This window comes from Lactuca serriola, chromosome 2, assembly GCF_051521515.1.
Source record: "Lactuca serriola cultivar US96UC23 chromosome 2, Lser_US96UC23_V15, whole genome shotgun sequence".
NCBI classification, from domain to species: Eukaryota; Viridiplantae; Streptophyta; class Magnoliopsida; order Asterales; family Asteraceae; genus Lactuca; species Lactuca serriola.
In genome coordinates, this window is record NC_136409.1 from 165289087 (window position 1) to 165361175 (window position 72089).

Here is a 72089-nt window from a genome sequence, read left to right on the forward strand (position 1 = left end):
TCCATTTGTTTATATATGTCTCGGGTATTGCACCCGATACACGGCTACCCGATGCTAAAGTTTAACGGGGTTAAAACTTTTTAACCGGGTGAAGTGGTTGAAAAGTAATATAACTCTATTTGGTTAAACGGGGTTAACACATACAAGTTATATTTACTATGATTATATCAAGACATATAAATAACTAGATAATTGTTTGTTGACGACTCCAAATATTACAGAAAATAACATATAGCGACGCATTCCGTTAGTGAATATGGGATTTGTAACGGCAATAGATTTGGGGTTGTCACATCATCCCCTCGTTAGGGGAATTTCGTCCCGAAATTTAGAATTCATACAGATAAGAATTACAATACTACTAAGCGAATAGATGGGGATATTTGAGTTTCATTTGGTCTTCACGCTCCCACGTAAATTCGGGTCCTCGCTTGGCGTTCCACCCAACTTTCACAATTAGGATGCGGCTTTGTTTCGTTCGTTTTACTTCCCGATCCATAATCTCCGCAGGCTCTTCCACAAAGTTGAGGCTCTCATTGACCTCGATCTCGTCGAGGGGGATCACGAGAGTCTCGTCAGACAGACATTTCTTCAAGTTTGAGACGTGGAAGGTAGGATGTATGTTACTTAGCTCGTGGGGTAAGTTGAGTTTATAAGCTACGGGGCTGATTCTGGCGAGAATCTCGAAATGCCCTATGTACCTTGGGTTCAGCTTTCCACGCTTCCCAAAGCGTATCGTGCCCTTCCAGGGCGAGACCTTTAACAAGACTCGGTCTCCCACCTGGAATTCCAAGGGTTTTCTTCGTTTGTCGGCGTAGCTTTTCTGTCGATCCCTAGCGGCTTTTAGTCGTTCACGTATCTGTACAATCTTCTCGGCCGTCTCTCGAATGATCTCTGGACCAGTGAGGGCGCTGTCAGGAACTCGTCCTTTAGCTAGCTGAGTGTCACCCACCTCAGCCCAGCACAGAGGGGATCTGCACTTTCGGCCGTAGAGGGCTTCGAATGGAGCTGCCTTGATGCTCGTATGATAACTATTGTTGTAGGAAAACTCCACAAGGGGCAAGTGTGTTTCCCATGATTTCCCGAAGTCGATCACACAAGCTCGCAGCATGTCTTCTAAGGTTTGGATCGTCCTCTCACTTTGTCCGTCGGTCTGCGGATGGTAGGCTGTACTCATGTCCAGCCTCGTCCCTAGTGCCTTTTGCAATGATTGCCAAAACCTAGAGGTGAATCTACTATCTCTGTCCGAGATAATAGATATAGGGACGCCATGCAGTCGTACTATCTCTTTTATGTATGTTCTCGTGAGTTTCTCCATCTTGTCCGTCTCCTTGATGGGTAGGAAGTGTGCCGACTTGGTCAACCTGTCAACGATGACCCAAATGGTATCTAATCCACCCGCTGTCTTGGGTAGTTTGGTGATAAAGTCCATTGTGATCCGCTCCCACTTCCATTCCGGTATCTCAGGTTGTTGGAGGAGTCCTGATGGCTTTTGATATTCGACTTTGACCTTCGCGCAAGTAAGGCACTTACTCATAAAGGTAGCGATCTCCGCTTTCATGTTCGGCCACCAGTATAGCTTTTTGAGATCCAGATACATCTTATCTGAACCCGGGTGGACGGAGTAACGAGTGTTGTGTGCTTCCCTCATAACCAAGTCTCTGAAACCCCCATGGCATGGAGTCCAGATTCGGTCCATGAAGTAGTAGGCTCCGTCACCCTTAACCTCCAGATTTTTATCCATTCCGCGCAGGGATTCTCCTGTCACGTTCTCGGGCTTTAAGGCTTCTAGCTGAGCCTCTTTGATCTGTGTGGATAGATGCGAATGGATAGTCATAGTCAATGACTTGGTCCTTCGACCAGAATATTCCTTTCTACTCAGGGCGTCGGCCACTACGTTGGCTTTCCCCGGATGATATCTAATTTCACAGTCGTAATCGTTAAGTAGCTCGACCCATCGAAGTTGTCTCATGTTGAGTTCTTTTTGGTTCAGTATATGTTGGAGGCTTTTATGGTTGGTGTACACCACGCTCTTCGTCCCATACAAGTAGTGTCTCCAGATTTTTAGTGCGAAGACAACCGCTCCTAACTCGAGGTCGTGAGTAGTGTAGTTCACTTCATGGGTCTTTAGCTTCCTTGAGGCATAGGCGATAACCTTGCCTCGTTGCATCAAGACACAACCGAGCCCCTGATTGGATGCATCACAGTATACAACGAAATCTTCTGTCCCTTCGGGAAGGGATAATACTGGTGCGGTGCATAGGGCTCGCTTCAGGGTCTAAAATGCCTTCTCCTGTTTCTCTTCCCAGTCGAATGATACACCCTTCTGGGTTAACATAGTGAGAGGCTTCGCAATTCGAGAGAAATTTTGGATGAATCTACGGTAGTAGCCAACGAGGCCTAGAAATTGACGAATTTCTGTAGGCGTTTTCGGTGCTGACCAGTTCTCAATAGCTTTAATTTTGGAGGGATCCACGTGGATTCCGTCTTCACTGACCACGTGTCCTAAGAATTCAACTCTTCAGATCCAAAACTCGCACTTAGAGAACTTCGCATATAACTTCTCGGATCGCAGTGTTTCCAGGACTCGTCGTAAATGATCCCCATGTTCTTCCTCGCTCCGAGAGTAGACGAGTATATCATCAATAAAGACGATGACGAACTGATCTAGATATGGACGACACACCCTATTCATCAAGTCCATAAATACTACAGGGGCATTAGTCAGTCCAAAGGGCATCACTACGAACTCAAAATGCCCGTAGCGGGTTCGAAAGGCTGTCTTCGGAACATCTTCCTCAAGCACCCGTAACTGATGATACCCGGATCTAATATCAATCTTGGAGAAGTAACTTGCTCCTTGGAGTTGGCCGAATAGATCGTCGATACGAGGGAGAGGATAGCGATTTTTGACTGTGAGTTTATTGAGTTCCCTATAATTGATGCACATCCGAAAAGATCCATCCTTTTTCTTCACGAACAAGACCGGGGCTCCCCAAGGTGAGAAGCTCGGTCTTATAAAGCCCTTGCTGAGCAGTTCGTTGAGTTGGCCAGATAGCTCTTGCATTTCGGCGGGCGCTAGACGGTAGGGCGACTTAGCTACGGGGGTAGCTCCTGGGACTAGGTCGATTCTGAATTCAACCTGTCGTTTAGGAGGTAGACCTGGAAGATCCTCCGGGAAGACATCAGGGAAATCGCATACTACAGGAATGTCTTTTGGATCCTTCGATTTCTGGTTAGTGTCGACAATGTGAGCAAGAAAGGCGCGATATTCCTTGCGCAAGTATTTCTGAGCCTGGATACTAGAGATGATACGAAGGCTCGTACTTGGCTTATCTCCGTATATAAATAGGGTTTGGTGATTCGGAAGGTTCAGGCGAATGGCTTTGTCGGAGCATAGGATATCGGCGTAGTGAATACTTAACCAATCCATACCAATAATGACATCGAAATTTTTGATTGAGACTGGTATAAGATCGATTGAAAATGGGTGATCATCTAACGTGAGAGTACAACCTATATAGATTTCATTAGAGCTTTCTGTCTTTCCATTAGCCATTTCTACGACGAATGTTTTGTTTAATGGTTGAGGAGTTTGTTTGAGTAAGTGTTTAAAGTTTTGATTTATGAAGCTTCTTTCTGCACCACTATCGAACAAGACACAGGCATAAGAGTTGTTGAGAAGAAACGTACCCGTGACCACCGTGGGATCAGCTACCGCTTCATTGTGACCGATAGCGAGTAGTCTTCCAGTTCCCCCAGCATTGGTAGCCTTCGGACAGTTCTTCTTAAAATGACCCGCTTCCCTGCAGCCATAACAAGTTGGGGTCACTCCCGTACCAGGAACCTGCGTGATAGGTTTGGGAGGGGCCTTGCAAAATTGGACTGTATGGCCCTTTCGACCGCAGTTGGAACACTGCAATTCACGGCAGGGGCCGTTGTGGTGAAAAGGGCACTTGGGACACTTGGGCAAGTTTCCACTGTAAGCTTTTGGCGGGGCTGGAGCAGCTGGAGTGGCTGGGGTGGTGGCAGCATGGACCGCCACAATTTGCTGGTCCTTGGAGGCGGTTTGAGTTTTCTTGCCCTTCTTCTTATCCCATCGTTTCCTTTTTCTGTTAGATGAATCGGGTGGTGCAGTGTTTGTTGTGGTTGTTGTTGCTGGAGTGGAGGAGATTTCGTGGTTGATCAGACTCTGGGCCAATTCCTTGGCGCTGTCAAAAGTGGTAGGGCGTGAGGCCAGAACATTTCCTCGATACGGGGGCACTAAACCCCAGATGTATCATTCAATCTTCTTGCTTTCAGAGGGGATCATGTTGGGACACATAGCCGCCAAGTCGCAAAACCTGGTCGTATAAGCCGTTATGTCGGTCCCCTTCATCTTGAGGTTCCAGAGTTCTTCCTCAAGTTTCTGTACCTCGCCCCTAGGGCAGTACTCTCCTCTCATGAGATCTTTTAGAGTGTCCCAGCCCATGGCATTGGCTGTGACCAAGGAGAGTGCACTGACATGGCCGTTCCACCATGACAAAGCCCTGTTAGTGAGGGTAGCAGTAGCGAACTTAATTTTGCTCTCTTTAGGACAAGAACACATCTCGAACACAGCTTCGGTTCTTTTGAACCATTGGGACAATGCCAGAATTCCTCCCGTACCGTCGAAAAAGGTAGGTTTACAGTTCATGAAATCCTTATAAGTGCATCCCTACACCCGTTAATGGACCTCACCGAACCTGGAGTTACCACCGCTCGCATCACCCGAGTTCATTTGGGCCATGGCTGCGGTTACAGCCGCAGTCACAGCTGTTTGGAATAATACCGGGTCGAACTGCAGAGGAGGAGGTGGTGGAGGAGGGGTTTGAGTTGCGGGTCTTCCTCTGCTGGGACGCTTTCGTGGAGGCATCCTTCACTAGAAGATCATATAAATGATAGCAATAGTAAGAGCCTATTGCGAATATGAATAGAGTGTTTCGTGGATTAAATCAACATAATCCAAGATCAGAATGAGAGTTATAGCAATAGAGAAATCAACTGCCAATATTCTGGTATTAATGATGCAACACAAGTTCATGAAAATTGACCTAGCAGTAGGTCTTACATCATACCATAGAGAAAATGTTGGCAGTTTAGAGGTTCAACTAGAGTACTTTTAAACTAGGAATGTTTACAGACAAGAGACCTACAGAACATAGAGATAAAAGGCTAGTCCTTTAAACAAAAGAGTGAGGTAGCTAAACGTCTTCTACTGGCGACGGTTGCTTGTTGGGCGAATCCTCAGATCCGCTAGTTGACGCATAACTTCCTGAAGGTGTCGATCATGAGTTCTTTGGCGTGCACGGAGTTCCCTAACCTCAGCTCGGGATGCAGCCAACTGATGCTGCAGAGCCTCGTTGGTCCTCCTTGTCCTGTCCATGGCTTCTTCGAGTTGGCGGATGCGAACAGTGTTGAGATTCGAGTTGGCATCCACTTCTACAACTCGACCAATAGCAGCTTGACCCTGCTCAACATTCCTTGCAATCCTTCAGATCATGATGGGCAGAACCCGATCCGCTGATCCTCCTTCACTTATGTTGTAAAAGCTTCGGTCTCCATTGTAAGGCAAGGGCTGACCCTGCTCCTCGCTCCAATGATGCAAGGATATGGACCACATAGGAGTGGGGCCCTGAAATGTCGGATGGGGGTTAGGGTTCGGGGCTTCAGGAGGTTGGTTGTTGACTTCTGGCTCGGAGCTCGAGCTATCCGAGAAGCCTTCAGCCTGATGATCATCCAAAGGAATTGGGTGATCGTCGTCTGACTCCTCTTCGAGCCATCCCCCATTGCCCTGGTTCGGAAAGTACGGATCGTCGGGTAGGTGGAAACCAGCCATGCTATCTACGCGAGAAAGGGGAAAAGAAGATTAATAGACGTACTATTCTAAGATACTTATAGGATGAATCGTTATTAGTCGACCCAATACTTGCATAGTGCATACCGATTACATGTAACCGAAGCAAGATAGTCCTTCGAATAAACCACCCTAACTTCAGACCCCCAATCAAACAAGAACAGGGAATGAAGCAAAGACTGCAGATTCTGAGTCTATAGCGCCCTAGTCATATGTAATCGTGGTGTATCCACTTAGCAACTATTGTCCTACTAGTAACGACCCTTTATGTTGTCACATACGTATAATCTAGAGATACAAAATACTCCTATAGTATTCTTATGGTAACGTTATTGTGGTAGTGTTGGTAAGTTTTAGACTTGTTGCAACACCACAGCCAAACTTAGGCACATGCTAGTCACTCTCAGGAAAATGTAGTTGATCAGGCTACATCACCCCGAATGTGACTATATGTCTCTAAGCTCAATTGTGCTGCCCAACAATCTTAATACTTTTGTTCTGTTCTAGGGTGAAACTGATTTCTGTGTTTTATAGTGATGTGTGTGTGTGTGTATATATATATATATATATATATATATATATATATATACTTAGTTAGATCTTTTAGATACTTAACAGTATATATTCTTGGTCAGAGTATTTTAGTCCCGAAGTGTTTATAGTTCGTATATCTTTTATAGGTTGATATACTTGATTCACTATAAACAATGCTCTGATACCAATCTGTCATACCCCAAAACCGATAACGGCGGAATACGTCTCGGGGTGGAGGACGTCATGTACAGTATCATCACAATTGTATAATAGCAAACAAGAAACATACAACCATTGTATTTACATAGTGAATTTAATTACAAGTGTGTTTTATATTGTTCAACAAACACCAAAAGTAATTCAAAAATAAGAGATGGGTCTTGTATGCTCCACCTTCTCCAAAAATGCTGCGTCTGTACCTGTCTATCTTTGACCTGAAGATACAAGTTATTTTGAAAACAAATATCAGCATAAAGTTGGTGAGTTCATAAGGGTTAATGTGAGTTCTTGTATAAAAAGCATTAGAACCAATAGTACGAAAAATGTACCATTTACATTCATAAGCAGTAGAAAACCTAGAAAATCCCATATTTTCCAGAAAATACATTATAAGTGAAAATCTGTGAAAAGTATGCATTCTTCATTTTTGAAAACAGTTTATTGTAAAAGTATATTAGCAAATCTCCAATTAGTAAATGTGATAGAATAGGTTAAGCCTGTAATCAGTGATAGAGGTGCAAGCTTCCTTTAGTGATAGATACTTACTTACTTCGGGATGTAATTTAGCATTTAGTGTAGTATTTTAGTGTAGTTAGAGTGTATTCCTTGTATGTTACTAATAGTGAGGATAATAGAGGATCCCATGACCTTCCCAGTCTTGCACAGTATAGTGAAGTAGTGGCATCCCTGGGCCTGCACGGCGCGGACTGAAATTAACAGTCGGGATGTAATAGCGTCTGCCCCGTATAGATCTATACATGTAGTGTCGTCTTCCTGTCGGAAAACTCCGGGCGTAGTGAGTAGCGAATAGAGTACCTCGTAGTGGGTTAGTGTATTATCGTTTGTTTAGGGTTTTCTCTTTCGTTGTAGTGTAGTAATCTTTTATTATGGATCATAGTGTATTCTCTTGTCAGTGTACAGCCTCGTAATAGTGTGTAATATAGTGCATAGAGTAGTGGCTATAGCGAGTAGTAGTAGTATTAACTATGCCTATCATAGTTAACTTAGTGTGTATGGTTCTTATCACTAGTGGTTTATGCATATAATGAAGTGAAACACTCATATCCTATACTAATATACATGATATATAACTAAGAAGTCAACGACAGTCGGACGGATAACAACTACCCTAAGCCCACAATCAAACAAGAACAGGAAATAAGGTGTGCTACCGGTCCTAAGCCCTTCAAGTCTTACTTATATAAATATATTAGAGTGGATACATTTCATAAGAAAATTTATTTAATGAAAATCTTTTCCAAAGGAAACACTTAAAAACCTGTTCATTTATCCAAAGTAGTTTTGAAAGTGTAAAATCATTTTATAAGGCATAGTGGTAAATCACATGTGATTTGAACTAAAGATAGTGAATCACATGTGATTAATTCTCGTAACGTGGAAAATCGTTCTGTATAACTTTCCATAAACATGTATAATCAACTTGTATCCCCCCCTAAAACATATAAAACATTTGAAAGGTTCATTAAAGGGGTATGAACTCACCTGAATTCGCGTAAATCGGGTGAATCGGGTAAATCGGGTAAAAGTGTCGGTTGAGCGTTTGGTACCCAATAACGACTTGAGCACCTTTTTAGAACCCTAATGCCATATGAAATATGTATTTTACAAGAAATTAATCATCTTATGCTTTTCATTAAAGTATTTGGGCATTCTAGCATCGTTTCGGGGTTTTAGGGCCTAGAAGGGGTTCCCGGGAGTGGTACAAGGCCAAGAATGATTTACGGGAGGGTCCATGAGTTCAATCCCTTGGAGTTTACGGCCCAAAGGCCACTCCTTGGGAGTTTACGGCCGTAAGCCCCCTAGGCTTGGCCGTAAACTCATGTCGTCCTCCAAAATGCAAGTTTAAGGCCTTATTTCACTTCGCTAATTTAATAGCAAGTGTCTTGAACTAATATGGAGGGTTTAAACCCTCATTTTGTGACATTTTGGGGATTTTACGGCCAAGACTTGTGCTTGGGCCATAAACTCCATTTAATCCCTCAAAATGGATGTTTAAATGGTACAACACACTTCCCTTCACCTTAGATAAATTCTAGAAGGCCTTAGATGGAGTTTTGGGACATTTTGGCATAAAAATTGGGGAGTTTACGGCCCAACTATAGCCTTGGCCGTAAACTCTTCTTTTGGCCTCAAAATGAGATGTTTAATGGTACAACACACTTCCTAGGGCCTTAGCTAATTTCCTTACATGCCCTATATAAGTTTTTGGGACTTGTTTGACATAAAATTTGGGTGTTTACGGCCCAAGCTTAGACTTGGCCGTAAACTCCTCTTTTTGTCCTCAAATGGTGTTGTTTAATGCACTTAAACATCTCCTAGTGTCAAGACTAAATTACTACATGCACTAGATGAGTTTTTGGGACTTTTAACAAGGATTTTTGGGTGTTTACGGCCTAAGCATAAGCTTGGGCCGTAAACTCCTTTTTAGGCTTCAAACTCTTGTGTTTTAATGTCCAAACTCTCCTAGGTATATCCCTTAATTAGTACATAAACTTAAAGGAAGGAAAATGAGGCTTTTGGCAAGTTTTTAGGTGTTTACGGCCTAAGGGGCTTCTTAGGCCGTAAACTCCCTTTTGATCCTTATTTTCAATGATTTTTAGCCTCTAAATACAATGAAGTATGTTTAGAATAAGATAGGGAATGAGTCCTTACGTTTGGAAGCCGGAATTCGCGGTTTTAGAGTCGGGTTCGAGTCTAGAGAGAGAAAGTAGTGAGAGAGAGTGAAGGTGTGGTAAAAGAGCTTAAATGTAGTGCCTATTTGTTTATATATGTCTCAGGTATTGCACCCGATACACGGCTACCCGATGCTAAAGTTTAACGGGGTTAAAACTTTTTACCCGGGTGAAGTGGTTGAAAAGTAATATAACTTTATTTGGTTAAACGGGGTTAACACATACAAGTTATATTTACTATGATTATATCAAGACATATAAATAACTAGATAATTGTTTGTTGACGACTCCAAATATTACAGAAAATAACATATAGCGACGCATTCCGTTAGTGAAGATGGGATTTGTAACGGCAATAGATTTGGGGTTGTCACACCCTCATTTGCGGCCACCTTCACCCTTGAGAGCACCCAGAGAACTAGAGAGCACTATGAGTGAGAAAGGAGGCCATAATCACCATCTCTTGTGTGTTTTAGCAAGAAGAAAGGAGGAAGGACAAGCTAGACGAGTTGGGGAGCTTGAATCTACTCCCATTTGATCAGAGGAAGCTGTTGGAGGTATCAATCTGTGCTTATTCTCGTGATTATGATGTCTAGTCGAATCTAGGGTTTCTATATGCATTATTTTAGCTTGAATCTGGAGTGGATGAGGTCCCAAGGTGAAATGATTCTTAGATTTGGACCTCAAGAGGTCCAGAGAGTCTCAACTACCTTGCTTTATGCTTTACCTTTTGAGTTATGAGCCCAGGAGGCCATTTTAGAGGTTATTTCACCAAAAGAAGCCTTGGGTGTGTTGCATGTGTACCAAGATTCGACATTTACATGATTATCATGCTTGGGAAGGTAGGATCTATAGGTTAGAGGAGCAGATCTGACCTCAGAAGGTCATTTGAGCATGATCATGGAAGCAACTCGCCAAGTTCATAAGTAGACTCGACGAGTCGAGTCGGGGTTGCCCCGTGATTCGTTTCCAACGGTAACCCGTCAAGTAGAACGTTCACTCGGCGAGTCGAGAAATGCATATGAGGAGTCAAAGGACACACATGAACTCGCCGAGTCAAACGAGTGCACTCGGCGAGTCTGGTCAAATTTGATCGTTGACTTTCATTGACTTTTAGGGTTTTGGTCAACTCTTGGACTTTTGGGCCAGAGAGGGGTAAAATGGTCTTTTACCCTTCTGTGGGATTTTAGAAGGGGATTTAATCTAGCCTTTTTTTAGCCATTATTTATTTAAGGATACTATTTATGTGAATAGACCGGGGCTAGATCAGTATATTCGTGTGCGAGGTTATCCGAGATACCCGAGGTGAGTCTTCTCACTATACATTACCTAGAGTGGTATTTATGTGTAGACCGGAGGGTCTTGTGTGCTATGTGTATGTATGAGATTATGTGCAATGTGATATATGTATGCTATATGATTGTATAGACCAGACCGGAGGGTCCAATGATATAGACCGGACCGAAGGGTCCAACGATACAGACCGGGCCGAAGGGTCCAACGAGCTATGACTGGACCAGAGGGTCCAACGAGCTACGGGGTTGAAGGGTCCCGCTGAGACACATCGACCGGAGGGTCGTACTATAGCCTCGAGTGGCGTATGTGTTGTATGTGGTATTTTTAGGAACTCACTAAGCATTATGCTTACAGTTGTTGTGTTATGTGTTTTAGGTACTAGCGAGAATCGCGGGAAGGCGCCGGCATGATCCGTACACACTCATAGAGATTATGTTTGAGATTCTGGGAATTGTTTGTTATGATACCATTGGATACATTGTGTTTGATATTGTTTTTGATGATTAAAAGTATGAATTAAAAATGAACGATTGTTTTGAAAATTCACGTTGTTACGCTACCTCACCTATTCATCATCATCTATTAAGCTAATTATCATCACCTGTCTCTCATCATTTTATTTCATCACACACCAACTATTTCATCTACCCATGCTTTATCCCAACATATTTGCAGATATAAAATAAATATACAATTTAAATCATTTAAAACATGTATAAAATCATTTATCCAGCATAGACAACAAATATTCAAATAATATGCACACATAGCATGTAATTTATGTAAAATACTTCATATCTATGTGTAAGATGAAAGTAACTATGCACTCATAACACATGATTTATATTAAATACTTCATATCTATGTGTAAGATGAAAGAAACCATGCACTCACTTGATAAGGTGGTGATTCGGTACTCGGACAGCGCTTCGTTTACTTTAAAATATTTTCCTTCGAAGAAACTTAGTATTATTACCACTAGATTTTAGTCTAATATTTACCGTGACTAATTATTAGCCTTATTATTATTATTATTATTATTATTATTATTATTATTATTATTATTATTATTATTATTATATAAGCGTTTAAACAATACTTTCCAACCACTATGTACAGACAGGGCCGGACATAAAACACCGGAGGGCAGGACCATTTTGGCATATAGCACTTTTGAAATCCAACAACTCTATGTGGCTCTTTAAACCAGATTCCTCGTACCACGAGTAATTAAAAAGATATTATAACGACACTTATATAAGTCATACTAATAGCTCAAATATTTATTATAAGTTTATAATGACAATACTAATTTTAAATATAAACTATATTTAACATAGCGTAAGCTTAACTTACTTACAAGGGGGTTTTAGCTAGGAGTCGGGCTCTGCAGGGGCAGAACTTCGTCGCTGAATCTTTCTAAGAAAGATTCATGCAGCGCTTCAGTGCTCACCTTACTATACTAAAAATACAGAAAGAGAAGTCGAATCACGAGGAACCGAAATGCTCGAGGGATAAGAAGAGAAAGACTCTTGAATCAAGAGAATGGTGCAAGAAATATGAGAGCCCAAGCCTCTTATTTATAGTAATTGAATTTACAAAAACTACCCTCCATAAATACTTAATGACCTTATAGTTATATAAACGACTAAACACTCATTCATAGTACTATTTTAAATAGATTTAACAATTTTTGTACTAAACTAATGTCAAAAATACTCAACAATAGTCTTATGATGACCGCATCGTCGATACCTTTCTAATGATATATACATTTGTATATATATGTATATGTATATATGATTCATACTTTATTTTAATACGTAAATATGCTATTATATTTTATAACTCGTTCATACGAACTCCGTTTTTGATGTTCTTTATATCCACACGTAGGCGGGACTGTACCCTACAACTTTCGTTTAGATTCCGTCGGCTAATTTTAACTTTAGTTTTAAAGTTATATTTTTAACAGTCTGGGACATGATTGGTCCCTTAAAAATTCATAACTTCTTCATCCGATGTCTGTTTTCGCCTGTCTTTTTATCGTTACACTTCTGTTAATGAGATCTTCGATTCTCGTTTAGGTTGTGTCGGCTAAAAACTGCTCGATCTAATATTCGAATTTCGGGTTGTACATTGCTAAGCCGAAACTTCAAAAAATCATAACTTTCTCATACGAAGTCAGGTTTGGGCGTTCTATTTTGTATGTTCTCGGTTTAACGTATACTACAACTTTTGTTTAGATCACTAAGGCTAAAAATTAGTTTATGAACTTATAAATAAGAACTATCAGTAATTCCATGTCATTATATTGATCGATCTAAAAGCTATCAGCTCGGAGTTCTCTAGGAGCCTGGCATCTAAAAGCTATCAACTAGGAGTTCTACCAGTACAATTTGTGGACTTTTGTCCAGAAAATCTATGTAAGTTAAATTACACTTACCCATGTTTCAATGTAATTTATATTTATAGCCATAGTTGTTTTTATGAACTTATAAATAAGAACTATCTGTAATTCCATGTCATTATATTGATTGATCTAAAAGCTATCAACTCGGAGTTCTCTAGGATCCTGACATCTAAAAGCTATCAGCTGGGAGTTCTACCAGTGCAATTTCTGGACTTTTGTCTAGAAAATCTATGTAAGTTAAATTACACTTATCCATGTTTCAATGTAATTTATATTTATAGCCATAGTTGTTTTTATGAACTTATAAATAAGAACTATTAGTAATTCCATGTCATTATATTGATTGATCTACTTATAGGAGATGTGTTTAGAATGGTCGTGTTGGCTTGGTTGTTGGATTTAAGAAAGACTATACGCCGAAATGGTCTTGCCTCCCAACTGTCCTACCTGGTTGATCCTTATTTGATAGAACTATCGGTATTCATTGAAATGATTGATAGGTATAGACTATTTTCAATCATGTATAATATTATACTAAAACTTAGTGATAATGATACTAGGTTACGTCAAAGGAAAAGCCAGTTGCTAGAAACGAAGCGTTGTTCGAGTTTCGAGTCATCACTTTAACAAGGTACACAGTTACTTTCATCTTACACATAGATATGAAGTATTTAAGATAATTACATGCTATATATGCCTATTATATGCGTTCCTGGTATCTATTCTAGATCAACGATTTATACATGATTTACTTGATTTAAACTGTATATATATATATATATATATATATATATATATATATATATATATATATATATATATTTATTTATTTCTATAAATATATTGGGTAGAGATGGGTAGATGAAAAATGATATAGATGATGAGAGATGAAATATGATATAAATATATTGGGTAAAGATGCATTATCTGTTTTGATTCACTCTGATATTTGGGAATGCATTTAAACATTTGTTAGCTTGAAACAAATGATTGTATGATTTCCGATGGTTTGAAAATGAAATTTTTTATTAGTATTTTAAGATGTTACACAATCCCTCCACATGACTTCCAATCCAACCAAGTGATTAGCAGAAGCTCATTTGTTGATGTATATTAACATCGTTTTCAGATGGAAGATTGCGAACTGTGGAGAAATTGAAATCAATTTTGGGATCCGAAAACATATCCCTAATTTCTACAGAAATCAATAAAGCAAATACCCAATTTCTTTTTCTTATTTCGACCCATGTTATTCAGGTACAAAATCGAACAAGAACAAGTGATATAGAGGGAGAGATATCGAGTAGGGAGAGAACATGGTTTGCAAGGTCGTAGGTGTCGTGGAGGATGCAATAGGTCTTCAATTATTTTCTGGTTTATTCAAGATGTGAGTTGAAGATGCAAACCGCAGTTGATTAGGTCTTCCAAAGAGGAACTTAGATCGTTTAGTCTCAAAATGGTGTTTGAATATTCAACATGGTGAGGGTTGGAGATGTAAAATACAGCCGATTAAAGCATATTAGTACCCTTATGGTGATCCCTACCCCTGTGAGAAATTGATATTGTTTCAACATGAAGGAATAAAAGAGAGTGTGAAAAAAAAAGAGGAGGTCGATAGCAGGAGACGGAGGCAGCAGAGCAAGGGTGCAAATAAAGGTGGTCATCGAAGGTGAGGATTTGGAATCGCCTAAAACCGGAGAGATGGTTGTTAATGATGTCCATAGAGTTCTGAAGGTGAAGTCAACTTTATATTTATGTGGAGAGAAAAAGATTATTTATTTTATATCTAATTTATATAATAATATTATTAATAATAAACTATTAAAAATTAAAAAAAAAACATATAAGGGTATAATGGTCCATTTAAGTGATCAAGGATTAAATGCGAAACAAAACCAAATTATAAGGATGCTCCAAGTTAATAAAAAATAAAAAAGTTATTAGGTATCAAACAAGCAGATTAACCTAAACAATAGGGACCATTCGTGTAATTTACCCTTAAATAACATTATAGAAATATTTTGATTTTTTTTTTTTGGCTATTAACAGCTGGCATTATTTTTTCTTTTTTAGAAGAGAGTTGTCTCTAATTATTGATCGGCAGAAGAGTTAATTTTTAACGACTTACAATATGCTGACTTACGGAAGGGAGGGTGTATATAAATCATAGTTTGCTGTGTGCATGCTCAAATAGTCAATCTCAAGTCTTCTTTCAAATTCATTCATTCATACGTAATAATTGCTCGCTGACGCAAAGGTATTGTCAGCTGCACCAAATCCTCTGTTTTTCTAGTCATGTCGTCGAGCAATTTGTAGGATTATAATCATGAATGTTGTCCCTGTGCAGATGGCGCAAACGGATGTGCAATTAGCCCCAACCTTAACCCCTGATCCGCAGGATATCAGAATTTCGGTTGGTTCACATGATCACACAAAACCTATTCCAGATCTACTTACCGGTAAATTCTGCTACCCATTTTACTCTTTACTTCGTCTACTGCTGTTTAAACACCACATTTTATACAAAGAAGACAGATTCCTTTGCACTAGTGCCCCACGCTTGCCCATGGTTGAGATAAGTTTTTTATACTTACCTTCCGTTTCCTTCGGGAATATTACCAAATTTTGCAAACAAGGGTAAAATCAACAATAATACATTAAGATGAATTGATTTTCAGTTGTCATATGTAATAGAGTAAATCACACAAATTGTCTCGGTAGTTTGTTTGACCAATCTTAGTTTCATCTCTATGTTTTGTTTTTCATTCCGACAAAACCTGAAATGAGTATATTGCCTTATCTGTTTCTTTTTTCTTTTTATTTATTATTATTTTTTCTTATTCGCATTTTAAAAAAATGAGGTCTATTTTGGTTTTTACTCTTTTTTAAATATATTAATAATAAATAAATAAATTTACAAAAAGAAATTGGTAAGGGCAACATAATCATTTTAGGTTTGGCAGGAACGAATATAATATGTTAGTTTCAATATTCAGACTTCAGAGGCGCCAACAAGTAAAACAAAAATTATATTGTGCTTGATTTCAATGTGTTAAACCAAATCGAAGGATTCAAATTGGCTGTACGCAACTATAGTTGATGCTTAATCATGATTAAAAGTTAAAAGATTAATGTTACAAATATTTTCCCTGGATAAATTGGTGCTAACTTTGCACTGGATTTTATTTTAAAGGAACTAGAAAAGAGTACATCAAAATCGCTATCCCTCTATATGAAGCATCAATTAGAGGCGATTGGACAGCTGCTCAAGAGATTCTCGATAAAAGGCCAGAGTTGGTTAGGTATAGCATCACTGCAAATAATGAAACAGCACTTCATGTTGCTGCATCTGCAAAAAGCACCGAACAGGCTGAAGAATTTGTGAAAAATCTGATGACTAAGATGAAAAAGGAGGACCTGGAACTTAAAAATAGCAGTTCCAACACTGCCCTGTGTTTAGCTGCTGCAGCTGGCAACGTTAAAATAGTTGGGATTATGGTTGAAAGAAACAGGGCTTTGGTGGCAATCACTGGTGCTGGAGGAATGACACCACTGTATATGGCCACCTTATTTGGACATTATGAGACAGCCAAGTGTTTGTACGGATATTCCCAGAATTTGCGTGATGATTGTTGGGCACCTCTGAACCGTGGTTGGCTTCTTCAGAAATGTGTTGAGAATGATATGTTTGGTAAGTGTTTTAGCATTTGGTTATTACACCTACAAATTCTCTATGTTGTTTATCATCAATCTTATTCATCAGCGATCTGTGTATATATCTACTTTTTTGTCATAGTAGTATTCCCTCACAAAGTGAATGTCGAATCTTTTTTAGATATTGCACTGGAGATAGTGAAAGAGTACCCAGATCTTGGTCTTAGTGGGAGTACTGTACTTGGAGTTTTGGCGAAAAAGACTGATGTATTTGCTGCAACAGAATCTAATATCATCAGGAGAACCATCGATTGGGGTAAGATCTCAATACCTTGATGTTGATTATTCATACATCTTCAGTCTCAAAAACTAGAGGCAAAATATTGATATTAAATGGGAGAAAGAGCCATGCATTAAACAAGTCTCCCCTTTGTTTTTATAAAATTTTCTATTCTCTTATTTGTGACCACCTTTGTTAAGTTAAGACCACCTTTGGATTCTTTTCCCCATTGTTGCTTTCAGTTTGGACTTGCTTTCATCCAAAGGTGGGACCTTCTAAAATGGAAAGTAAAGCTAATGCGTTGGAACTACTAAATATTATTTGGGGAGCAATCGCGGAGAAGCCTACAAAGGAAATTGATAACATAATCAGAGGGCAACCTGATCCCATTGAGAAAGACAACAAGCCAGCTTCTGACACAGATCAAACTCTACAACTACTACAAAAAATTTCAGAAAATACTGCCAAAAAGCATGATGAAAGTGGGAACACAAACAAAGAGCATGCTGCTACAACTACAAACAATACAAATGTCGCCTTGCAGGAAAATGCAAGACCAAAGTACTCTTCTCGGATACTGTTTGTAGCTGCCAAAATGGGAAATACTAGATTTATTATTGAGCTCATCCGTCTGTATCCTGATATAATATGGAAAGTAAACGATGAAAATCAAAGCATATTTCACACTGCTGTCAAACATCGTCATGAGGGTATTTACAACTTATTGTACGAGATAGGCTCAATGAAGGATCTCATAACTCCTCTCAAAGATAAAAATGATAATAATATGTTGCATTTAGTTGGGAAGAGTGCTAAGAAAAGGCGACTTGAGGATGTGTCTGGAGTTGCTTTTCAAATGCAACGAGAACTATTATGGTTCAAGGTATTTATGTTTTGTTCCCCACACTATCTTTTTTTCCCCTTACATCTAACATTGATATAAAACACATTGTTACAGGAAGTGGAGGAGATGATCCCTCCTTCTTATCGGGAAAGGAAGAACAAAGATGGACTAACACCACACGAGTTATTCACCAAGGAACACAAAGATCTAGTCAAACAAGGCGAAGACTGGATGAAAGATACGGCTAGTCAATGTATGGTGGTTGCCACACTTATTGCCACCATTGTATTTGCTGCAGCATTCACAGTTCCAGGTGGATACAATCAGGACAATGGTATCCCAATGTTTTTTGAAAAAGTAGCCTTTATCATTTTCGTAGTGTCAGATGCCATTTCTTTGTTCTCTTCATCAGCTTCGATCCTCATGTTCTTATCCATACTCACATCACGCTATGCCGAACGTGATTTCCAGGAGTCATTGCCCAAAAAGCTGATGGTAGGTCTAGCAACACTTTTCCTCTCCATAACAACCATGATGATTGCTTTTAGTGTTAGCTTCTTCGTGCTATACCACAACAAATTGAAATGGATACCGATCCTTATTACGTTTTTTTCGGCCTTACCAGTCATCCTATACGCTACCCTACAATTTTCTCTGTTAAAAGACGTCTTTTTCTCGACATATACTTCTAGGTACCTTTTCCGCCCCAAGAAACATATTCTTTACGATGAAAACTGTAAGCGTAACCGCCGTTGGTTCCAATTCACAATTCCTTTCATTTCAAGATGTACTACAAAAATATCGAAACTGTTGTAAGTTTTAAAAAAAAAAAAAGTTATTGTAATGTGTTTCACTCGTGTTTGTTGAAATGGCTTTGTTTAGATTCATAAGATAACACATACAGATGTGAAATTATATTTTTTTATCAATGGTATCGGGTTTTGGAAGGCAATCCGGAGGGTTGTGGCTGGACCTGGGCCTGTCCTTCCAAAATTGATCAAGTTGGTAATTGGGATTATAGGGATACAAGAAATGTATGATATGAGAGCCCCAAAATCCACTTTAATCAAATAAGGGATAATGACTTGAAAGGGTAACGAACTTTCGACTTTGTTCACATTTAGTCACTAAACTTTTTTTTGTTATCTATTTGTCATTGAACTATTGAAACTGTTCACATTTTACCCTTATGACCGGCTGTTACCGGTCATAAGGGTAAAATGTGAACAGTTACAATAGTTTAGTGGCAAATAGATAACGAAAAAAAGTTTAGTGACTAAATGTGAACAAAATCGAAAGTTCGTTTCCCTCTAAAAAGTTCAATGACTAAATGTGAACAAACTTCCTATTGTATTATGTTTTAGCAAATTATTTATTTTTGTTTAATTGTAGCAACATTTGTTGATGAAGAAATCTATGAAATAAAAAAACAAAATTTAACATCCGGATTTTCAGGTATCATAATTTAAGTATTTTTCTTTTGAGTTAAGAAGAGAGACTCGACGAGTTGACGCCTCAACTCGTCAAGTAAGGTCGCGACTGATAACTCAGATTAATGAATGGACTCGACGAGTCGGTGAGGCGACTCGACGAGTCCGCACTGTTGGCAGAACCCTAAATCTTTGGGCCCGAGCCATATTTAAAGGCATTTATGGCCTTCAATTGCGACTACCTTTCCCATAATTGAGAACCCTAGCGAGCTTGAGTGTGTAGAGTGAGAGGAAGAGCTATCTTGAGCTTTTTGGTGTGATTTTGCAAGAAAGGAGAAGAGTTCCAGCAAGAGGGACCAAGAAAAGTTATTGTTCTGAGTTATTCAAGCAAGGAGCTTCATTCTGAGGTACAAAAATGAACAATTTTCCTTCCCTATTGTGTAGATTCCATTTTGGGGTTAGGGCTTGAAGCACTTCATCTTTGGGGTTTTGAATGCCTCAAACCCCTCTTGCAAGTTTGTGTTATTGATCTGGACCCTTCTAGGTCCAGAGAGCCGAGAATATGAAGTTTTAGTAGAGTTAACCTTGGGGTTTGAAGTTAGGAAGCATTTATGGGATTTTTATGGTATATATAGTTACTATCATCTTACACATAGATATGAAGTATTTTATATAAATTATGTGCTATGTGTGCATATTATTTAAATACTTGCTTTCTATGCTGGATGAATGATTTTTTACATGTTTTAAAAGATTTAAACGGTATATTTATTTTATATCTACAAATATGTTGCGGATGAAACATGGGTAGATGAAATAGTTGGTGTGTGATGAAATAAAATGATGAGAGATAGGTGATGATAATTAGGTAAATAGATGATGATGAATAGGTGATGTAGGATGAAAGGAGATATCATAACCTTAACCGACAATGTGGCGATGTAGTCATCTACCAGAGTATAGATGGCAACCACGGACTATTCTAGACAACCCAGTGGAAACACCAACAGGCCCATAACCTGTAGGTGATGAATTACGAGTTCAAGCGATGTTGTAACTACGTATTCATGCGATGATACTCTAACCCCTTACAATGAATTACGAGTTCATACGATGTTGTAACTACGTATTCATGAGATGTCATAAATTCTACATGCCAAACCAATGGTCATAATTCACATCAGTGAGAATGATTCATTTTTTTGTAAAACCAAAATCAGATTGGAAATTTTGATTTTTTATTTTGGAAAATGTCAAACCATTGGTTTTTTATTTCAGTTTCGCTTTTTTGTTTTTTTTTAAATATATTTTCAGAGTTTTGTTTTTTTTATTTCATAGATTTCTTCATCAACAAATGTTGCTACAATTAAACAAAAATAAATAATTTGCTAAAACATAATACAATAGGAAGTTTGTTCACATTTATTCATTGAACTTTTTAGAAGGAAACGAACTTTCGATTTTGTTCACATTTAGTCACTAAATTTTTTTTCATTATCTATTTGTCATTGAACTATTGAAACTGTTCACATTTTACCCTTATGACCGGTAACGACCGGTCATAAGGGTAAAATGTGAACAGTTTCAATAGTTCAATGGCAAATAGATAACAAAAAAAAGTTTAGTGACTAAATGTGAAAAAAATCAAAAGTTTATTACCCTTTCAAGTCATTATCCCATCAAATAAATGAATTCCTCACATAGGCCACGACTTTTCTTACCATACCATATACCCGTGTAATTCACTAGAATTTTATATAATATCCAAACATTGGCCACGTCTATATCACAGCTTTATTTGCATAGATCTCAACTCATTACAAATATAAAATTTTTGTTTGATTGTATAAAGAAAAAACGATGGGATGTATACTAAGTTTATACTTATAAGGACTTTGTGACAGATTTTCAATGGATTCGTGACCGGTTTGTGACGAATTTGCACTAAATTTACACTTGACGGTAAAATTGAAGGGGTTGCTCGTGCCACATCGGGACACTAATTGTGTCTGCCCCTGTTTACAAGATCGTTTAGTTAATGACCATTGGGAAACACCAATTAAAGACTCTTTTCATACCTGAGGTGTAACTTATAATGTATACATTTGTGTTTAAGAAAACATTTCATTAATGCATTTCATCAAACAATTAATATGAATGTAAAATTTCATAATTGAGATTTGTTGAGAAGACAAGCGTGTGCAAATGACTTATCGATTCCAAGAAATCCAAGACGGTGATTGGCAAAAAAAAAAATGCTCCCAAGGGATACGAAAGGTCAGAAAGATAAACAGGCGGAGTTCCATGGCGGATGGTCAGAGGTCCGGCGAAAACAAAACTTACGGAGGCAAACAAGAGGTATGGAAGATGATATTACCACATACTATATATGTCTCGAATCTCCCCAATGGTGTTACAAGAGGGACTATATGATATTTACATAGGTTGTAAGAGGGATTATTCAGGCTCGATATTTGCTTTTGTTAGATTCAAAGGTGTGCGTGATGCAAAAGCCCTAGAGCTGGAGATGGGCAAAGTAAGGTGTGGACATTGTATTCTAAAGGTCAATATTGCGAGATATAATAAATAGATGGGCTCTAAAGGGCATGAAGTAAAGAACGTGGTGAACACCACTCACGGACCTCCTATGGAAAACGTGAGAACTGGTGCCTGAGAATCGTCCAGAGACTCGAGAACTTTCGCAGAGGTACTTCGTGGTGGCCTTAACACAACTTCTACTGTGAAGACTCCGCCCATATTCATCAAGCCGAATACATTATCTGAAAGATGGATCGATGAGGTCATGGTAGGTGAAGTCATAAGCATACAACACATTGCAGAACTACCCACAATTCTTCCAGTAGACGGAAATCACGCAGGTATGGTATACTACATTGGTGGTTTAAATGTCATGATTAAATTTATCAACACTGCATCTTCAAAAGCATTTTATGAAAACGAACATAATTGGAACCGATGGTTCAAGTGGCTTAAAATGGGGTTTTGCAATGATATGCCTCAAGAACGTATCACCTGGATAAAAATTTATGGCCTCCTAATTAGTTCAGAATGGATGACAATTTTGATAAGATTGCTAATACGTTTGGGAAAGTATTAGAGATTACAAACTTTCACTGGAAAAGGTTTGATCTGTCGTGTGGAGAGGTGTGTATAAGTACAAGAAGAAAGAAGATAATTGATGAAGAGGTCACTGTGACATTTGATAACAAATTTTATCAAGTTGGTGTCGTGGAGTATGATAGGGATTGGACTCCATTTGATAAATCATTTAAAACGGATCAAAACGAAAATGAAGATGATTTTGATTATAATGGTGAAGACGTGGAGGATGAGATGTCTGATGAAGATGAAGAAAGCGAAGATGAGAAAAATTTGGACGGTGATAAATTTCCTCCAAGTGTAGAAACCCCGGTGTTGTCAGTGGACCCACTTGAGGATGGGGAAATTGTAGAAGAATCCAGTAACTTTAGACTTCCGGTAACGTCGGCGGCGGCAATGGCCGGTAACGACATCGTTAACTGTGAAGGCGCATTAAATATGGAAGTTGAATCATCGCATCAAGATAATAATCCACAACAACTAGTTACCGAGACGTTAAATGCAAACACTAATAAGCCCACTTTTACTAAGCCCATTTGCCAGACATCATTTAGGCCTGCATCAATGATTCTGTTACCTGGTGGTGATGAGTGGCCCATATTACCTGACCAGGTTAATGGTAATAACCCAAACACGACATTTGAAAGAGGGGATTTGCTTGATAAAAGAAGAAAAATAGCAGCCCCCAAATCCATTCACACCTCCGGTTTGACACAATCACTTACACCTATAAGTTATCAGAAGAATGAAAACACATCCATTGATCCACCTAAATCGGCACCCTTGTTTGATCATAATAATACAACGTCAATATCTGAACCTAATGCTACTCAAATTGGTGATGATTCTGAATCCGTTTCAAGGGAATTTTCAAAACTCATAAAGGTTGGCAATAATGTTGGCTTCCAGTTATCGAAAGACGATCCAGTGGTCATGGGAATTACAAAAGGTGGCGATGGTGGGCACGTAGAAGCTCCATGAACTGTTTATCTCTCAACATTAGGGGGCGTGGGGATACTCATAAAATCGATTGGTTAAGCAGACTAAAACGGTCTCAAAAGATTGATTTCATAGGTATTCAAGAAACACGGGTGGAAGATTCAAAACATATTGATCTGGATGGTATATGGGGTAATAATAACTATGATTTGGAATTTGTGAATCCTACTGGAAGTTCGGGGGGAATCGTCTCCATTTGGGACCCTAGCATTTTCTCGAAGAGCCATGTATCGCATTCTCGAAACTATATAGCTATCACAGGTAACTGGAAAGGAGTTAGTGGTGTGATCACGGTGGTAAATGTATATGCTCCTCAATCAAAAATCAACAAGAAACGGATATGGTCTGAATTATTAGAGCTCAAGAAGAATATTGATGGAATTTGGATCTTCCTTGGTGATTTTAATGCAGTAAGGTATGCTGATGAAAGAATTAACTCAAGATTTTGTAGAAGAACAGCCAGAGACTTCAATGAGTTTATTCCAAAAGCTGGTTTGTTGGAATTTAACACTGGTGGATACAAATTTACTTATATGAGTGATGGCAGCCTCAAATTAAGTAAGTTTGATAGAATATTGGTGTGTTCAAATTTCACTCCAATACAACAATTGTCTGCTGTTACGGTTCTTGATCTAGAATATTTTGACCATGCACCTATAATTCTCAAACCCTCATGTCAAGACTTCGGACCACCTTCTTTTCGATTCTTCAACTCGTGGCTGCATCAGGATGGTTTTAATGAGGAGTTTGAAAAGGCCTGGAACTCCTTCACGGGGTTTGGTTCACTCGATATGTTTCTGAAATCTACACTCAAGCATGTAAAAAATTATATATGCAAATGGAGGCAAGCTGATTCAATGATGGAATCGAAACTGCTTTTGAACTCAAAGTCCAAGGTTGCTGTACTAGAACATATTGCTGACAGTCGTGCATTGTCTGAAGCTGAAATAGCATAACGAAGAGTGTATAAAAACAAAATTAGTGAAATTAAGCTACTTGCAAAAATGGATCTGCAACAAAAGGCAAAAGTCAAGTGGCTTACTGATGGTGATGAAAACACAACATTCTTCCATTGCTCGGTTAAAAGAAAAAACAGAAAAAATCAAATTCATGGCCTGCATATCAATGGGGTGTGGTGCACAGATCCAGAAGAAATTAAGAAGGAGGTGCATGACTTCTTTGCTTCCAAATTCCATGATGCATGGCCTAATCGTCCGAAGCTTATAAGTCACTTGTTCAAAACATTATCTGCTGAGAATGTTGTATTACTTGATGCACCATTCACATTTGAGGAGGTAAAACAAGCGATTTGGAGCTATGGAGGTGAAAAAGCGTCTGGACCAGATGGTTACACCTTCAAAATACTCAAGAGTAAATGGGATCTTATCAAAGCTGATATTTTTCGTTTTATGAAACACTTTGAATCCCATGGAAGCCTGGCACGGGGTTGTAACTCATCATTCATATCACTCATTTCGAAAGTGAAGGACCCTCTACATCTTGGTGATTACATACCTATTAATCTAATTGGTTGTTTATACAAAATTATTGCCAAATTGATGGCTTCTCGTCTCAAATTGGTGATTGGATCTGTAATTAATGAGGTACAATCTACTTACATCATAGGCAGATATATTCTTGATGGGCCACTAATAATTAATGAAGTATGTTCTTGGGCTAAGCAATCAAAAGAATTATCTTTTTGTTTAAGGTTGATTTCGAAAAAGCCTTTGATTCTGTCAATTGGTGCTTTCTTGATTCGATAATGGAGCAAATGGCCTTTAGTGATAATTGGAGGAAATGGATTCACGGATGTTTATTGTCCTCTAAGGAGTCTATTCTGGTCAATGGAACACCCATAGAGGAATTTTCGATTACAAAAGGCGTAACGCAAGGTGATCCACTATCATCTTTTCTATTTATTATAGCCATGGAGGGTCTAAGCACAACCGTTAAAAGTGCCTGTCAATAATCTATGTTTAAAGGAATTCAATTACCTTACAATGGGCCATGCCTCACACATTTGTTATACGCGGATGATGCCATTTTTGTGGGTAAATGGGACAAAGGTTGTATAAAAAACATAGCTCGTATTCTGAAATGCTTTCATATTTGTTCGGGATTGAAAGTTAATTTTCACAAATGTAACATCCCAAAAAATTTTGTTTTTACCTCATTAATAAAACAATAATTATCTTTCAACATATAAAAATCATAAACGGTGTATCTCAAGAATAACATAACATCTGTCAAATATATCAGAGTATAAACATCCCAGGCTGAACAAATGGTGTGTGCACTGAAATCTTCCCGAGCTCCTCTTTTGAAAAACTGAGTGCCTGAAACCAAAACTAAAAATTGTAAGCACGAAGCTTAGTGAGTCTCCCCAAACCACCACATACCATACAAATAATCACATAACTTGGGCCTACCCCACTGCATCGGGCCCTACCCAGCATCAGACCATAATCCGGTACATATATAAACATATCCACAATGCATATAACATAAATATAACTCTGGGACTACTCCCAACTTCATCGGGATGAATCCCGACATCGGGCTCACCCCGGCATCCGACTGCATCGGGCATCGGGCTCACCCCGACATCGGGCTTCCCCCGACACATACACAACATATCATATATCACATAACATAATCACATAATCTGCATTGGGCTTGCCCCGGCATCAGACCGAAGCCCGGAACATATAACATATAACATATAAACTAGCATACATTGGGCTTGACCCAGAACACATAACACATGGCATAATAACTAACATACATCAGGCTTGCCCGGCATCGGGCTTACCCCGGAACACATAACACACAACATGTAAATTAACATACATCGGGCTTGCCACGACATTGGACCGAAATTTGGAACACATAGCATATATCATATAACCTGCATGAATCACAAAGACATCACACATACTTAACTACTTCTCGGGACCGCCCGGCATCGGACCGAAGTCTGGAAACATATAAACTGCATCGGGCTTACCCAGACATACTACAACTACAACTACTGCTGAAGTACCGCTGACAAAACCATAGCTACTGGATGACAGATTCCAGGTCTGTCAATATCAAAATAACACCCAATTAATAATTGGGTTCCAACTCATAACCATAAGTCCATGCTTGGGGTAAAAGACTACTTTACCCCTATCATAGCTTGACTCAAGCCCAAGGCCCAATACAAAAGCCCAAAAGTCTAATAATGGACCAAGGCCCAACTATGGCCCATTTATGACCCAATTTTCCTAATTGGGCCCAAGTCTCTACCCGGTCTTGATCAAAGGCCCAATCATTCATTCTTGGTCCAACACTTGACATTCTCATAGTCCAACATCTCATAATCATCAAGTCCCAACTCAAAGTCCAAGTGAAATTAGGGTTTCACATAAAATGACAATTAGGGGTAAGTGTTTCTCACTTAAACCATTAGGGACTTAATCCATTAAGTCCTTTCCTCTACTAGATAAGTGATATGTGATAATTGGGCTTAATACACAATCCAATCCTAATGGCTCAAAAGTGGGTCCAAATAAGTCCAAGGCCCAAATACTCACAATTAGGGTTTTCCGCCCAAACATGGCCCAATAGGCCCAAAACTAATCTCTAAGCCTATTAGGGTTCGCTTGTGGGGCACCACCCACTACCACCTCGAGTAGAGGTGGTCAGTGGCGGCACGCGGCGGCAGCCACCACCTTACGGTGGTGGTTTGAGTTTCTTTTCATTATTCTTTTGGAAATTACAATTACAATGCTTAATCCAAAGATAAACACACACACACACACACTAACTAACATACACACACACAGCCACCCTAGTGGTGGCCGGTGGTGGCTCGTGGCGGCGGTGGCTTTTTCCGGCCAAATAAAACACACCACATAAACCCAACGGAAAATACACCCACCCACGCTATAAACTTGCAAGCAACTCCAACCACCCCTTGGTGGCCCACGGAGGTTCGACAGCAGTAGCAACATGACGTCCAACAGCAACAACAGCGACACGGCGGCGGTCATGGCGTTTGGCAGCCATCCATGCCGGTTCGCGACTCCTCACCAGAAAACCCACGCGCCAGCAGGTCCTTGCTCGGAAAACAAACCCAACAGCCATCGGAGAAGGGTAGAGGCATAGCGGCCCAAACGTTGGCTGGCTGCGTTACGGCTACTGCCACTGATCTCGGTGGCTCTTCCGGCGACCCACTACGTCCGATAGTAGGGTAGTAATTGTGATGTTGCGACATAGACATAGTAGGTGGAAGGGTGGCGGTCGGCTCAGACTTGCACGATCGGAAGAACGACGAAAAAGGAGGTGGCGGCTGTGAGGCTCTCATGACGTGGTGGCAGCTGCAATACTTAGGGTTAGGTTATATGTATCTCACGTCTAGAGGGTGGAAGGAATCGGGTTTTAACTCCCGTATCCAACTCCCAAACTATGAGTAAAAATTAACATTTCTGGCCCCTCCCTCTCTAAATCTTTACAAACTGAATCCAGAAATTACCATTTAGCCCTTGCTTCCCAAAATCTATGTAGCACCTGGTTCCTGATACGTATTTCTTGTAATTAATATTCTTTAAATAATGCATTTTTTCCCTGGACTCGGCGAGTTGGAGGACGAACTCGCCGAGTAGAAGCGGGATAAGGCACAGGGTCTAAACTTTGGACTCGGTGAGTCAGTTCCCGGACTCGGCGAATAGACCCTGTCTGGGCAAAAACCCTAACTCGGGTGTTTGCACCCTATTTAAACACTCTAACTTGGCCTCCCTTGCCCCTAACACTTCTAGAGAAGCTGAAGAACGAACCCTAGCCCCCCTTATTGTTCTTGTGAGTGATTTTGGCCTTGTGAAGGTAGTTTGAAGCTTAAGAGAAGAAGAAGAAGAAGGTGGAAGAGTGCAAGGAAGGGAAGTAGATCCGACATCTACCCTGCAAGAGGCTTCCATTCAGGTAGAAAAGTTCCTGTCTTGATCATTGGTTCATTGGATCCCCTTTTTGTCCCTAATTGGTGGTTTTCAAGCCCTAAAAACCCCAAACTCCATGTGTTTGTGCTCTATGATCCGAAAGGACTTCAGATCTAGACCTTAGGGGCATCTTAGAAGTATAAAGTCTCTGTGGTTGGAGTTATTGAGGTCCCTATTGAGTGTATGACCTCTTAAAGAGCTTAGATTTGCCTTTTTGAGCTTATAGGGCCATGCATGCACGTAAAGTTTGCAACTTTACGTGATAAGCATGCCCTAGGAACATAGATCTATGGTTTGGAAGCGTTGCAAGTCTCAGATTTGGCCTGTATGGGAAATGGGTCGAAGGGACTCGGCGAGTCCCAAAGTGGAACTCGGAGAGTTCTATGAAGATGGCCTTAGAATCGGCGAGTTGGATGAACAACTCGGCAAGTCCTATGAAGATTGCCTGGAACTCGACGAGTTGTTCTTCAAACTCGGCGAGTCATATGAACTGTTACTGAATAAGAGTGGTTTAAGTGTTGAAGGTCCAACCCTTCGTATCTACACGCGGAATTAGCAACTTAACGTGTACCAATAGTCCCAGAAACCCAAATCCTCATAAAGGATGCTCTAGTGAGGATTTGGAAGCGAGTAGGAGATCTGCTCGTGGAGACTCGGTGAGTCGGATCGCGAGTCGGTTCAATCGTCCCAAGTAGTGAGTTAAGGGTGAATCAGTGAGTGGGAAGAGGTTCTTAGCGAGTAGCACCGGTTTAGCAGGATAGGGACTCGGCGAGTCTCTGCCATGACTCGGCGAGTCCAGTCAACTGGAAGTTGACTTTGACCAAGGAGTTGACCTTGGACCAGGGGTGGGTCAGTCATTTGACCTAAGGGTATTTATGAGTGTCTAATCTATGTTTATGATTTATAGCCGGAGGATTACCGGTTCAACAGTCAGGTGCTAGCAAGCAGATTTTCAGCAGCTACTTTCGAGGTGAGTTGCCTTCCAGTAGCGGTGGGTCTACGGCCACAATGTCGGCCCACCAGTAAGAGTTGTATGTTAGATGATTGTCTTTGTGATATCATATAGGTTTACTACTACCTGATATGTTATATGCTGGCATGATATGTTATATGTGATAGTAGTAGAGTTCGGTCGTTAGGACCGAAGGGTAGGTCAGACACCCCAGCTATGTCTGACAGTATGTGATGATATGTTTATATGCCAGTATGATCTGTTATATGTGTTAGTGGTAGTAGGAGGGGAACAGTCCCCGAGGTTATGTCGCTAGGACCGAAGGGTAGTCAGCACCCCAGAACAGCTTGACATGGGTAGTCAGCACCCCAGAATGACTTGACACGGGCAAGACGGCACCCTAGAATGGCTGCATGGGTAGGTCGTCACCCCAGAATGGTTGTACCGGGTAGGTCGGGCACCCCAGAATTGCCTGGAAGTATGTATGTTATGTGGTTCTATGGTATGTGGTACAGTGGGGGAACTCACTAAGCTTCGTGCTTACAGTTTATAGTTTTGGTTTCAGGTACCTCTTCGGTGAAGGGGAAGGAGCTGGCGCGTTAGCAGCACATCATACACACATCTTGTTTTCCGCACTATGAGATTATTCTTGGATTTGTACTCTGACACTATGATTGATTTCATGTTTTGGTTTTCAGACACGTAATATGTTTTCAGGAAGCGATATGATCGAATGTTGTTTATTTTCAAATGTTTTGCAAAGTGTTTAATTAAAAATGAAATTTTTGGACTTAAAAATTGGGTCGTTACAAGTTGGTATCAGAGCCCTGGTTTGAGGGATTCGGACACAGCTTCGGGGTTGTCTGGACTCAAATCAAGGGACTAAAGGATTTCGAAAAGGAAAAAGTTTCTAAAAGTTTAAGTAAAGAGTTTTAAGAAGGAACAAAGTGTGTGATGTGCGCGACCGGCCAAGCTCAAGTAAGTATTCTCCAAAGTACCCATACAAGTTTATGTTATGTTTAACAGTTTCAGTAGAACAACATGCTAGAATAGGACTAAGTATCTAGGAGTGATGCCTTATGTGCCTGCTTTATGTGCTTCAGCTTATGAGAATTGCATGCTAGTAATGAGTAGACAGCAGTAGGATAGCCTGTTTAGGTTATGCCTGACAGTATGAGTTTAGCATTGTATGCTAGTTCAGTTTCTCTCTATGAGAATGGAATTGCTTGAGATTGTTCCCTTTTGTCTGAATGTTGATTGCTTTGTGCTTTGTGGGACCCTGAGTGATGGGAGTTAGCCATTAGGTGAATACGTCACGTCACATGTGATCAGGGCTGAATAATATTAGAGTGCTAGATTTGACCCTATTGCGCAACTCTTGTTTGAGTCTAACCGTTGTAGGGACGAGTCTGTTACTCGAAGGATTATCTGAGCCTCATCACATGTGATGGTATTCAGGTAATGGCTAATTGGCATTACAAGGAGGTCTTCAGCAGCTGAGGACCGGGTAGGGTGGAGTCAGAGGTTTCCATAGGGTAAGCCTAGGATGAATGTAGCGGAGATCGGCAGTGGTAAAAGGGATCTGGTGGAGTCAAGGCAGTCCTTGAAGAAGGTACGGATAGATGTGGAAGGTAGTATGGGCCCATACTACTGAAAGCGGAGGATCCGTACCCGAACCGAGGAAGGCCAAGATAAGACCAGGGAACTTGTAGTAAATGTGATCCCTCAAGAAGTATCAGTATCACTAACGGTTGTTATTTATGTATTGCAGAATGGTGGTACTACGCTCAAGGCCAGTAGTTGGCAGTTCAGGAGAGGAATCGTGTTCGGGATCAGGTTCCGAGCCAGTAGATGATGGGCTACGCGAGTTCATCACGTCAGAGATCACCAGGGGCATCCTTGAGTCAACCCCCATTATCTTCGGGTCGATCAAGGAAGGGATAGTTGAGTTGATGGAGGATCGCCTCAGGGCATTTAGGAGCGACATGGCATCTGGCCAGTCGGGATCTCGCACACTGTCCTTTACGGACTTCAGGGGCAGTTGTGCGCCGGATTTTCATGGGGCGAAGGACCCCATAGCTACCAGGTAATGGATTGCAGACATCGAGTATGCATAGTTGACTAGCTTCTGCCCCGAGGGGTCGAAGGTGAGGTTCACAGTTGGGTGTTTACGAGACCGAGCCAGAGATTGGTGGGAGTCCGTCGGTGACTCGTTGGGAGCCTCGATTATTGAGGCTATGACCTGGTCGGACTTTGTGACCTGGTTCAGGGCAGAGTTTGTGCCGGCTGTCGAGCTCAAGCAGCTGACCAGGAAGTTTTTAGATATGAGGCAGACGATGGAGACTGTGGCGAAGAACACCGCCAAGTTCCAGGAGAGGGCGTTGTTGGTTCCCCAATACGCGGGTGATGAGGATATGAGGAGGACCCGCTACCATGACATGCTACGAGCTGATATTCGGAAGCATGTCAATTTTTCCGCTTGCCCTACTCTGGAGTCCATGATTGTCGGGGCAAAGGAGAGGGAGATTGATTTGGAGCATATCCGGAAGAGGAAGAGTGAGGAGGGGCTGGTGACTGGGGCTTCGGGGAAGAAGCCCAAGGGATCAGATGGTAGGCCAAAAGGCCAAGGAGGATCGGGCGGCTGCAGGAAATGTGGTAGGCCACACGAGGGAGCATGTAGATTGGGATCGTCGGGCTGCTACAAGTGCGGCAAGACGGGGCACTTTAGTAGGGATTGTACTGCCCCTGCACCGGTTATTCAGATGTCTGAGTTGCTATGTTTCCACTGCAACCAGAGGGCCACAAGAAGGCCAACTGCCCCCAGTTGACAGCAGCAGCGCTAGTGAAGGCGCCAACTCCAGCAACCCTGCGGATTACTGATGGCCGGCAAGGCAAGGCAGAGGCTCTAGTGGTGAGGAGCCGGACATTTCAGCTGACTACCGAGGAGGCACGCACCGCACCCGATGTGGTGATGGGTATGATTCTTTCCTCTATTTTATTTATATGATGTTATGATATTGATATGTGCTCTGTATATATATATATATATATATATATATATATATATATATATATATATATATATATAAATATATGTGTGTGTGTGTGTGTGTTAGGATCGTTCCATGTGAACGGTATCCCAGTTCAGGTGTTGTTTGACTCGGGTGCCACTCGATCGTTTGTTTCTCTTGTGCTTAGCAAGAAGTTTACTGAGTCTTCGGGCATGTTGGATTGCCCTTTAAAGGTAGAGATTGTCGATGATCGATCGGTGCGAGCATCAACAGTGTTCAGAGATGGTGTTCTAAGGTTGTTTGAGGAGCGCTACTTGGTGGATTTGGTTCCTATTCCGTTGCGTGGGAACAAGGTGATTATAGGCATGGATTGGTTAAGCCCTAATGGGGCGGTGATAGATTGCGCACAGCAGCTGGCGCGGGTCAGGACCCTAAGTGGGGGAGAATTGGTAATCCACGGCGAGAGGCCACAGCATGGACCTACAGTATGTTCAGCAGCGAGAGCTAGGTGCTACCTTCAAAAGGGTTGCGCGGGATATGTCACGTATGTTATGGACACCCGGGAGGCGGGTAAGGCGATGGTGAGCGAGGTTCTGGTGGTGCGAGACTACGCTGATGTGTTCCCAGAGGAGCTTCCTGGAATACCTCCGGAGCGACAGGTAGAGTTCAGGATCGACCTAGTCCCTGGTGCGGCTCCGATAGCCAAGGCACCGTACCGGTTGGCTCCTCCCGAGATGCAGGAGTTGTCTACACAGCTGCAGGAGCTGTTAGACAAGGGATTCATTAGACCGAGCAGTTCACCCTGGGGAGCCCCAATTCTGTTTGTGAAGAAGAAGGATGGGTCGCATCGGATGTGTATATTTTATCGGGAGCTGAACAAGGTAACGGTGAAGAAGTGTTACCCACTCCCGAGGATTGATGATCTCTTTGACCAGTTACAGGGAGCATCTTGGTTCTCCAAGATCGATTTGCGTTCAGGTTATCATCAGTTGAGGGTCAGAGAGGAGGATGTGAAGAAGACCGCGTTTCGGACGCGTTATGGCCATTATGAGTTCGTGGTGATGTCGTTTGGGCTCACCAATGCTCCTGCCACATTCATGGACCTCATGAACCGCGTGTGCAGACCGATGCTGGATCGGTCTGTGATAGTTTTCATTGATGACATCTTGGTTTATTCCAAGATGCAGGAGGAGCATAAGTAGCATCTGAGAGAGGTTTTGGAGACCCTGAGGAGGGAGAGCTTGTACGCTAAGTTCTCCAAATGCGAGTTTTGGTTGCGCGAGGTGTAATTCCTTGGGCACCTTGTCAACCAGAACGGTATACTGGTCGACCCGGCCAAGATAGAGGAAGTGATGAGATGGGAGGTTCCGAAGTCTCCACCCGAGATTCGGAGTTTCCTGGGATTAGCGGGCTACTATCGGAGATTCATTCAGGACTTCTCCAAGATAGTCGTACCCCTGACATGGTTGACTAAGAAATTCATGGTCTTTCGATGGGGGCCTGAGCAGCAGGCACCGTTTGAGATTCTAAGACAGAGATTGTGCGAGGCGCCAATCTTAGCCCTGCCAGAAGGCGTAGAGGATTTCGTGGTATACTGTGACGCGTCTATTTTAGGGTTGGGCGCGGTACTGATGCAGAGAGGGAATGTCATTGCTTACGCTTCGAGGCAGCTGAAGCCTCACGAGGCGAACTACCCGACACACAATTTAGAGTTGGGGGCGGTGGTCTTCGCCCTCAATATTTGGCGACATTACCTCTATGGGGTTCGACGTACCATTTACACGGACCACAAGAGTTTGAGGTACCTCATGGATCAGCCGAATCTGAACATGAGACAGCGCCGATGGTTGGACGTGGTGAAGGATTATGATTGCGAGATCCTTTATCACCCAGGGAAGGCCAATGTGGTGGCCGATGCGCTTAGTCGCAAGGCAGCGCCGATCAGAGGCGTGTGCATGAGGATGACAGTAGTGACTCCCCTATTAGAGCATATTCGGGAAGCTCAGCAGGAGGCTATGAAGGAGGAACATCAGAAGAGCGAGTGGATAGTGGGTCAAGTTACCTCCTTCGATTATGATAGCCGAGGATTATTGACACTACACCGTAGGGTGTGGGTGCCGTATCACGGAGGCGTGTGCCAGGTCTTGATGGAGGAGGCGCACAAATCCCGATTCTCCATTCATCCCAGGGGAACGAAGATGTATAGGGATCTTCATCTAAACTATTGGCGGCCCTACATGAAGCGGGATGTGGATTGGTACGTCGAGCGATGCTTGACCTACAGGAAGGTCAAGGCCGAGCATCAGAGACCGTACGACAAGATGCATCTGTTGGATATCCCGTTGTGGAAATGAGAAGATATTACGATGGATTTTATCACAAAGCTTCCCAGGACTGCGCAAGGAGTGGATTCTATATGGGTCATCGTGGATCGATTGACCAAGAGTGCCCATTTTATTCCGATTCAGGAGAGCATCTCGGTCGAGAAGTTGGCCGACATCTATATCAGGGAAATAGTGGTGCGGCACGGGGTGCCAGTATCAGTGATTTCAGACAGGGATGTGCGTTTTACTTCCAGGTTTTGGAAGAAGTTTCATGATGAGTTGGGCACTCATCTGCATTTTAGCACCGCCTTTTACCCGCAGACGGATGGTCAGAGTGAGCGGACCATCCAGACTCTTGAGGATATGTTGCAGGCATGTGTGCTAGATTTCGATGGTAGTTGGGATACCTATCTTCCTCTAGCTGAGTTCTCATACAACAACAGCTACCACGCGAGTATTGACTGTCCTCCCTTCGAGATGTTGTACGGGCGGAGGTGCAGGACCCCGATATGTTGGGGTGAAGTTGGCCAGAGGGTAATGGGGAGCACCGAAGTGGTGCTCAAGACGACCGAGAGGATTCAACAGGTTCGGAGCAGGATTCAGACTGCACAGATTCGGCAGAAAAGTTATGCCGACAAGCACCGTTCAGACTTGGAATTCCAAGTCGGGGATATGGTTCTTCTGAAGGTGTCGCCATGGAAAGGCGTCATCCGATTCAAAAAGCAAGACAAGTTGGGCCCAAGGTACATCGGGCCATTCAGGATTGTAGCCCGGGTGGGCAAGGTAGCGTATAGGTTGGATCTGCCAGCCGAACTCAACCAGATCCACAACACTTACCACATCTCTCAGTTGCGGAAGTGTCTGGTGGACGACTCGGCCGTGGTGCCTTTGGAGGATATTCAGGTCGACGATAGCTTGAATTACATTGAGAGGCCAGTAGCAATCCTCGACTGGAAGTCGAAAAATTTGAGGAACAAGAGGGTGGAACTCGTGAAGGTGCAATGGCCGCACCGGAAGGGAACGGAGTGGACTTGGGAGCCAGTGGAAGAGATGATGGAGCATTACCCCGAGCTGTTTTAGGGTCGAGCAGCAGACTTCGAGGACGAAGTCTAAAATAAGTGGGGGAGATTTGTAGCACCTGGTTCCTGGTACGTATTTCTTGTAATTAATATTCTTTAAATAATGCATTTTTTCCTTGGACTCAGTGAGTTGGAAGACGAACTCGCCGAGTAGAAGCGGGATAAGGCATGGGGTCTAAACTTTGGACTCGGCGAGTTGGTTCCCGGACTCGGCGAGAAGACCCTGTCTGGGCAAAAACCCTAAACCCGGGTGTTTGCACCCGATTTAAACACTCTAACTCAGCCTCCCTTGCCCATAACACTTCCAGAGAAGCTGAAGAACGAACCATAGCCCCCTTATTGTTCTTGTGAGTGATTTTGGCCTTGTGAAGGTAGTTTGAAGCTTAAGAGAAGAAGAAGAAGAAGGTGGAAGAGTGCAAGGAAGGGAAGTAGATCCGGCATCTACCCAGCAAGAGGCTTCCATTCAGGTAGAAAAGTTCCTATCTTGATCATTGGTTCATTGGACCCCTTTTTGTCCATAATTGGTGGTTTTCAAGCCCTAAAAACCCTAAACTCCATGTGTTTGTGCTCTATGATCCGGAAGGACTTCAGATATGGACCTTAGGGGCATCTTAGAAGTATAAAGTCTCTGTGGTTGGAGTTATTGAGGTCCCTATTGAGTGTATGACCTCTTAAAGAGCTTGGATTTGCCTTTTTGAGCTTATAGGACCATGCATGCACGTAAAGTTTGCAACTTTACGTGATAAGCATGCCCTAGGAACATAGATCTATGGTTTGGAAGCGTTGCATGTCTCAGATTTGGCCTGTATGGGAAATGGGTCGAAGGGACTCGGCGAGTCCCAAAGTGGAACTCGGTGAGTTCTATGAAGATGGCCTTAGACTCGGCGAGTTGGATGAACAACTCGGCGAGTCCTATGAAGATTGCCTGGAACTCGACGAGTTGTTCTTCAAACTCGGCGAGTCATATGAACTGTTACTGAATAAGAGGGGTTTAAGTGTTGAAGGTCCAACCCTTCGTATCTACACGCGGAATTAGCAACTTAACATGTAGCAATAGTCCCAGAAACCCAAATCCTCATAAAGGATGCTCTAGTGAAGATTTGGAAGCGAGTAGAGATCTGCTCGTGGAGACTCGGCGAGTCGGATCGTGAGTCGGTTCAATCTTCCCAAGTAGTGAGTTAAGGGTGACTCAGTAAGTGGGAAAAGGGTCTTGGCGAGTAGGACCAGGTTAGCAGGATAGGGACTCGGCGAGTCTGTGCCATGACTCGGCGAGTCCAGTCAATTGGAAGTTGACTTTGACCAAGGAGTTGACCTTGGACCAGGGGTGGGTCATTCATTTGACCTAAGGGTATTTATGAGTGTCTAATCTATGTTTATGATTTATAGCCGGAGGATTACCGATTCAGCAGTCAGGCGCTAGCAAGCAGACTTTCAGCAGCTACTTTTGAGGTGAGTTACCTTCCAGTAGCGGTGGGTCTACGGCCACAATGCCAGCCCACCAGTAGGATTTGTATGTTAGATGATTGTCTTTGTGATATCATCTAGGTTTGCTACTACCTGATATGTTATATGCTGGCATGATATGTTATATGTGATAGTAGTAGAGTTTGGTCGTTAGGACCGAAGGGTAGGTCAGACACCCCAGCTATGTCTGACAGTATGTGCTGATATGTTTATATGTCAGTATGATCTGTTATATGTATTAGTGGTAGTAGGAGGGGAATAGTCCCCGAGGTTCGGTCATTAGGACCGAAGGGTAGTCAGCACCCCAGAACGGCTTGACATGGGTAGTCAGCACCCCAGAATGGCTTGACACGGGCAGGACGACACCCCAGAATGGCTGCATGGGTAGGTCGGGCACCCCAGAATTGCCTGGCAGTATGTATGTTATGTGGTTATATGGTATGTGGTACAGTGGGGGAACCCACTAAGCTTCATGCTTACAGTTTATAGTTTCGGTTTCAGGTACCTCTTCGGTGAAGGGGAAGGAGTTGGCGCGGTAGCGGCACATCATGCACACATCTTATATTACGTACTATGAGATTATTTTGGGATTTGTACTCTGACACTATGATTGATTTCATGTTTTGGTTTTCAGACACGTAATATGTTCTAAGGAAGCGATATGATCGAATGTTGTTTATTTTCAAATGTTTTGCAAAGTGTTTAATTAAAAATGAAATTTTTGGACTTAAAAATTGGGTCGTTACAATCTATTCAAATTAAGTTCCAATAATTACTAAGCAGTCCCTGCCTTCATAAATTAATATTTACAAACCACCCTGTAACTTACACTTTTAACCCCTAACTTCTAAAATTGTAACAATTAACTCCTAGAGACCAATGCTTGCTATATTATTATTGATTTTAAGGCTACTATTTATCCATTAATTTGTCTATTTATTTATCTAATAAATGGGGTGTTACAACAAATCCAAATTGTTTGGAATTGGTGTGGATGAAAATGAACCGAAAGAGCAACCTAAGGTTCTCGGTTGCTTGAAAGGATCATTCCCATTCACATATTTGGGTGTTTCGGTAGGGGCAAATATGTCCCTAAAAAAGAATTGGAGACCAATAATAGAAAATTTTCAATCCAGACTATCATTACGGAAAGCCAAAACATTGTCATTTGCAGGGCGCCTCACACTTGTGAAGTCAGTTCTAAATAGCCTCCCGACATACTACTTCTCTCTATTCAAGGTACCTCATGGCGTGATTGAGGATCTTGAGAAACTAAGGTGAAAGTTTTTGTGGGGGGTGATGACTCGAAGAAAAAAATTCATTGGCTGGCATGGTCTAAGATAATTATGGATAAAAAACAAGGAGGATTGGGTGTTGGATCCTTAATGGCACAGAACTTGGTACTTCTCACTAAATGGTTTTGGAGGCTCAAAATCGAGTCTGGAAGTATATAGAAGGAGTGTATCATGAGCATTCACAATCTGTCAAGAAAACCGTTCGATCACATTGCAAAACAATCGATTAGAGGTGTGTGGAACAACATTGCTAAAGAAATTAAGGATATTAAAGATGTCAACACCGAATGCCATTCATTATTCTCTCCAATTCCAGACTCAAACACAAAAATTCTGTTCTGGCTTGATCTTTAGTGTGGTTCAAATATCTTTAGAAACAAATTCCCACTTTTGTATGAATTGGAATCTGTTAAAAGATGCTATGTAACCGAAAGGGTTACCAATGAAAGCTTCACATGGAAATGGAAATCCTTACCCCATGGTGATGATGTTATATCAGAATTTATCGAGTTATGTTCGATACTCAATTACATTAGAATATCTCCGGTCCCCATGGGTTTGAAGTTTAAGCTTAATTCGGATTGTGTATATATTGTTAACAAGATGAAAATGTGTATTGATTCTACCGGAACACATTACAATGGATTGGTAATCGAATGGTCAAAAATTATTCCACTTAAAGTGAGATGCTTTATATGGCGCGCTTTACAAAAAAGATTACCTGTTGCAACCGAACTTATAAAAAGAGGTGTTACTACAATTTCTGACTTATGTGTTATATGTGGTGATGAGCAGGAAACGGTTGATCACTTGTTCATAAAGTGCAAAGTGGTGGATGAGACTCGAGACTAGATTTTTAAATGGTGTGAATTACCAAAGCAACAGTTTCTCAACATGGAAGATTTTCTTAACTTTGGTGCTTCATGGGGCAATTGCCCTAAAAAAAGGCAAACTATCACAACAAACTTCTATAGTTTGTTATGGCAGGGATGGAATGCGAGGAATGCCAAAACATTTAATAAGGTGCACAATAATCCTATGGAAATCGCAGACCAGATTATCTCTCAATCTTTTTCGTGGTTTAAACATAGGAGTGCGAATTTTTCTGGTAGTTGGGTGGATTGGAGTATCTCTCCTTTTAAACTCTTTAAATTTTAGATTTTAATTGTATGTGTACATTGTTCATGTTTTTAGCTTCTTGCTAAACATGTGCCTTTATTTATAATATTTGTAGTTTCCAAAAAAAAAATCCAAGAAATCCAAATACAAAAGGAAAAAAAAAATCATGATAGAATCTTAATCTTTTTATAAGTAAAAAGCTGTTAATTGTTTTTAAGCGTCTATGATTATCAATCTTCTTTCTTTAAATATCAATGTCTGCCAAAATTTATTATTTAGGTCGACGGTACCATAGTTGTTAGAAGATGTAGATATTTTATTTAAATACAACATGATCATTAATATATTCTCCACGTTTAATATTGTAATAATTGCAACGGTGACTTCATATACTTATCGACACACATATATTTGCTAGAAATAAAATAGACATGAACATTTGAGAGAGGCTTTATATAGGAATTGTATATGATTTTTCTTTTTAGGAGGTCCTATGTAAAACAAAATTATTTCTTAAGATACACAACTTATCCCATTATTTTTATAAAATACAAATTAATAAGGTCTTACGCATGGCGGCGCCAGAGGTGTTTGAAAATATTTTTCCAGAGAGTTTGGAGGTTCATATGAAAGACAACAAAGTATGGATTTACGACAACAATTAAAGGATCTATTATTAGAGAGAGTGATAATATATTTAGCATGTTGCAACAACAATTTTTTTTTTTGATGTTATGTCAAATCTTTTTGAAGCCACGTAGGATGGAGAAAATTATAACATCAAAATTGCAAAGGATAGAGAGTGGTGGTGTGTTGGTTTAATATGTTTTATTTTAGAAAAAAAAAAAAAAAAAAAAAAAAAGGTTTGAGCCAAAGAGAACCCACCATCCAAATTTCTCTCTATTCTCTCTTCTCCCCATATCCATAGCAAGGCAATCTTAGTGAGTCTTCTATCATTTTGATGGGAGTGGTGCTAGAACTTGTAGCGAGTTTAGAGGCGAGAGGGGTGGTGAGGCCACTCCCACGAGGCTCAAGCCTTAGTCGTTCTAGAAAAAAAAAACATATAATAAATATCATATATAAACAGGGTCTACATGAAAAGTTCCCGACTACAAGTTGATACATCTTTTAGCAATTGAACATCATAATTGTATAATAATTTATTTTTTAGAACGGAAATCTTAATCTACTTTATTCTACACCTTTATTACACATATGTTCCAAGTGAGACTTAGAACTAACAAACTCATGAAAATAAGACATTTCACCGTATCGCTAAGCCAAATATCTTTTGTTAACTATATAATAACTAATATTACAAATTAAGCTAGCTTGATGTACCAAAACCTTTAAAAACCAAATATACATATAGATTTTGCATGTATAAGATACAATTAACATATACGTTGATACATTTGATCCAATGAATCTACATATCATCCTAATAAATTATCAGGTATCCCAATAAATATAAGATATCAGTCCATCATTAAAATATATAAATAAAGATTCATTTGAGACGAGTTTTTTTTTTAAACGAGGGAGGCCATCCTAGCCACATATTTCTACGGTTACAAATAAAAATAACTATATATTTATTTATAGTCTTCATCACTTTTTATATCCAACATTTTAAAAACGTAAAAATAGTATAAAATTAGAAAATCAACATTTTAATGATATATTCTATAGAATATTGTTTATGATAAATATTTTAATAATATTCTCTTATAATATCTTAAAGATTTTTAAAATTTTGCCGATGTCGTATTATGTGCTATATGAATATCATTAATGGTTTTAAATTTTGGTAATATAATATTTTTAAAGAATATAAGACATATCATACATTGTAATATTGTGTATAATCTTCTATTAGAACATTGTTAAAGATTTTAAAATTTTGCACATTCCAATATTGTGATAGAATACTATGCATATTATATCCTTATTAATAATATTCTACTAAAATATGTAACACATTTAAACAATGATTTTTTTTTTTTTATAATTTTTGGATTATCAAAATGATATAAATAACTGATAAATATATTCCCAATTGTTTTAAATTTTGTTTATCACCAAAATATGTGATTGATTAAAAGGAAGGGGTCAAGTTAAGCAATGTTTTGACATGGTCATTCTTGCTTATACGTGATTTATTTGGAGATTTGGAAATGACACTCTTTTTGTTTAGACAAAATCATGAAAGGATATTATCATTCATAGCATTGTAATTGTCTCTTTTTTCTAGATTTCGAATGGATTGAAAAATGCAGTTAAGTTTGGTTGGCTAGGCTAACAAAGTCGTCATTAGCTCTAAATATGGGTGTATTTTTTTGTAATTTTGTCTAGCATATGGTTAAACTTTTTTTATTGCGAAAAATCATTGCCAATTCATAAATAAATAATAATAATAAAAAAGCAACATTTGGTGACCGGATATTCAAATTTTCGGATAGGATGTGACCAAATAACCGGTTATGCTATTGCTAAGTTTAATGATCTATTTGAAAACGAAAAATAATTTGATATCCAATTTATCAAAATTAAAATAGTTGGTTGAGTAAGCTAGTAACAATGAGTTAAGTTTTACACACGTGTATACAAGATATTGTTTTCTATACTTATTATGTAAGAAATTTATCACCAAGGATATACATGGATCATTAAATAAAATTATAGAAATATTTTCTTTTTTTGGCTATTAACCACTGTCATTATTTTTTCTTTTTTTGGAAACAGTTAGCTGTCCATAATTATTGATTGGCAGAAGAATTAATTTTTAAAGACTTACAACGATTGACTTATGCAAGGTAAGGTGTATATAACTCGTAGTTTGCATGTTCAAATAATCAATCTCAAGTCTTCTTTCAAATTCATTCATTCATACGTACTAATCGCTCGCTGACGCAGAGGTATTGTTAGTTGCACGAAATCCTCTGTTTTTCTAGTCATGGCGTGAAGCAATTTGTAGGGTTATAATCATGAATGTTGTCCCTGTGCAGATGGCGAAATCCTCTGTTTTTCTAGTCATGGCGTCAAGCAATTTGTAGGATTATAATCATGAATGTTGTCCCTGTGCAGATGGCGCAAACAGATGAGCATTTAGCCCCAACCTTAACCCCTGATCCGCAGGAAATCAGAATTTCGGTTGCTTCACATGATCCTTCAAAACCTATTCCAGATCTACTTATCGGTAAATTCTGCTACCCATTTTAGTCTTTACTTCGTCTACTGCTATTTAACACCACAATATACCTACCTTTCCGTTTCCTTCGGGAAAATGAGCAAATTTTGCAAACAAGGGTAAAATCAACAGTGGAACGCCAGTGCTGTTTCCTAGAAAGTCTATATTAAGATGAATTGATTTTCAGTTGTCATATATAATAGAGTAAATCACACAAATTGTCTCGGTGGTTTGACCTTTCATCTCTATGTTTTGTTTTTAATTCCGACCAAACCTGAAATGAGTATATTGCCTTTATCAGTTTCTTTTTCTTTTTATTTATTATTTTTTTTATTTAAAAAAAAAATGAGATCTATTTTGGTTTTTACTCTTTTTTAAAATATATTAATAATAAATAAATAAAATGCTAGTTTCGATATCCAGAGACACCAACAAGTAACTAAAACCAAAATTATAGTGTGCTTGATTTTAATGTGTTAAACCAAATTGAAGGATTCAAAGTAGTGGTTGTATGCAACTATAACTGATGCTTAATATTGAAGAGTTAAAAGAATGCTAAAAATATAGTCCCTGGATGAATTGGTGCTAACTTTGCATTGGATTTTATTTTAAAGGAACCAGGAAAGAGTACATCGCCATAGCTATTCCTCTATATGAAGCATCAATTAGAGGTGATTGGAAAGCTGCTAAAAAGATTCTTGATGAAAGGCCAGAGTTGGTAAGGTATAGTATCTCTGGAAATAACGAAACAGCACTTCATGTTGCTGCATCGGCAAAAAGCACCAAAAAGGTTGAAGAATTTGTGGAAAATCTGATAACTAAGATGCAAAAGGAGGACCTGGAACTTAAAAATAGCAGTTCCAACACTGCCCTTTGTTTAGCTGCTGCAGCTGGCAACGTTAAAATAGTTGAGATTATGGTTAAAAGCAACAGGGCTTTGGTGGCAATCACTGGTAGTAGAGGAATGACACCACTGTATATGGCGGCCTTGTTTGGCCATTATGAGATGGTGAAGTGTTTGTATGGATATTCCAAGAAGTTGCGTGACGATTGCTGGACAGATGAGACCCGTAGTTGGCTTCTTCTGAGATGTATGGAGACTGATATGTTTGGTAAGCGTTTTAGCATGTAGTCATTACACCTACAAATTCTCTTTGTTGTTTATCATAATTCATCAGCGATCTGTGTATGTACTTTTCTCTACTCCTTGTTCTTGATAATAGTGGCTACGCATTCCTTAGTTATGCAGGTCGTTGTTGATCAATTGAATCATGGAAGCTAGACCTCTAGCCTCTACGTGACACCTTGGGGAACCACTTGTATAGTATTCAACTTTCTTTAAGCGTTATCTAGGTGTCCTGAACTATATATGAAGTCAAATATAAGCTAGTTTATTTTTATATAGGTAAAATCTTGCAAAAAAAAAATGAAATCCGTGTCTCTAGCTAAGCTCACACCAATAGCTAAAACAAAAGTTTGATCGTCAATAAAATGATCACCATCCAATATGACAATAATCCTTTGTATATCTTAAACATGCTGAAAATTAGCTTAAGGGGGTATGTTTACACAACTATATATATATATATATATATATATATATATATATATATATATATATATATATATATATATATATATATATATATATATATATATATATATCAACCATGAGTTTTGACTGTCTTGAACTAGATTTGGTGATTTATTTCCGGATTGATATAAAGCAAACGAGCGTTATTCTTGGTTGTTCTTTTCACATTGTTGATTTTTTCATAGCAGTAATATTCCCTAACAAAGTGACTGTTGAATCTGTTTTAGATATCGCATTGGATATTGTGAAAGAGCACTCAAAACTTGGTTCTAGTGGGCTTGCACTTGGAGCTTTGGCTCGAAAGACAAATGTATTTAATGAAACAGAATCTAATACCATCAGGAGAAATATCGAGTGGGGTAAGCATCTCAACTCTTTGATGTTGATTATATATACATCTTCCATCTTAAAAACTAGAAACTAAATATTGATATGAAATGTGAGAACGAGCCATTAAACAAGTCACCCTTTTCTTTTTTTTAAAATTTCTGTTCTCTTATTTTTGACCGGTTAAGTTAAGACCACCAATAAACATATTCTAAACCATGTGATATGCCAGAAATTTGCTAGTCATAACAATATTCCTCTATATTTATCCAGCGTAACTGAAGTCTATAACCCAACTTTATCCATCAGTTTTTAACTTGTAAATATCTGGTAGGCTCTGATAACTGAAATTAGCTAAGCCCATCTTTGGATTCTTTTCCCATTGTTGCTTTCAGTTTGGACTTGCATTCATCCAAAGGTGGGACCTTCTAAAATGGAAAGTAAAGCTAATGCATTGGAACTACTAAATATTATTTGGGGAGCAATTGCGGAGAAGCCTACAAAGGATATTGATAACATAATCAGAGGGCAACCTGATCCCATTGAGAAAGACGACAAGCCAGCTTCTGACACGGATCAAACTCTACAACTACTACAAAAAATTTCACAAAATACTTCCAGAAAGCATGATGAAAGTGGGATCATAAACAAAGGGCATGCTGCTACAACTACAAACAATACGAATGTAGCCTTGAAGGAAAATGCAAGACCAAAGTACTCTTCTCGAATACTATTTGTTGCTGCTGAAATGGGGAATACTAGATTTGTTATTGAGCTCATCCGTCTGTATCCTGATATAATATGGAAACTAAATGATGACAATCAAAGCATATTTCACACTGCTGTAAAACATCGTCATGAGGGTATCTACAACTTATTGTACGAGATAGGCTCAATGAAGGATCTCATAACTCCCCTTAAAGATACAAATGAGAACAACATGTTGCACTTGGTTGGGAAGAGTGCTAAGAAAAAGCGACTTGAGGATGTGTCTGGAGTTGCTTTTCAAATGCAACGAGAACTATTATGGTTCAAGGTATATATGTTTTCTTCCCCACACTATCTTTCTTTCTTTCTTTTTCTCTTACATCAATTCATTTCATCTAACATTGACATAAAACACGATGTCACAGGAAGTGGAGGAGATGATCCCTCCTTCTTATCGGGAACGGAAGAACAAAGAAGGTCTAACACCACACGAGTTATTCACCAAGGAACACAAAGATCTAGTCAAACAAGGCGAAGACTGGATGAAAGATACAGCTAGTCAATGTATGGTGGTTGCTGCACTTATTGCCACCATTGTATTTGCTGCAGCTTTCACAGTTCCCGGTGGATACGATCAGAACGATGGTTTCCCCATCTTTTCTAAAAATTTACCCTTCATCATTTTCGCTGTGGCAGATGCCATTTCCTTGTTCTCTTCATCAGCGGCGATCCTCATGTTCTTATCCATACTCACATCACGTTATGCTGAACGTGATTTCTTGGAGTCATTGCCCAAAAAGCTGATGTTAGGTCTAGCAACACTGTTCCTCTCGATAACAACCATGATGATTGCTTTTAGTGTCAGCTTCTTCGTGCTATACCACAACAAATTGAAATGGATACCGATCCTTATCACGTTTTTTTCTGCCTTGCCAGTCATCCTATACGTTTCGCTGCAGTTTTCTCTGTTAAAAGACGTCTTTTTCTCGACATATGCTTCTAGGTACCTCTTCCGGCCCAAGAAACATATTCTTTACTATGAAAACTAACCGTAGTTGGTTCCCATTCACAATTCCTTTCATTTCAAGATGTACTTCTTCAAAAATTAATATCGTAACTGTTGTAAGTTTAAAATTTTTAATTGTAATATGGTCACTCATGTTTGTTGCAATGGCTTTGTTTAGATTCATAAGTTCATAAGATAACACATAAAAATGTGACATTACATTTCATTAATCATATTGGGTTTCGGTAGGCAATCCGGAGACTTAAATTGATCAAGTTAGTTATTGGGATTATAGGGAGACAAGAAATGTATGATATGAGAGCCCAAAACCCCACTCACTTTAATCAAATAAATGAATTCCTCACATAGGCCACGACTTTTCTTACCATCCCATATAACCGTGTAATTCACTAGATTTTTATATAATATCCAGACATTGGCCACGTCTATATCATGGGTTGTTAGATTCCAATGCTGCCACTAAACAATGACTAACTACACACACTAAATTAACTGTATATACAATATAAGCCATCGAATAATTTCAACAAGAATCCAAGATTCAATACCCATTTGAGCTAAATTCCAAGAAAACCACAACTAGGGCTCATAATGTCAACCATACCTCTGATTTCTTTAAATTTTGGCTAATAGCTTGATCCTCTCCGTGAAATCTTCAGGGTTATCCCCAGATTTTAAATTGCTTTCATCACTTTGATGTTTCGTTTTGCAATGGCTTTTCTCGCGTTCAAAACACAGTTATACTCACTCTGTTCTCGACTGAGTGAAATGAAAGGGAATGAAAGTAGAATACAGGGGAAATATTCCATTTCATTTCATTCCATTTTCCTCCATCACTACCATCCGTCCTCTAGATCGCCACAATGCACCATCAGTCTGCTCCAATGCGGCTTTCTCCACTGAGTCTACTGCCATTACAGCCCTTCTCACAACTCTATTTGCATAGATCTCGACTTATTACAAATATAGAATTTTTGTTTGATTGTATAAAGAAAAAACAATGGGATGTAGTAACCAATTCTTAAGCCCTGATTCCTTCAATTCAAGATCAAACAAAATTCATCCTCTCTGCTCTGTGGTTGATTACCCAACTAAGTACCTGGATCTCAAAATTATAGCAACGAGTTACCTTCCGTTAAAAATAGGGCAATTTAAACGGACACAATTAAAAGTTGAGATGATCCAAAGGTTCATACTACTTTAAAAATAGACAAAACTTCAAAAATGGTCCCTGTGGTTTTCGAAAATATCAAGTTTAGTCCCTAAGTTCAAAAAACCTCACAGATGGTTTCTGTGGTTTTAAAACTTTTAACAAATGGTCCTTTTCACTAACGCCGTTAGCTTTTGGCCGTTAAGTGAAGGGTATTTCTGTCTTTTCACTACCACAGGGACCATTTATGAAGTTTTGTCTTGTTTTTTATTTAAAAAAAAAAGAAAAATAATAATTATTTAATATTAACTCTCTCTCTCTCTCTCTCTCTCTCTCTCTCTCTCTCTCTCTCTCTCTCTCTCTCTCTCTCTCTCTCTCTCTCTCTCTCTCTCTCTCTCTCTCTCCAGATTAATGAATCGGTGAACAACGAGGCTTTTTTCAGTGAATAACGAGGCTTTTTTCAAGTTTTCCAAACGGAAAGGGAAGAGGAGTGTGAGGCTTCGGTGGGTGCTTTGCTCCAGCCGACAGAAGATGAGAGGATAGGGACCGGCTAGCAGCAGTTGTCGGTCAGGAAGAGCATCACCGGTGCTCGATTAGAAGAAATCGGGAAAACAGGAGCGACATCAGGGTTGTCGTCTATTGCCTTGCCGGGGATGGTTGTTCCTCTTTCGATTCTTGTAGTGGATGCGAAGGGGGTTGTTTCAGTAGCTCCCTTGTTCTTTCTTCTTCAAAAAATGGATGCTTGGGTTTGATATTTGGCTGGGAAGATAGTAAGAATAACAGATGGGAAGCAGTCGGTGTTTGATCACGATTTTCCCTCGACACTTGGAGCTCGACAAGGGCTATTGACCGCCGGGAAAGATGACCACGACCTATGGTAGTCGAAGGAGGATTTGGGGATCACCTGATAATGAGAAAGGAAGCAGAAGGGAGGTCGGTGATTCTCAAAAGCGAGACATACAAATCCAGTTCTTTACTCAACAGAAGATACAACGAATTAACCCGTCTGCCCACCGGCGTAATCAATTTGCCCTTCAAACAAACTCTATTCTTCTTAATCGAAGCCATAACATCATCGGGTATCGTGTTCATGTCGCCATGAACTTCAAATTTCTCGAAGGTAACGGACGCACGCATTGCCTCGAAGACCTGGTCAACGGCGCCGGTCACCAAAGGGCTGATCCCATCGCCAAAGATTAGAGTAACGAGTCTTGGAATACCCTCTCCGGTAATAGGGTTAACTGGTATTATGTTAATTAAGAGAGAGAGAGAGAGAGAGAGAGAGAGAGAGAGAGAGAGTTAATATTAAATAATTATTATTTTTCTTTTTTTTTTTAAATAAAAAACAAGACAAAACTTCATAAATGGTCCCTGTGGTAGTAAAAAGACAGAAATACCCTTCACTTAACGCCCAAAAGCTAACGGCGTTAGTGAAAAGGACCATTTGTTAAAAGTTTTGATACCACAGGGACCATCTGTGAGGTTTTTTGAACTTAGGGACTAAACTTGATATTTTCGGAAACCACAGGGACCATTTTTGAAGTTTTGTCTTAAAAATATACACCATAATTCTAGGATTGAATGAATGGTTTTCTTATGGAGATGGAGATGAGAAGCAGAAGCAAAGCAGAAGCGAGAGAGCATTTCAATGAATTTACCAGCCGTAAGTAAAATGGTCCACGGACTAGAACCGTGACAAAAATACTTTCCACATCCAAAATAGGTTAAAAATATTTCTAAGTACGATAGACGACATATATAATATACGAAAAAAGTCAGCAAATCGAATATTGTAACTTGCCTTTGATAATATTATATGTATATCTTCTTCCTTTTTGGCAACTAAATGTTGACATTAAGTGGGGAAATAACTACTTTTTAGACCACAGAAACCGTTGACATTGACTTAAGCAAAGGGAAATTGTATATAAATCATAGCAGGCTGCATGCATGTTGATCACATAATCTCATCTCATTATCCCAAGGCCTTTTTCAATTTTTATCCGGTTGTTCATACGCATCAATTGCTCGCTGACGCAGAGGTATTGTCAGATCAGTCTCACCAAATCAAGAGGGATTTAACTTTTAATCATTATTCATCAATATTTAATTAATGATGTCTTTCTGCAGATGTCGCAAACAGGTCTCCCATTACCCAACTTCAATGTGCAGAATCCATCAAGCCAACAACAGCAGCATGCAACTGGAGTTTCGTTTCCTCCACAAGATCTACCAATACCTGCATATCCAGTTAATACAGGTAACTACTATCCACCAGTTAATCTTTTTCCAGTACTTTTCTACATACACAGTTTGCTTCCGTTACAATCTCATGTTGTTTTTTACTGTTAAAGATCGCAAAAAAGCAGCAGATGTCCCAGTACCCCAATATCCATCAATACCACATCCATTTATGGGTAACTTCTGTCCACTAATTAATCTTTCTCCTATACTTTTCTACATACGCAATTCGCTTCCGTTACAATCTCTTGTTGTTTTTTACTATTAAAGATCACAACAAAGCAGCAGATGTCCCGGTACCCCAATATCCACCCCAGTATCCAGTACCCCAATATCCATCAACACCACATCCATTTACAGGTAACTTCTGTCTACTAATTAATCTTTCTCCCATACATTTCTACAGGGACGGATCTTCTTAAGGGGTGGGGGAGGGGTGGCCCCCCTGTTTTTTTAGAACTAGTCCATTACTATTAAAAACTTTACATATTAGACCCAAAACAAAAAAAATGACTGTGGACCCCCTGTTCTTCAATTTTTACCCCCCCCCCCCCCCCCCAAATATGTTCCAATCACAACAAAAACAAACAGGTTTCCCATTACCCAACTTCGATGTGAAGAATCCACCAAGCCAACAACAACAACAACAACATGTTGTCGGAGTTTCGTTTGCTCCACAAGAGAAAGCAATACCAGATCTATTTAACGGTAAGTTTTGTTAACCATTTTCCTCTGAACTGCTGCTTTTGTTGTGATCTGAAAAATAAAACAAAAAGTGTTGGAATCAAATCGCTTGATTCTTCAAGATTCTTTATGCATAATAAATTCACTTGATTCTCTGAGAATGTAGCTCAAACAAAGAAGTGAAAGAAGAAAAAGGCTTAACAGGAATCAATTTTCTTGATTCTTGTGGAATGAAACAAATCTTAACTGTGCAGGAAAAGAAACATGGAAGAAAAACTTTCTAAGAATATACTTAGGTTGCAAGTACCTTACTAAACAAAGCTTAAAAGACTTACAAAACTTGAGCTGAAAACATAAAACATCTCTACCCTATTTAGACTAAACGGATTGGAATCCTACATACTACAATACAAAAACTCAATAAAACGGAAACTTTCCAGTTTTACCCCTAGGCTTAATTAAATTGTCCGGATTTTTAAATTATCCACCATGTATAAAAGTGTCGGAGAAAGATTAATTAGTGGGCCACAATGACCACAAGATCTGCTTCTTTATTGCTTAGCAAAATATAACTAATTAAGAACAAGTCATGAATTTCTTTAGCATAGGTGTGATGGTCTTATGGAGTTAACAAAAGACAACCACGTGGAACATTTTTGCAGTTTTGTCGTTTGCATTGCATTGGTTATCAATATATAGATACAACAACTTCAGAAGACCTTACAATAATAATTCATATTACATTGTTTGGAAGGTGCTTCGTGTCTGCATTCTTTTAGAAATTTCTCATGAAATACATCGTACGTTCTTTCATAGAAAGCCTACTTTAAGATGGAACCAATTTTAAGGTCTCACTTTTTATATGTTAGATCTTATTCAGAGAGACCTACACGTAAAACCATAACCATAGTGTGCTTGATTTTAATGTGTTAAACCAAATTAAAGGATTCAAATTGGTCGTATGCAATAGTATTGATGTTTGATTATGGTGACAAATTAAAGTTTACTGCAATTGTCACTGGATGAATGTGGTGTAACTTTGCATTAATTGGAACTACTTTACAGGACCTAGAATTGATTACATCCATCTTGGTGTCCCCTTATATGAAGCATCGATCAAAGGTGATTGGAAAGCTGCTAAAGACATTTTTGATGAAACGCCAGAGTTGGTAAGGTATAGTATCACTGAAAATGGCGAAACAGCACTTCATGTTGCTGCATCAGCAGAAAGCACCAATGAGGTGGAAGAGTTCGTGGAACATCTGGTGAATTACATGCAAAAGAAGGACCTGGAACTTCAAGATAACAGTTCCAACACTGCCCTCTGTGTAGTTGCTGCATCTGGAAAAATTAACATGGTTAAGATTATGGTGCAAAAGAACAGGGACTTGATGACAATTTGTGGTTGGCAAAATATGATGCCACTTTATATGGCTGCCTTGTTTGGACATCATGAGGTGGTGAAGTATCTGTATCAAGAATCGAATAATCTGCGTGATGATAGTTATTGGACACCAAAGACTCGTGGTTGGCTTCTTTTGAAATGTGTCGAGTATGATATGTTTGGTAAGTGTTTTAGCGTGTACTTATTAATTACACACATTCTATTTTGTTGTCTATCATTAGCTCCTTGTTTTTATAAGGAGTGGCTATTCTTACATTAGCTATACCTAGGTGATACATGGGCGACTACTTATTTTACTTAATTTGTGTATAATTAATATTCGGGTTGGCCTAATTTATGAAGTCAAATATAAGCTCCCAGAAGAGTTGGTATCTACTTTTAGTTTATTCTTATAGGTGCAAATCGTGAATAAAGTGAAATCCTTGTCTATACCTACATCAATATAAAACTATTAAACTATAACCATCCATGCATGGCTTTAACCTCACTACCAATACACAAGAAATCCTTACACTACATGTAAAATATCTTTATGCTTTGTTGTTTTTGTTTTCATTGTTGAATTTCGCTAACAGCTGTCATAGCATATTCCCTCACAAAGTGAATGTCAAATCCCTTATAGATGTCGCACTATGGATTGTGAAAGATTGCCCAGAACTTGTTAACAGTTCGGATGTACTTGGAGTTTTAGCTCAAAAGCCTGATGCATTTTCTAAAAGAAAATCTAATATCATCATGAACACCGTCAAATGGGGTGAGCATCTTTACTCCTTTGTTGGTATGCGATACTATGCATCCATCTGTTTACCAGTGTAGCCAATCTGTGATGTGAAGGTTCAAACAAAGACGCTTCCATTCTAATGTTTTTCATGATGTTCAAGCATTAACATTTTTTCATATGTAAGATCCATGTGATATGCCAGAAATTTGCCAGTCATTACACTATTCCTTTAGGTCTATGGAATAGAGCCCAACTTTATCCATCATGTTTTACTTGTAAATGTCTGGTATCATTCATCTGTCTTCTTAATTTACTTGTTAATTTCAGTTTTTACAGTCATTTTTCCAAAGGTGGGAGTTTATGAAAAGGGAAGTACAGCACTGGAATTACTAACAATCATGTGGCAAAATATTGCGATGAAGTCTAAGAAAGAAATTGATGTCATACTCAGAGGGACGCCTGTGACGTTGCCGGGAAATGCAAAGAAAAAGTACCCTTCACAAATACCATTTGTTGCTGCAGAAAGGGGCAATACTAGATTTGTAATTGAGCTCATCCGTCTATATCCTGATTTGATATGGAAAGTAAACGATACCAATCAAAGTATATTTCACACTGCTGCCGAACATCGTCATATGGATATCTACAATCTATTGTACGAAATCGGCTCAAAAAGGAATCAGATAACTCTTCTCAAAGATGCAAATGAAAACAATATGCTCCATTTAGTTGGGAAGAGTGCCAAGAAAAAGCGACATGAGGATGTCTCTGGAGCTGCTTTTGAGATGCAACGAGAACTATTATGGTTTAAGGTACATATTCCTCATCGTCCTTCTAGGGTTCTCATGCAAATTGTCTTTCTTTTTTCATTACATTACTTCATTTACATCCATGAATATCTAATATTAAAAAATAAATTGTTAAGAGACCCTTGTAAAAAAACCATTTTAGACACAACCGACGGAATAATGTTTGTGTGCAATTTGTTGTTCACAACCTTCGTGTGACATGTTAATATATAGTCTGCAAGTAAACTTTCTTATATAAATCTAATTTATGTGTTACTAACGGCTGGAATGCATAGTTACCTCAATCAAATTGATCTACTCAATGTATAAATGTTGTAGGAAGTAGAGGGAATGGTCCCTTTTTCTTATAGGGAAGAGAGAAACAAAGATGGCCTAACACCACACGAGTTATTCACTGTTGAACACAAAGATCTAGTTGTAAAAGGTGAGGAGTGGATGAAAGGAACAGCTAGTCAATGTATGGTGGTTGCTGCTCTTATTGCCACCATAGTTTTTGCTGCAGCTTTTACGGTTCCTGGCGGATACAATCAGAATGATGGTATCCCTATATTTTATCAAGAAGTAAGCTTAAAGCTTTTTGTAGTGGCGGATGCCATATCTTTATTCTCATCATCAGCTTCTATAATCATGTTCTTGTCTATCCTTACATCTCGTTACGGTGAACGTGATTTCTATGAATCATTGCCTAAAAAGTTGACGTTGGGTTTAGCAACACTTTTCTTGTCAATAACAACCATGATGGTTGCGTTCAGTCTCAGCTTGTTTGTGTTATACCATAAAGATCTGAAATGGATACCGATTCTTGTCGCCATGTTTGCTACCATGCCAGTCTTCCTATTCGCTACACTGCAATATCCTCTCTTAAAAGACATAATAGTTGCGACATACGGTTCCAAGTACCTCTTTCGGCCGAAGAAACGTGTTCTTTATGAAAATCATCAACGTTTTGCAATTCCAATGCCTTTTTGAAATTGTTGTAAGTGTAATAATTTTATTTGTAATATAATTATGTAAGTGTTATAATTATTTTGTTTGATTCCATAAGACGAAACACGTGTACAAACATTGTTACACTGTATTATTTATATATAGTCAATATTAAATAATGTTGTGAATCTAGAGGATGGTTGGAGAAATTGAACTCTTACTATTAGTACATATATTTTTAGTAGGCATATTCTTAGTAGGCTATAGTTGTAGGACGGTTATAAAATAGATAAATTTTATAGTAGAAAAGTTATAATTATTAATCAATTATAGTAAACAATTGAATACAAGCAACTTATTATGATCCTTGGTGATTTTATTACAACTTTTATGGACACAAAAAACTCACCAAAATATGATACATAGTATGCTCAAGCAGATGTAACAGTTTCAAGCTAAGAATATGATAGAACGTAAAGCAGACACAAACCTATAGAGCATGAAACAAAGCTTTGACTGCAAAAGCATTAACCACTTCCAATACTTGAAAATACTCTTGAGTAAACCATTCAAAAGTGAAACCATAGAACAACAACCAAGAGACAAAACATCTTTAAAAAACAATGAACAAATTGACTTGCATGCTCATGAGAAGATAACAACAATGAAAATGTTGTGCGAGGAGACCTAAATGTCTCTTTAATCTTAAAAGTTCCAAAAGAACATCAAAACAGCAATTTTCCAAAGCATTCGTTTGAATATATACCAGATTATCCCATTTAAAAAACTTTCAGTTCTAAAAATCGTATTAAGAAAGTACATTGCTATTAACGTTATAGTTTCAAACCGAATTCTTCTATCTTTTGGGCCTTTAAAATAAAAAGTTTCAGTTCTAATATCATTTTATTCACACAAATCCAAATTTTGAGAAATTTTATGAATATTTTGAATTCATTTTTCATGTAGTTTTTTTTGTGACCAAAATACCCTTAACATTCAAAAACTCCAAAACAATTGGAAAGCTATTCAAATTCTTTTCAAGTATAACAAAACTTTAACGAGAACTGATTTCCCGTCACATGTAGCCAAAATATTGGAAATCCTTGGAACTTTTTTCTAAAACCTATAGTAAGGTTGCAACTTTAGTTAAAAAAATCCAAATAGGCATATAAGAAGTTGTACATTAAAAACTTTACTAAGTTATGGCATTGTACTTTCATTTATTTTCTTATTAGACATTGTATTTCCAAAAAATATATCCAATTATAATAGTGAAAATTGCTTAGTATTTGGTTGGCATTGCTATAAATCTATAAATTGGTAGAATTTCAAAGTACAATGATGAAAAATCAAGAAATAAAAGAAGGTTGCTATGATAAACAAATAAATAAAAGCATATTGTTATTTCATGTATTTGTCAATAATTCAAAATTAAATATTTTTTAACAATCAACTAATTTGGCATGTTTTAAAATGTTACTCCTACCAATTTTGTCATCTCTGTTTAAAATACCAAGTCAACAATTATGAAACATCAAGAACCCACTTGACCTCAGAGAGAATGGCAAGATCTTGTGGTGTTCCCTTACTATCCACACCAAAACAGAAAAATCTAGAATAATAAAACCATATTGGTTTAAGAAATATTAGACAATATTTATTCTTATGTATTAATGGGTGTTTATTCATTGATTTCACATAACAATTTGAAACATATAGTACTTCTTTTTATTTAAGGTGGAGCCAAAGGTTTTCTAAATCATAAAGCTAAAAACCAAAATTATTAGCCAAAGTAAAATTAGAAGCAAGTACACCTATGATCCAAAAATATTTCAAGTTTTTTAAAAATAAAAGATCTTTTAAAAAAGGTATTTGGTAATATTTTGATATATAAATCAAAATACGTTATTCTTTTAAGTTGAATAGAAAATGTGTTTTTGTTTTGCTTTAAAAATATAAGTATATTGATGTTTCTGAAGAAAAAAAAAACTAAAAACTAAAAAACTCATCATGTGCATGGTGATGAATTATTTATGTGGTTCGGTCAAGGTGACCTACGTCCACGGGCAGGAGGGAAGTGTTCTTTATTTCAGAGTTCTCAAACAGAGGTTACAAGTACAATTCATCAGAGATTCATCCTACTCACTAAGGATACAAGATACAAGACAAATGACTCTACATCACCATGGCGCAAAAGGCATATGCATGGCATAATAAGGCCATGCATGGCGCAACAGGAGTACATCATTGCACAAGAGAGGTACCCTATGGTGCAAGATGAGTGTCATGGTGCAAACCCCCTTCCGTATGATCCGTTCCTTTGTCAGACGATCCATTCCTTTCTCAGATGATCTATTCCTTTGTAAGATGCTCCATGAACCCCCAAGTGCTCAATTGAGCTCCAAGTGCTCCAAATGCTCTATGAACATGATCCAAATGCTCGAGTCCATTTAATAATCTCCACCTTGACTTCAGCATCCTCTGAACTCCACCTCGAACAAGAACTTTGTCTCCTATCTTGCCATCAAGCCCCGAAGGGGCTTACCTCCTGCGAACGTCAACCAAGTCCAAATAAAGCTTGAACTTCTCTCTGGGCAACGTCCTTGTCACCATGTCTTCCAGATTCTCCTTGGCACTAGAATTTTGAATGAATAACCTGTCATAGGACATGATATATTTCTCCACCTTCAAAAATAGACTCTGAACAAGACCAACCGCCAATGATCTTCTTATCTCCATATCACTTTTGTGGTCCAAGTCTATCAATCCAACCAAGTCTATATGTCGTGCATTAGCACCATACACCAGAAATGGACCTCTCGTAACCAAAACTCACACTTCGAGAACTTGGCATACAGTCGTTCTCGCCGCAGAACCTCCAGCAGCTCCTTGAGATGCTCATTGTGCTTCTCTCGGGTCTTGGAATACACCAAGATATCATCTATGAACACAATGAACGAGCGATCGAGCATCGATCTGCAGAACCGATTCATCAAATCCATAAACACTTTCGGTGCGTTAGTGAGCCCAAACGGCATCACCGCGAACTCGTAATGACCATAACGAGTCCAAAATGCAGTCTTCTCCGCGTCTTCCTCCCTCACCCTGACCTGGTGATATCTGGATCTCAAATCGATCTTGGAAAACCAAGATGCACCCTGCAGCTGATCGAAAAGATCATCTTTCCTCGGGAGTGGATAACGCTTCTTCACCGTTAACTTGTTCAATGTGACATCCCCATTTTCACGGTCAGAAAAGACCAATTTTGTTTATGCTTTATAAAAATCAGAGTACTTCTTTTAATAAAAATGTTGCGGAATTTGTTCCCAGAAAAACACGACAAATACGTTATTAAAACATTTTCAAAGAAACGTATTTTATTCATTTTAAAACATTTGGGATGTCATCGTTAATACAGAAACATAAGCATAAACAGAACTTACATTTATTTACACTAGTGATCTACATCTCTTTAAATCTCTCAGTGTAATGTGACTTCATATCAACACCTGTGATATAAATAAACTGGGTGGGTCAGGTTGGGAAACCTGGTGAGTATATAGGGTTTTCAACCTACAATAATATAATTATTATGTTTAAACAATCAAGCAATTAAACCCCATTACCCATCCCCATTATATTTGATGGGTTTTGGCCATATGAACATTCCTATGTGCACATACAAACCCTAATGCTTGGATCTAGGTTTCTCTAATTGAACATGCATTGAATCCAAGACTTCTAATGGCTAATAGAGTATAATAACAATAAGAAATCAGAATTAGAAGATTACCTTGAATCACTTGCTTGATCTTCTTGTTCTTGGAGCTTTAGAGTCACAATTGTCACTCCTCTAATGGCTTACAAACACCAACTAGCAAGAGGATGATTTAAGAGAGAGGAGAGGGGATCAAGAATCAGCCAGGGTTTCTTCTAGACAAGAGTACCGATTTCCCTTGACCCTTAGGGTCTATTTATACTAGTGAGGCTCCTAGGGTTTCACCCTTAAACCCTAATTGGATAACTTAAGCCCTAAGCAATCCAATACCCTAATGATAAGCCTTGGACGAATTCTAAGCCTATCCTAAGCCCTAGAAATCGTCCACCCCTTATCCATAAGGGATTTTATCCCAAAGTACAACTATCATACAATTGACAGTTTATGCCCCTTTATTCAATTAATCTCTTTAAGTCACCAAATTAATTCCTAATTAATTTATGAATTATATTAATCAAATAATAATATTATTATTCCTTATATTATTCTCATAATATATTAATAATATTTTTTCTCTCATAATAAATCATCCTGTCAAGTTGCTATGGTGAAGGCAACCCAAAAGGACCATGCACAACTGGGTCAAATATTTGCCTAATATAGTTGCAGCCTTAGACACTATTCTAACAATATTCTCTATTCTTAAGGATCTACCCTGAGAATCAGCTATTCCTCGTTCATTCATTCCTAAGGAATCGGCACGAAGTCCATCGTTGCCATGGTTTACACAACGGGCACTAAGTCTGCATAGTCGCCAGGGTTTAGGCACTAACTCTACATAGTCGCCAGGGTTTAGGCACTAAGTCTGCATAGTCGCCAGGGTTTAGGCATCAAGTCTGCATGATCACCAAGGTTTAGGCACCAAGTCTGCATGGTCACCAAGGTTTAGAGTACACCGGGTGAACACATCATTCACAACACCAACAGGTTGCGAGTCTGCTAGTGTTCCACTGGACTGTCTAGAATAGTCCGTGGTTGTCATCCATACTGTGTTGAATGACGGGGACATCATTTGGGAAAAAGGCTTCTCACATCGTACACCTCTCACCCATACCTCATGGTCTATATCACCTCTCAACTCATCTTCCAACTCATATTTCATCTATTATATCTACCCATGTTTTACCCCAACATTTTCGTAGATATAAAATACATATATAGTTTAAATCATTTAAAACATGTATAAAATCTTTCACCGAGCATAGACAGCAAGTAAACAGACAATATGCACACATAGCACGTAGTAAATACTTCATATCTATGTGTAAGTTGAAGGGGACCATGCACTCACCTGAAAGGTGGTGACTCAGCACTCGGACAGCGCTTCGATACTCTCAAAATAATTTCCTTCAATAAAACCTAGTATCAATACCACTAGGGTTTAATCTAACGATAACCGCGACAAATTAATAGTCTGACTATTATTATTATTATATAAGCGTTAAATAACACTCAATATAACTCATAATAATAGTCCAAATAATTATTTTAAGGACCTAATAACATTACTATAATTATTTGGAAGCTATATTAAAAATTGCGTAAGCGTAGCTCACTTACAGCGAATTTTATCGAAAACCGGAACTTTATTTGGAGCAGCGTTTCGAAACCGAAAGACCCTTTTTCTCGGGACTCCGGGAGCCTCGGGGCTTCCTTCGGGTGCTAGGGAGGTTACCTAGGGTTTCTGAGTGTTTAGGATACTTAGAGAGAGAGAAAGAAGTTAGAGAGAGAGTGAAGAAAGGTGTGAAAATTGCGGAACCCTTGTCCCCCTTTTATACCCAGCGAGGCCTCAGATTACGCTGGGCGTAGTGCTCGGATAAGAATGCCAGCTTCGGTCCAGCTGTCTCACACTACGAAGGGATAAGAACCGAAGTACGTTGGGCGTACCCGGCCTCGGACGCAGGGAGTAGATGCGAGACGACGTGTCAAGATCCGATGCGAGGCTTTCTTCAGCGATGGACGGTTCAGAACGCGCCACGTCATCGATTTCGTTCCAGACTTCGCAATTTCGAATGCAATCTTTAAAAATTCGTAACTTTAGCATAAGAGCTCTGTTTTCAACGTTCTTTATATCCACACGAAGGTGGGAATGTACTCTACAACTTTCGTTTAGACTCCGTCGGCTAGTTTTGAGTCGATTTTAAATTTTATATTATTAACAGGTCGGGACAGGATTGGTCCGTTAAATCCTCATAACTTCATCATCCGACGTCCGTTTTCGCCCATCTTTTTCTCGGTACGCTACTCTTAACGAGATCTTCGATTCTCGTTTAGGTCGTGTCGGCTAAAAATCACTTGATCTATTATTCGAATTTCGGGTTGTACACCACTAATCCGAAACTTCGAAAAATCATAACTTCTTCATACGAAGTCAGATTTGGGCGTTATTATGACATCCCCAATTTCACGACCAGAAAAGACCGATTTGTTTATGCTTTGTTTTATAAATCCGAGTAATCGTTTAAAGAAAACGGTTGCAGAATTTGTTCCCAAAACAAGATATGATAAAAACTTATCAAAACATTTCTCAAAGAGAATGTATTTTCATTAAATAATAAAACCTCGGGATGTCATGTTTCGATACAGACACATAAGCATAAACAGAACATACATTCATTTACTCTAGTGATTTACATCTCCTTTAATCTCTCAGTGCAAAGCAGCTTCGTATCGATACCTGTGATACAATTAAACTGAGTGGGTCAGGCTTGGGAGCCTGGTGAGCATATAGGGTTTTCAATCCACAATAATATAATTATTATATTTAATCATCAAACAATCAACCCAATTACCCATCCCCATTATCTTCTTTATTTCTTAAGGTTTTACCCTAAGAATCACCTATCCTTTATTCATTCATTCCTAAATTTTGACTTTAAGGAATAGACACAAATTCTACTGTTATTTAAGGCGCATCTACCAACTTTATCATTTAAGCGCCTCTGCCAGGATTACGACATTCACTATTAGGCACATCTGCCGACCTTATCCTATAAGCGCATCTGCCAGGATTATCCTATAAGCGCATCTGCTAGTATTATGACATTCTCTATTTGGCGCATCTGCCGACATTATGCTTAAGCGTATCTGCTAGCATTATGACATTCTCTATTTGGTGCATCTACCAATATTATTCTTAAGCGCATCTGCTAGTATTATGACATCTCTATTTGGTGCATCTACCAATATTATTCTTAAGCGCGTCTGCTACTATTATGACATCTCTATTTGGTGCATCTACCAATATTATTCTTAAACGCATCTGCTAGTATTATGACATCTCTATTTGGTGCATCTACCAATATTATTCTTAAGCGCATCTGCTAGTATTATGACATCTCTATTTGGTGCATCTACCAATATTATTCTTAAGCATCTTTCATACCTCCTCATTTTATCACACACCAACTATCTCATCTACCCATGTTCTACCCAACATATTCGCATATATAAAATACATACACAGTTTAACTCATTTAAAAACTATATAAAACGTTCATTCCACACTCATCTCAAATAAGCAAACAATGTATAAACACATAACACGTATTTCTTAGCAAATACTTCATATCTATGCGTTAGAAAAAAGTAACCAAACACTCACACATATAAACAACTTTATATTATACACATAGCACATATTTCATAGCAAATACTTAATATTTATGTGTTAGAAGAAAGTGACCACACACTCACTCATATAAACAACAATATATATACACATAGCACGTATTTTATAAAATACTTCATATTTATGTGTAAGAAGAAAGTGACTATACACTCACTTGATCAGAAGACGATCAGACAGCACTACGGCTTGTAGAAGTAATATTCTTCGGTGAAACCGGGATCACTTCACACACCGGGTTTCTCGTGGGCAGAGCTTCGGCTCGGAAACTCTTTTCTTCTCGGGATCTTCGGGCTTCGGGACTTGCTTCGGGTCTCGGGGTTGATACCGGGGCTTCGGGGGGTTAAAATTGCACGTAAAACGATGTAATATGGGGCTTCGGGGGGTTTATTCCGTGTGAGATTTCCAGTGTTCCTCTAGGAGTGAGGGTTGAATGCTTGTTAGGTATGATCAACACTAGGGTGTTGTGGTGATACTTGATATAAATATGGATAGGTGCGGAAAGTAGTATGGGCCCGTACTACTGAAAGCACAGGACCCATACACATATCAAGGAAGTCACAACCTCTAAGGTGGGTTGGGAGTTGGTTCTCGGGGTTCTGGGAGAGCGCCTAATGTTTTGCGATATTTTCAGGATGGTGGTTACGAGGCATGCTGGGAGCGGATCCGGATCGGGATCGGGAGCAGGAGAGGGCGGTCAGGGTGGGTCAGTACCGCCCGAGGCTATTGGTCAGATGAGCACAGACGAGTTGGATGCTAGGATTCGTGAGATCCTGCATGTCGAGGTTGCTGTGATGTTCCGGGCTGAGTTGCCAGAACTGTTTGGGTCGATCAAGACCGCTATGGTTGAGTATTTTGATGAGCGTTATGCAGCTCTTACAAAGACGGCTGCCGCGGCGGCTACAGCGGCTGTAGCAGCAGCAGGGGGAGGATTCGGTAGAGGTTTTCAGTATCGGGACTTCGATAATACGAATCCCCTTACCTTCGATGGGGTTCAGGACCCGATTGTTGCTATGAGATGGTTGTCAGACGTGGAGGGGTGTTTCTTCACGTGCTCATGCCCTGCTGATCAGAGAGTGAGGTGTGCTATGAACCTATTGAGGCTCGGGGCAAAGGATTGGTAGAGGTTGACCACGGGATCGTATTCTGATGCGCAGCGAGCTGCGGTTTCTTGGGATCAGTTCACGGAGATGTTCAGTACTCGTTATGTTCCGCGAGTTGAGAGGGAGAGATTGGCTCAGGAATTCCTAGAGCTGAAGCAGTATTCAGAGTTGGTGACGGAGATCACCAGGATGATCACAGAGAGGGCGATGTTTTGCCCTGAGTTTGCTTCGGAGCAGGCCCAGATGTCCCGATATCTGAGCATGCTCAAGAGGGATATCAGGCAGTTTGTGTCTACGCAGAGGTGCAAGACCTTGTTAGAGTTGCAGGAGGCCTCCAGGCGGCGTGAGTTGGAGATTGAGTTGTAGTTGCGAGAGCAGAGGCAGACTCTGGTGCCGTCGCAGCCAGCGCCGAAACGGTTCAAGACCGTTGATTCTAGATTGGGAGATCAGAGCAGCCGCACTTGTGGGAAGTGTGGGAAGGGTCACACCGGAGTGTGTAGGTCCAGTGGTGCTTGCCGCAAGTGCGGAAAGGAGGGGCACTATGCGAGGGATTGTTGGTAGACAGCCCCGGTTCAAGATTTGAGGATTTGTTATCACTGCCATCAGGTTGGACACTTGAAGGTCAACTATCCACAGCTTGCTGCAGGACCAGTGCAGGCTCCAGCACCGGCCACTTTGAGGATTGCGGGCGAAGGTCAGGGTGGAGCGGAACCCCCAAGGGCTCAGGGTCGTGCTTTTCAGCTTGCAGCAGTGGAGGTCAGGGCAGTGTCGGATGCAGCTGCGGGTATGTTTCTTTCTTGATATCTTGCTATCTTGTGATTATTATGGAAGTATTGTATATCTGTTAGTCTCGTGGTGTGATTTTTGGTATTGTATTCGTTTGTTCCTGGAGGGTTTTGGTTTTGAGATTTATGTTGGTTATCATCCATGAGGATCATTAGTGGGGAATCAGGCTTTTGGTATGAATGTTGGGTAGCATCCGCATTCCGAGTTGATCAGCGTTGATATGTGATTTTGTGAAGGTGGCTCGTTTTAGTGGGAGTCAGTTCGCGTGTAAGGGAATGTGTTGTGTAGGGTTGTTAAGAGAGGTCGGTTATGGCGATCGGTGGTTGATAGTCAGTGTTCTAAGTAGGGAGAATTGGAAAATTCTCCGGGAGATCGATAAGCATGAGTAGTTGATTAGCTGTTTGGGGATTCAACAACGATTCTGTCAGCCAAGAGTGTGGGCTGGTATGAGTAAGTGATAGGCAAACGGGGCGGGATACAGAACAAGGGTTTCGGAAAAAGAGCGATTGATTATGGAAGGCCTAGGAGCAGGCCGAGATTGAGTATGTGGGATGGAGTTAGAGTTCGGAGCCCTAAAGGGCTAGAACAGTACGCATGGGAGAGTTTTCCAGGAGGGATAATTCGGGATGAAGAATGCTACTTGAGCGGTCCGGATAGACTAAAAGCTGGTCGGTGTACCAGTTAGGCCAAAGGCTCGGAGAGTGATCCAGATTTGCTGAAGGCCTAGTAAGGCGGTCCAGTCATGCTGAAGACTCTGCATGCGTTGATAGACTTGTATGAGGAGATGGAATGAGTATGTTGCGATGTGATAGCAACAGAAGGTCTGGCCCCGGGTATTGATCATGATTAGTGGGAGGTAGTGCATGGATTCGAGAGTCCCTGCGAGCAGATTTAGCGCGTGTGTGGTGCATGGGATAGCGGTTATGCTATAAAGGAATGGTGTAGCGGTGGGCGAGAACCGAGGCACTTGTTGTAGTGACAAGGCAGCCAAGTAGATTTCCTTGGATAAGGGAAGGGAAAGGTATGTAGCTCCAAGAGGGAGTGTAGGTTCATGGAAGTAAAAATAGTAGTGCGGAGATATGATAGAGGTGTTCCAATTATGGTTATTGAGCAGTGTGTTTGCGCTGGTGGTGTGGAATCACATCCGGGTTGGATGTCTGCTGAGGTCACGGAAGGAATTTCGAGGGTGTAGAGCCAAAGAAGCGCGGAAGGGATGCAAGGATGGAGCCTTGGATTCCCAGTTTGGTTTTGACCAAGGAATTATGCATGTAGTGGTAAATCACCCTGGGGGATGTATGGAGGCGTCGTCAGTGTATCGAGTTTTCCCAACCCGAGGATGTTAGAGCCAGTTCAGCATGGATATGTGATTGCGGAGGAGAACTCATGGGAATTGCCCCGAAGCTGAAGGATGTGTCATCCTGTCAGCATGGAGGGAATAGAGTTAGACTCAGGAAAGGAGCAGGTTAAGTCTCAGCAGTGAATGCGGTGAAAGATATGTCTGATAAGGGAAATGATAGCAATAGGGTACCAGGTCGGGATCCCGGTGGTTCTGATGGGTTTTAGCCATAAGAACTTTCCTATGTGCGCATGCAAAACCCTAATGCTCGGATCTAGGCTTTCTAATAAACATGCTTTGAATCCAAGACTTCTAATTACTAATTAGGTTAAATAACAACATTGAAACAGATCTAGAATCATACCTTTGAGTTCCTTGTTGATCTTGAGGTCTTGGAGCTTCTAGAGTCACAAATGTCACTCCTCTAATGGCTTACAAACACCAAAGCAAGGAGGATGATTTGGGAGAGAGGAGAGGGGAGGAATTTCGACCAGAGGTTCCTTACTTTAGGTCAAGTGTCGAATTCCATCAGCCATAGGGTCTATTTATACTTGTAGACTCCTTAAGGGTTACAACCTAAACCCTAATTGGATAATCTTCTCTCAAGGCTATCCAAATCCATTCCTAGATAAGCATATGGACGATTTTAGCTATCCTAAACCTCTTAGAATTCGTCCATACCATATCCAAATGGATTTACAGTCTAAAGCTTAACTATCAAACAATCGACAGTTTATACCCCTTTATTTAATTAATCTCTTTAAGTCACCAAATTAATTCTAATTAATTCTATGACTTATATTAATCAAATACCAAATATATTATTCATTATATTATTCTCATAATATATTAATAATATTTATTCTCTCTTAATAAATCATCCTATCAAGTTGCTATGGTGAAGGCAACCCAAAAGGACCATGCACAACCGGGTCAAGTACTTGCCCAATATAGTTACAGCCTTAGACACTATTCCAACAGTCTCCCACTTGGATAAGTCTAGTAACTATACAAGTACAATTCGGTTTGCAATCGTAGCTCTCAAAGACGCTGTCAACTCTGATCTAATCAATCTTGTCCTTTAGATAAGGGAACGTACAGTCCTCTGTTAGATATCATGCTGACAATCCTATGGAATGGTTAGTCACGCATTTAGGTTTCTCGATCTCTGATTTATTTGACATAGAACTTAATCGAACACATCAATTCAGTTCTGACCGGGCCCGGCACATAAGTCAAATCAAATCATCGAGCGGCCGAGATATCGCTTTTACCTTCTTAGATAAAAGTTACAGATAAACTTTGACTTATATGCATTTACTTATTCATTAACCAACTATACACAACAATACGTTTTATAACACCAAGTTACTGATGCGTTTTCGTATAATCAATGTACAATCAATTAACAAATAATAAACCATATATCTAGGTTTTAAGACTATATGATATTATCGTCTTGCGATCACCTTTTATATCTTATTCCATAAGGTGATTCCAGCAAGCGCGGGTTTATTCCAATGCTCAAAACTAGTTCATAAGCACTCATGAACGTTGTAGCAATCCTTTGCTATGTCTAACACCATTTAGACATTCTACACACCAATTCATGACAATCTTCTTTCATATCTACTTCCAACATATGAACGATTGTGGACCATTTGAATAATTCGATTATTCCTAATAACCTCAATTATTCTGGAAGTCAAAACATGCAAAGTGAAACAATAGCTAAACAATTAACATAAGATAGTAACATTACTCATAAATAAAACTCCTTTATTTAATCATCAAATGTCAATTACATTTATCTATTACACGTTTCTAATACTATCTAATCTATGCTAATATCATCCTTCAGCCCAATACTCCTAGCATGCTGCAAGTGCTTAACCCTACTCAGTCCCTTCGTAAGCGGATCTGCTGGGTTATCTTCTGATGATATCCTCTTCACTACGAGTTGTTCTTCTTCTACACGATGTCTGATGAAGTGATATTTTCTGTCGATATGTCTTGATCTACCATGATCCCTCGGTTCCTTGGTCAAGGCAACCGCTCCTTCGTTATCACAGAAAATCTCCATGGGCTCCTTTATGGCAGGTACGACTCCAAGATCACCTATGAAGTTCTTTAGCCATATTGCCTCCTTCGACGCTTCGCTCGCTGCAATGTACTCTGATTCGCACGTTGAATCAGCTACGGTTTCCTGCTTAGAACTCTTCCATGTCACTGCTCCTCCATTTAGGGTAAAGACCCAGCCCGACTGCGAACGGTAGTTGTCCCTGTCGGTTTGAAAACTGGCGTCACTATACCCTCGCACCTTCAAGTCATCACTTCCTCCGAGGACTAAGAACCATTCCTTCGTCCTCCGAAGGTACTTAAGGATATTCTTCACCGCAATCCAATGGGCTTTGCCAGGATTCCCTTGATATCTGCTAACCATGCTCAAAGCGAAGGCTACATCAGGGCGAGTACAAGTCATAGCGTACATGATTGAGCCAACTGCGGAAGCGTATGGTACTCGGCTCATTTCTGCTATCTCAGCTTCGGTACTCGGACTTTGAGTCTTACTCAATTTGGCATTACTTTGTATCGGTAGTTCTCCCTTCTTTGAGTTTTCCATACTAAAACGTTTTAGTACCTTCTCTAAGTAAGTATTCTGACTAAGTCCAATTAGTCTCTTACTTCTTTCTCTTACTATCCTTATTCCCAAAATGTAAGAAGCTTCTCCGAGGTCCTTCATAGCGAAGCACTTCCCGAGCCAGGACTTTACCTCCTGCAGAGTCGGGATGTCGTTTCCTATGAGTAATATGTCATCGACATATAGAACGAGGAAGCTTACTATACTCCCACTGGCTTTGACATATACACAAGATTCGTCTTCGCTTCGTACAAATCCAAACTCTTTGACTTTCTCATCGAAACAAAGATTCCATCTGCGAGATGCTTGCTTAAGTCCATAAATGGACTTCTCAAGCTTACACACTCTATCCGGATGCTTCGGATCCACAAACCCCTCTGGCTGAGCCATGTAAACATCCTCAGCCAACTTTCCATTAAGGAAAGCGGTCTTGACATCCATTTGCCAAATCTCATAATCATGGAATGCGGCAATCGCTAGCATCACTCTAATAGATTTAATCTTCGCAACTGGTGAGAAGGTCTCATCATAGTCAACTCCGTGAGTTTGAGTAAAGCCCTTCGCGACCAATCGCGCTTTATATGTGTGTACGTTCCCATCCACGTCGGTCTTCTTCTTGAAGATCCATTTGCACCCAACGGTCTTACGTCCGGGCACGTAATCAACCAAATTCCAAACTTGGTTATCATACATGGATTGGATCTCGCTATCCATTGCCTCTTTCCACTTTACAGACTCCGGGCCTGCCATGGCTTCCTTATAGCTATTAGGTTCATCAAGATTTACTAGTGTACCATCACTAATATACGTGTCCCCTTCGGTAGTAATATGAAAGCCATAAAACTGGGGATGAACTCTAATTCTATCGGAACGTCTAAGAGGTAAGGATTCGTCAATTGGTTCAACCGGAGTTTCCTCCTCGGGTTGAGTGCCAGCGGTAGAGGTTCCTTCATCTATCGATTCTTGAATCTCTTCAAGTTCAATTTGCCTCCCACTGTCTCCTTGGCTTATGAGTTCTCGCTCTCGGAAAACTCCTCTCCTCGCAACGAAGACAACATTGTCCTTCGGTCTATAGAAGAGATATCCAAAGGATGTCTGCAGATAGCCGATGAAAATACATCGCTCACTTCGTGGTTCAAGCTTGTCGTGAGTATCTCATCTTACGAAAGCCTCGCAACCCCAAACCTTGATATGTGCCAACGAGGGAGCTTTCCCTGTCCACATCTCGTGAGGTGTTTTGGCAACCTTCTTAGTAGGGACTCGGTTAAGGATATGGGCGGCAGTCTCTAAGGCATACCCCCAAAAAGAGATTGGTAGTGAAGCACGACTCATCATAGAGCGAACCATATCCAATAAGGTTCGATTACGCCTTTCTGCTACACCATTCAACTGCGGTGTCCTAGGAGGCGTCAATTGCGAAACTATTCCACACTCCTTGAGATAATCGTGGAATTCAAGACTTAGGTACTCTCCTCCTCGATCGGATCGAAGCATCTTGATTTTCCTGCCCAATTGATTCTCCACTTCATTCTTGAACTCTTTGAACTTTTCAAAGGTGTCTGACTTTTGCTTGATTAAGTAGATATACCCATATCTACTATAGTCATCGGTAAAAGTCACATAGAAGCGGTTCCCATCCTTCGTGGTTGATCTAAACGGTCCACATACATTGGTATGTATTAGGTCCAATAGACCCTCACCCCTTTCACAAGTACTCGTGAAGGGCGACTTAGTCATCTTTCCAAGCAAACAAGACTCGCATGTGTCATCTTCCCTAAGGTCGAATGACTCCAACACTCCATCCTTTTGGAGTTGGGCTATGCGTTTCTTGTTGACATGTCCAAGACGACAATGCCACAAGGATGCTTTATCCATACTAGTGGAAGAATCAATATTCAAAACATCATTTCCTAAGTTATCAACAATCATAACGGTTTCATATATTCCATTACATGGTATAGCTTCAAAGTAAAAGACACTATTTAGATAAGCCAAAATAGAACCATTCTCATTATTAAAAGAAAATCTAAATCCTTGTCTATATAAACCATGAAATGAAATGATGTTTCTTGCCATTTCTGGAGAATAGCAACAATTGTTCAAATCTAAAACTAAACTATTCCTAAGCACTAAGGAATACACTCCAATCTTGGTCACAGGCGACGATCTTCTGTTCCCCATGATTAGATTGATCCTTCCTTGCTCCACATCCCTACTTCTTCTTAGTCCCTGCACATTAGAACAAATGTGATAACCACAACCGGTATCAAGAACCCAAGAAATAGCATGATTAGAATCGTTAGATTTGATTGTATATATACCTGCGAAAGATGGCTTGATCTTTCCTTCTTTGATTGCTTGCAGGTAATCCGGGCAGCTTCTCTTCCAATGTCCTATCTTGTGGCAGTGGTGGCACTCTGCCTCCTTCGGGTTAGAGCAGGGCTTGGCGGGATCAACTTTGGTCCCACTAGAAGAGGCACCATCTCGGGCTTTCACCTTGCGATAGTTCTTCGATGAAGCTTTCCTCTTCTTTCCCTTCCCTTGTCCAATAGCCAAGACAGGAGCAGCGGGCGGATTGGGAGTAGGTGCAACAGACTTGTCTTTGAAGTTGCTCTCAGCAACCCTCAAGAGACCTTGGAGCTTGCTTAGGGTGACCTCTTCTTTGTTCATGTGGTAGGTCATCCTAAATTGATTGTACATCGGAGGCAAAGAGTGAAGCACCATGTCGATCGCCAAATCCTCACCGAAGTCAACATTTAACTTGCGAAGGCGGTCGACATACCTTTGCATCTTTTGCAAGTGCACGGTAAGAGATTCTCCATGACCCATCTTCGCGGAAATCATGTTAGTGAAAATCTCGTACCTCTCTTGTCTCGTGTTTTGATGGTACCTCTCCAATAAGTCTTGGTGCATCTCGTACGGGTACATGTCCTCGTAGGACTTTTGGAATTCGGAGTTCATGGTGGCGATCATGATGCAATGTACCTTCGTTGCATCTCGCTCATGAGTTTCAAAGGCGGTGATTTCGGCTGGAGTAGCGATTTCGGTGTTGATTTTCTCGAGCTTCTCATCAAGGACATACTCTTTGTCCTCATAGCGAGCAATGGTGCGAATGTATCTTATCCATTCGCTAAAGTTCGCTCCATCGAAGGTGACCTTTTGGCAAAGGCTCATCAATGTGAAAGAACTAGCAGCAGCGTTGTTTGCGTTCGACATCTACAATTAGAAGAGGACAAAGATAGATTAGAATAAGAATCCCTAATTATCACCCAATAAGAAAATTAGGGCTAGGATCCAACAATAACATTTACATACTAGAAAAGGGATGCCGTAATCTAACATGCAAATAAATTGAAGGTAAGTGAATGACGATTCACTAATTCTCCATCACGAAACTTAAACTATTAGTCCTAAGTGTTTTTGAGAATTCCTAGGTTCGGATGAGATTCATTGAAACTATTCAATGGCATGTTTAAATCTCGATATGCCCCTCTTGTTTGTGACTGGGATGCCGAGGATCACAAAGCGGGTGTGAATTACCATGCAAATTCACATGGCGCCTTCATTGTAACAATCACCTATTCGATGTGCCGGTAAACCACACACGCTCCATCGAACTATGATAAACAACGAATCACCCTTTTCCACCTTCGCTTAGAACCAATTAGTGTGCCGGTAAACCACACACGCTCCACTAACATCTTAGCAAGGTGCAAAGTGTAATTTCATGGGATTGCATCAATTCACTTTTCCTAAAGTAACTAGGATTGGGAAATTTTAAAATATGTGTAGTTACTTTGTATTTCTTATTATACTTTTAATGAGAGGATGAGGTTGCCCTATCCTACCCGTTCGGCTAACGACCCTCCACCAATCAAGCAAGCGGTGGGTGTGAGTGTACACCCATTAAGCGCCATTTTATAGGCCGCAACCTTATACCCACCTTATAGATCGGCTTCGTGAATGAGGCCTACTAACGGTAAGACTAGCATTTAGTTATACATATATACATTATTCTAGTAATATCATATTAGTATAGGGTTGTATTTTAAAACTTTTAAAATCTAGGGCTTGAAATTTAAGTTGTCTAAATTAAAGCTTTTAATCACAAAAGTAAATTTCAAAACATGAGGGTAGGTTTTAAACATTTAAAACATGGAGGATCAAATAACAAATAATTCCAATTAACAATTAATATCCTAATTATCTATATTTGATTTATTCAAGATTTCCTTTTAAGATAATTACCAAAATAATCAAAATAATTAATTAATTATCATATAAGGAAATTAAATATTTAATTAGTTGATAATTACCTTTAACTAGATCAAGATAATAGTTATATTTATCAGAAAAACGAATTAATATTGATCTAATTAGTTTATGGTAAGTTAAGATAAGATAAACACAAAGAAATCCCGAATCTGGCCATTCCTGACGCCTGGACTCGCCGA

At 39.8% G+C, this 72089-nt stretch overlaps 4 protein-coding genes across 9 annotated transcripts; all 4 read left to right on the forward strand.

Moving 5' to 3' along the window:
• Positions 1–15158: 15158 nt before the first annotated feature.
• LOC145087271 (uncharacterized) lies at positions 15159–46570 on the forward strand. Of its 5 annotated transcripts, XM_079025205.1 has the most exons (7): positions 15159–15287; positions 15378–15489; positions 16224–16721; positions 16866–17000; positions 17207–17847; positions 17923–18142; positions 18280–18500. In XM_079025205.1, exons 2-7 carry the CDS (start codon positions 15378–15380, stop codon positions 18354–18356), a joined length of 1683 nt encoding a protein of 560 aa, XP_078881331.1. In that variant the 5' UTR covers positions 15159–15287; the 3' UTR covers positions 18357–18500. The 5 variants fall into 5 exon arrangements, with proteins under 5 accessions (XP_078881331.1, XP_078881327.1, XP_078881329.1 ...); XM_079025201.1 differs by having other exon boundaries at positions 15160–15287; positions 17923–18677; XM_079025203.1 differs by lacking the exons at positions 15378–15489; positions 16224–16721; positions 16866–17000; ... (1 more) ...; positions 17923–18142; positions 18280–18500 and adding exons at positions 42668–42779; positions 43385–43882; positions 44592–44723; positions 45087–45727; positions 45825–46570 and having other exon boundaries at positions 15187–15287.
• LOC145089744 (uncharacterized) lies at positions 23336–24313 on the forward strand. The gene has a single exon (XM_079028140.1). The coding sequence runs from the start codon at positions 23336–23338 to the stop codon at positions 24311–24313; it is 978 nt and encodes a 325-aa protein (XP_078884266.1).
• On the forward strand, positions 38118–39313 carry LOC145089746 (uncharacterized). The gene is made up of 2 exons (XM_079028142.1): positions 38118–38443; positions 38836–39313. The coding sequence occupies exons 1-2, from the start codon at positions 38118–38120 to the stop codon at positions 39311–39313; spliced, it is 804 nt and encodes a 267-aa protein (XP_078884268.1).
• Positions 46571–49502: 2932 nt separating the features above from the next.
• On the forward strand, positions 49503–54555 carry LOC145087274 (uncharacterized). Of its 2 annotated transcripts, none has more exons than XM_079025206.1 (9): positions 49503–49618; positions 49707–49836; positions 49931–49993; positions 50088–50177; positions 50409–50525; positions 51567–52067; positions 52529–52660; positions 52955–53439; positions 53755–54555. In XM_079025206.1, the coding sequence occupies exons 1-9, from the start codon at positions 49523–49525 to the stop codon at positions 54403–54405; spliced, it is 2265 nt and encodes a 754-aa protein (XP_078881332.1). In that variant the 5' UTR covers positions 49503–49522; the 3' UTR covers positions 54406–54555. The 2 variants fall into 2 exon arrangements, with proteins under 2 accessions (XP_078881332.1, XP_078881333.1); XM_079025207.1 differs by having other exon boundaries at positions 52964–53439.
• The last annotated feature ends 17534 nt before the right edge of the window (positions 54556–72089 follow it).

What these genes read in the sequence shown, in the direction of transcription:
- LOC145087271 (XM_079025201.1), top strand. Translation starts at nt 15,378, where the DNA reads ATGGCGCAAACGGATGTGCAATTAGCCCCAACCTTAACCCCTGATCCG. An exon ending in TATTCCAGATCTACTTACCG is followed by an intron (nt 15,490 to 16,223) that starts GTAAATTCTGCT and finishes TTTATTTTAAAG; the next exon opens with GAACTAGAAAAGAGTACATC. An exon ending in CAGGAGAACCATCGATTGGG is followed by an intron (nt 17,001 to 17,206) that starts GTAAGATCTCAA and finishes TGTTGCTTTCAG; the next exon opens with TTTGGACTTGCTTTCATCCA.
- LOC145089744 (XM_079028140.1), top strand. Translation starts at nt 23,336, where the DNA reads ATGAACTGTTTATCTCTCAACATTAGGGGGCGTGGGGATACTCATAAA.
- LOC145089746 (XM_079028142.1), top strand. Translation starts at nt 38,118, where the DNA reads ATGGGGTGTTACAACAAATCCAAATTGTTTGGAATTGGTGTGGATGAA. An exon ending in GAGGATCTTGAGAAACTAAG is followed by an intron (nt 38,444 to 38,835) that starts GTGAAAGTTTTT and finishes AAATATCTTTAG; the next exon opens with AAACAAATTCCCACTTTTGT.
- LOC145087274 (XM_079025206.1), top strand. Translation starts at nt 49,523, where the DNA reads ATGCATGTTGATCACATAATCTCATCTCATTATCCCAAGGCCTTTTTC. An exon ending in TGCATATCCAGTTAATACAG is followed by an intron (nt 49,837 to 49,930) that starts GTAACTACTATC and finishes TTACTGTTAAAG; the next exon opens with ATCGCAAAAAAGCAGCAGAT. An exon ending in AATACCAGATCTATTTAACG is followed by an intron (nt 50,526 to 51,566) that starts GTAAGTTTTGTT and finishes ACTACTTTACAG; the next exon opens with GACCTAGAATTGATTACATC.